The sequence below is a fragment of the Triticum aestivum genome, chromosome 7D, assembly GCF_018294505.1.
Source record: "Triticum aestivum cultivar Chinese Spring chromosome 7D, IWGSC CS RefSeq v2.1, whole genome shotgun sequence".
NCBI lineage: Eukaryota > Viridiplantae > Streptophyta > Magnoliopsida > Poales > Poaceae > Triticum > Triticum aestivum.
This window is the reverse complement of record NC_057814.1, coordinates 34,959,465-35,031,553: the sequence shown is the minus strand read 5'-3', so window position 1 is coordinate 35,031,553 and position 72,089 is coordinate 34,959,465.

The following is a 72,089-nucleotide window of genomic DNA, read 5'->3' as shown; positions in this document are numbered from 1 at the left end:
ATGGAAACTAACAAAGCGCCTGGCCCAGATGGATTTCCAGCGGAGTTCTATAAGAAATGCTGGTTTATTATTAAAGGAGATTTGTTGCCTTTGTTCCATGATCTGTTTGCTGGGCAGCTTCATCTTTTTCAGCTAAATTTTGGAACGATCACCCTTCTTCCTAAGAAAGCAGAGGCAGTGAGAATTGAGCAATTCAGGCCAATCTGTCTTCTTAATGTTAGCTTCAAAATTTTCACCAAGGTCGGGACCAATAGGCTCTCACAGATCGCGCATGACGTTGTGCAGCCTACCCAAACGGCTTTCATGCCGGACAGGAACATTCTTGAGGGTGTTGTGGTCTTACATGAAACACTCCATGAAATCCAGACGAAAAAGCTGGATGGGGTTGTTTTCAAAATGGATTTCGAAAAAGCGTATGACAAAGTCAAATGGCCTTTCCTTCAACAGGCTTTACGTATGAAGGGTTTTGATGAGGCCTGGAGACGCCAGGTAGAATCCTTTACGCAAAAAGGTAGTGTTGGAATTAAAGTCAATGAGGATATAGGTCATTATTTTCAGACACACAAAGGCCTGAGACAAGGAGATCCAATGTCCCCTATATTGTTCAACATTGTAGTTGATATGTTGGCTATTCTCATAGGTAGGGCAAAGAACGCCGGTCAGGTAGGTGGCTTGGTGCCTAACCTAGTTGATGGGGGTGTGTCCATTTTGCAATACGCTGATGATACAATCATCTTTATGGAGCATGACTTGGCAAAAGCGAGAAACATGAAGCTGGTGTTGTGCTTATTTGAACAATTGTCCGGTTTAAAGATTAACTTTCATAAAAGCGAGTTGTTCTGCTTTGGTCGAGCCAAGGAGGAACAAGAGGCTTATAGGCAATTGTTTGGTTGTGAATTAGGGGTTTTACCTTTTACTTACCTAGGTATACACATTCATCATCGTAAGCTCACGAACAGAGAATGGAAATGTATCGAAGATCGGTTCGAAAAGAAACTTAGTTGTTGGAAGGGCAAACTTCTGTCTTATGGAGGCCGGTTGATTCTTATTAATTCGGTGCTCACAAGTTTGCTGATGTTCCTACTATCTTTCTTTGAGGTTCCAGTTGGGGTTAGGAAACGGCTGGACTTTTATCGGTCAAGATTTTTTTGGCAGAGTGACGATCTAAAAAGAAAGTATAGACTCGCCAAGTGGGATATTATTTGTCGTCCCAAGGATCAGGGGGGGTTGGGTATTGAGAACCTTGAGATAAAGAATAGATGCCTGCTTAGTAAGTGGCTATATAAGTTATCAGATGGGAATGATGCGACTTGGGCACAGATACTTCGTAACAAGTATTTGCAATCCAAAACTTTGTCACAGGTGACAATGCGACCAACTAATTCGCCATTTTGGAAGGGGCTTATGAGAGTTAAGACAGCCTTCTTTAATAGAACAAAGTTTATAGTCGGCGATGGTAATGATACTCGCTTCTGGGAGGACACCTGGCTTGGTGAGACTCCGTTGGCGTTACAGTACCCAACTCTGTATCGTATTGTGCATCGCCGTGATGCGCTTGTGGCAACGATTATGCAGGCCACACCCCTTAATATTCAGTTTAGGAGGGTGCTTGTTGGTAATAGATGGGAAGCCTGGCTTCATCTGGTGCGTAGACTGATGGACGTTCAGCTACAACATCAGCCCGATCAGTTGTGTTGGAAGCTTACTAGGTCTGGACATTTTACCGTTAAATCGATGTACATCGATGTTATTAACTCGAGTGTCATTCCCAATTCCAAACATGTTTGGAAAGTTAAAGTTCCTTTGAAAATCAAAGTGTTTATGTGGTTTGTCTATAAACGGGTCATTTTAACAAAGGACAACTTGGTTAAGCGTAATTGGACAGGATCTACTAGGTGTAGTTTCTGTGATCGGGATGAAACCATTAAACATCTATTCTTTGAGTGCCCGTTGGCAAAAATCTTGTGGCGCTCAGTGCAAATTGCTTTTAACATTACTCCTCCAAGTTCGGTCGGGTCGTTATTTGGAACGTAGCTGGATGGGATAGAGTCCGGTACAGCTAGACACATTCGTGTAGGAGTTTGTGCGTTGTTATGGGCAATTTGGAACTGCAGAAATGATTTGGCTTTTAACAGAATAACTACTATTCATTTTTTGCAGGTTGTATTCCGAGCTACGGCGTTGATCCGTATGTGGTCCCTACCCACTCCGACGGAGGCCAGGGAGCGTTTGGTTACTGGATCTGTCCGGTGGGAGATGGTAGCGCGGGATATATTCAACCGGTTTGGATGGCGGTCATGTAATAGGATTGGCAATTAGTTTCCATACCTAGTTTTCTGCCAGCCGGTTGTGGCTTTATGGCCTTTTTTGTATTTTCGTGTCGACGTCTATGTGAGCTCGACGTAGTTTTCTTTTACGACTTTTCCGACATTGTGGAACCTATTTTATTTATCTAAGTGGCCGTATGCATCCACCTGATGCAGAGGCCGGGGAATCACCCCTTTTCCAAAAAAAAAAAGAGTTCGTTCTTGCAAATGAAGGAAAACGGGAGATTTGTATTGTGTTGTGTACCCTGCATGCCATCGGTCACGCACAACTCCACCTCCATGCATCGCACACAGTGCAACGCCCTTTGCCCCCTTTCAACCAGGTGCGCTCACGCCGCCGCCTCCACAAACACTGCCCGGGGTGCCCACTTGACAGTGATGCAGAGGGGGGCAGGAGGAAGTGCGATGTTGGATGAAGGAGCTTGCTCGGTCGCCTATGGCGGGCGGCGCTGACAATAGAGGAGGGGATTTTTACAAGCTGTTGCCGTGGAGGCGAACATGCACTACCGGCACAACACCAGCCAATTCATCTTTTCCGTGCGATAGCTAGCTTGTAATCGCCAGAAGATCGACACCGGCGTCACAATTGGTTGGAACTCCATTGCACACACTGACGTACACATGCACCCACGGTGATACGGTGTACGGGATCGTCGCAAGTGGGGGATGTGACGTACATCGATTGTAAATCGGGCAATTCCGCCCTAGTCCTAAGTCCACCACCCTAATTAAACAAGACGTGGTTCCCCTAAAACAACATGTACGGCCCAGTTGCTCTAGTAGCTGATAAAGAACTTGTTCCTTATCCCTAACTTGTGTGTTCATCACCTTTTTAGGGTACCGGCAAAGCGTTTACATGTTAATTAACCTGGTCTCGGTCCATCTCTTGGTTAGTACTGGAGGAATTAATTGATAATCAATCTTCTTGGGGAGGCTTTTGCCGGCAGGCATCCTAATCAAACCTAGCTTAGCCTCAGCTAATTTGCATGATGCATGTACCAAACTGATGTTACTATAGCTAAGCTAGTCGTAGGGAATTAATTAATAATGAGATTAGTCACAAGCTGTCATGGCTGGCTGTATGAACGATGATAATCGCCAGCTGTGTCGAGCCGTTAATATATGGCCACTCCGGCCTTGATTGATGTTTCCTGCCGCTGGCCTCTGAACGGCCCTACTACACTGCACCCTCCCTTTTGCTTGTCTTGCTTTTTGAAACATCCCTACTAGCCTACTACTACTGGAGCTTGATCCGTTCTGTTGCCACTACGCCATGTCTTTTGCCTCCCTAGGGCTTATCGTATTACGTGAGTAATTATCATGCCGTTTTTTCTGCGAGGGCTCTGTAACACTCAAAAAACTCTCTTCTTCCTTATTTAATAGATGAGACAAATCTTTTGCCTCCGTTTCGAAAATAAAAACTACGTCATGTCCGGCCGTGGATGCGTGCATGAACCATCTATCTACTACGTATTGTTGCTACAAGAGTAACAAGACTATGCAGCTACTACCAATGATCGATCAGATAAAATAATTGGAATCGAGTAAACGACGATGGAAAGATTGATGGATGGATTCGACCGACGACGCGCAGTGAAATCTAATAATGTAAACAAAATCAATACGAACTCGCGTGTCGACTCACAGTGCGCGCTTTCGTTCATAAACTAATGGGCGTTGCGCGCGCATAGTACATGAATGCATGATGATGAGTTTTACCGCCGACGATCATTTGATACGACGGCAACTCCTCTTATTTTACCTATATAGAAACTGGTGATTGCTGAATCTCAGTTAGACTGATGGCCCTCGACGTACCTGAATGCTGGGCTGGGCGGCCGGTTGATTTTGCTCGCCGGAAAGAGACGTCGACGGCCGGGGTTTTCACGGTATTTTATCCCATCCGATCCTCGGATTACGCGGATGGGGTAGACGGCGATGCCATCGGCTGTAGGTTGCCGGCCGGCCTCTACGTGTACATATACTGTACGTACGTATAAGTGGCAGTAGAAGAAATGGATAAAGCAAACGATAAGCTGTAGCTTATATATATCTCAACGTTCTCTTAGCCTACTACTCCTGTTCATGACTGGGTCTTGTCGGTGTTGGTTACTTGAAACGGCGATAGCAACAACGAAAGATAAGACTTTGAACTGTTTACTTGTCCCCTCGTTTGTGGCACGGGCAGACTAAGAGCTACCGTAGAACATACATAGACAAGGCACCTATAATATAATATTCGGTACACTGTTCTGACCTTCTGAAACGTCCGGGGACATGCATACAATATACCCAGAGATCGATCCAGCAAGGCCTTAAGCGGGAGCAACATGTCGCTGTGCCAGACACTAGGCAGTGCTGTATACAGAACGCTTTGCAACAGTAGTGTTCTGGTGATCGATCCATCTCTAGGTGGAGGTTTAATTCGTGTGGGAAATATCAGGGGCGTCTTCCTGGTGAAGCTGCTGTTTGATGGCAGAGATCGGTCCAGCGCGGATTACCGACGGCAGGAGGCTAGCAGCACGCGCCTACGCAGTTGGCCGGACGTACCACATGCATATGTATATCTAGCTGGAACCCAACCCTCACAAACGCAACGCATCATCCAGAATTCTAGATGGACCAGGTATGCATGTAGCTAGCTGGGTCCTGCCGTAGATTCGATGGGCACGAGCTACTGCAGCGCTAGCGACGCTGCTAGCGACCAAACGTGCGCTTTATCGCCGGGTGTGTGTGTCAGCACGTACACGCCCTGCCCACGGACCGCCGGAGCCCGGAGGAGGGTGAATATTTGCTCCTTTTCCGCTCTGTTCCCTCCGATCTCCGATCTCCGTCTCCGTCGTCGTTGTCGTCACCGCCGCCGGAGGTAAACGTGTGACGTTTCAAATTGTTTGTCCTCCTTTTCCAGAGTATTTCATGGAGTTTGGAATGTGGGCCGGGGATGGATACACCTCCATCGCCATCCATCACATATCTGTGTGCCCTGGTAGCTACTACGTGTTGCAACACGGCGTACGCTACAAGCTGCCAACACTGCCGTCGGCGAGCCCCGACGGCGACGCACGTACGTCTGTCAAGCGCTGTCGCCGTCCCCTTAATTCCTTCCTCTCCTTTCTCTATTGTGTATTGTAACCCTATGTATTGTAACCCTATTGTGTAAACCATACCTTATTGGTATTGGACTTGTATGTCATCATTATTTCGTCTGCTTCGGTACAACCCCCCTTAAACATATCAACGGACGAGATCTGTCCATACCCCTTCATAATAAAGGGTAGGATGGTCTTTCTAGAAAATACTCGCGGAGAGCTGACACGTTTCTGAGTCCGCCTTGGGCTTGGGCCGGCACATTAGTGAGTATGTACTGTAGCACAGTTCGAAAATCCAAAAACAATCATGTGATTGTTAGGCATCGAACCCAGGACCACCAGCGTGGGCGAACTTGCTAACAACACCAGAACCAACCCCATATGGTGATTCATAAGCAGCGCAGTATTTTATAACCAAGAATGGACGTCCTGTAGGAGCTTTCCTTTAGAAATACTGTAACAGAACAAAATTGGTACTGTACAACCTGACCGGATACTGTAGCGACAAACAATTTTCAAAATGCAAACACTTTTTCCAATTTGCGGGCATTATTCAAAAATGCAAACATTTTTAAAATTTACGACTATTTTTTCAAATATACTAACATTTTCTGAAAACATTTTTATTTTCTAGGGCCTAAGCATTTTTTATTTTCAATTTTTTTGTTTTTCTTCTCTTTTTGTTAATTCATTTTTCTACTTTTGAACTTCCGTATTCTTTGGGAACTTGTTCAAAAATTTCAAAAAATGTTTGACATAACATAAAATGTTCTTGTTTTCAAATATTGTTTACAATTCTACAAAATGTTCTGGAATTTCATAAAACGTTCCAGTTTTTGAAAATTTTTGTTCACAAATTTCATAAATGTATGTGTTTCAAAAAATATGTTGTTTTTTTTAAAAAAAGGTGCTTGGTTTGTAATTTTTGTTCGAAATTTTCATCATTTTTTCAAAAAGAAATTAGCAATTTTGAAAAAGTGTTCAATTTTGTAAAATTTTCATACACTTTGTAATTCAAAAATGGTTGACAAATTTCAAGAAATTGTTAGGAAAAAATAAAATGTTCGTGTTTATTGATAATGACGGAAATTACAAATACGCTCATCTAAACTGGTAAGGCTATGGATAAATGGTCCCAACTTCTTGTAACAGCTAGGCACAGACATATGAGCCATCTATGCCAGGTTTGAATGACTTCTCACATAGTTTACAAGTTGCGACATGTCCGACCATTTATCGGCCTATTTTCACCGATAAAAACTCCAGAAAATGTAAAAATTTTCAAAAATCTAAACATCATGGTGCCTTGAATTGGTCATAGAAGCTGGTGCAAAACATTTGGTGTCATTTGACGGATGTTGAAAAACAACGAGCTACCGAACAGACCCTTCTAGCCTGTTCGAACACCCTCCGTTGAACACAGTCTATTTTTGAACATCTTTGAAATGAACTCCACTTTTGCAAGAAGGTAGGCATGCCCATGGTAGGCACATGCCTGGTTCAGAAGATTTTCGACACGGTATGGAAGTGGTGACACATCCGGCCATTTATCGGCTTTTTTAACCAAAAAATTTCAGAAAATGAAAAACTGGGCGAAAACCCAAACAAGATGGACTCTTCTGGCCAACCTCAACACCCTCCATTCAACATGGTGTTTTTGTGGACATCCTTGAAATTAACCCAACTTTTGCCACTAGGTGGACATGCCAATGGTGAGCATGCTGGTAGGTTTCAATGACTTCCGACACTGTAAGCAAGTTGCTACACGTCTAGCCATTTATCGACCTTTTTTGTCCGAGGAAACTTTAAAAAATGTAAAACTTGTCAAAAACCCAAGCAACTTGGCTTGGTGCCTTGAATTGGTTATACAAGGCCATAGAAAAAAATATTGGGGCCATGGATGCCTACCATGGGCATGCCACCTGCTGGCAAAAGTTGAGGTCATTTCAAGAATGTCCAAGAAACACCTTGTTCTAGAGTTACGTGTTTGTAGGCATCCATGCCGGGTTTGAAGGAAAAAGGTATTTAAAATCATAATTTATATAGGTACTTAAAACTGTCATTTCAAGTTTTTCACATAACTAATAAATACAAAATGATAGAGTTGAAAACAGCAAATGCTTTTTAAAAGGATTTAGTAAATATTTAAAATAAAAAACAATTTCAAATCATAATTGAATATAGTTACTTCAAATTTTTATTTTGGTATTTCAATTTTTTGAACCGGTTTCAGAAGAATAATAAAGTTTAAAAAGGAGAAAAAAGAAATAAATTTACTAAAAAAGTAAAAACAAAAATGAAATTAAAATAAAGTCTTAGGCCTTGCCCAACGAAGCGACTCCATCGCTCCTGTAGGGCGCCTATTGGAATTTGTTCGGAATTTAAAAATGATCCTATTTTTAAAAAATATTACACATGAATTGAAAAATGTTCGGGAAAAATTTAGAACAATTTTTTGATACTTTTTTGTTCGCATTTATGAAAAATCTTTTGGAATTTAAATTTTTATTCGTATTCTCCGAAAATGTTTATTTTCAGAATTTTGTTCATGCTTTTGAAAAAACTATTCGCGTTTTGACATTCTGAACAATTTTAAAAGACAAAAACATCTTTTGAAGTTACCTTGCATTTTTCCAAAATGCTAATATTTTTTAATTTATGAACAAAACTTGGTAACACTTTTTTTTTGAAAATTTGAACAGAATTTTGAAAGCGCGGCCATTTTTCGAAAAAGAAATAAGAAACATAACAGGAAAAAGAAAAGTAAATAAACAAAAAGAAACTATGGAAAAAAGGACCGGTTCACAAATTGTTGCTAAAATCTTTTTAAAATTCCCAGACCATCCATTACTTGACGATCCTAGCTTTACATTTGTCACTAAAGGGTTGCTGCCGCAATGTTTTAGGTGGTCGCGGGTTCGATTCCCGTGCTATCTTTTTCGATATTTGTCATCACATGCCACGGCAAATGGGCCGGCCCAAGCGAGCTTGCCGGCGTATGCGTACATATATAAAGGTTAAAAAAATAGATACAAATTGTAAAAATTCCATATTATCCTTTATACGTTTTGTGAGGGGTTATACTGAAGCGGAACTCCATTATTATATATATGTGATAGGCCATCCTTTTGAGGGTTGAGCCAGTTCCCCCAAAACCTACGTTTTACATGATATTAAGTCTAACCTAGGTCCTCCACCTCCACCACACCCGCCGCCGCCGCCGCACCAAAACCCTAAACCCTAGGGCTGCCGCCGCCGGCGCCATGACCGCTTCCGCTTCGGGCGCCGCCAGCTCCGGGTCTATCCCCGCGTCGCTTGCCGCCCTCCTCAACCTCCCACCTCGCCACTGGCTCCGTCAGTGCCTCAGTTCTTCGGCACCACCGCCGTCGGCTCCCTGTTTTCAGCGCCGATCCCACCGTCACCGCCCGCGACGGCTCAGCACCAGTCGCGCCGCCGCCGCCCGCGATGGCCTCCTCTGGATCCTCCTCGACAGTCGCCGTCATCTCGGCGACCTCGGGGAAGACGCTGCCCGCGGAGCCACCCGCGGCCTCGCTCACGGCACCACCCACGGGCGTGATCCCGATCGTCCCCGCGCCGCCACCCGCGGCATCGTTCGCGGTCGTGGATCCTGTCGCGGCTCCGCCGCCAATCGTCCCTGCTGCTGGCGCAATCACGCCCAGCGGGCCGTTCCACTTAGACAACTTGATCGCCATCCGACTCACGTCGGACAACTACTTGTTCTGGCGCGCCAAGGTCCTACCGCTGCTACGTAGCCGGTCTCTCCTCGGGTTTGTTGATGGTTCGCTATCGTTCCTCCGCAGGTCATCCCTACCGTCCACGGCCAGGCCATCAACCCGGAACACCGTATGTGGGTGCAGGAGGACCAGACGATCCTCTCTGCCATCCAGGGTTCCCTCGGCGACGGGGTCGCTGGCCTTTGTCTCTTCGCCGCCACCTCCATGGACGCCTGGACGACCCTGGAGCACGCCTTTGCCCAGGTCTCTACCTCCCGCTCGATGGCTCTTCGTAGCGAACTCGCCGACATCAAGAAGCTGGACTCCTCCGCTACGATCTACTTCAACAAGATGAAGGTGCTGGCGGACACGCTCACCTCTATTGGTCGGCCGCTTAGCGACGAGGAGTTCGCCGGCTTCGCCATCAAAGGCCTCGACGCCGACTACGACAATCTCGCCGAGGCCGTCCACAACGCCAAGCCAGCGATGCCTCCTCACGAGCTCTACTCACGCCTCCTCTTCACCGAGCAACGCGTCGAGGCTCGTCGCTCCTCCGCCATCACCGCCCAGCCGGCGGCCTTCTAGGCCTCTCGTGGCCAACGCCCACCTGCCCCGTCACCTGGCAAGGCAGCCCCGCCCCCTGCATCGACCCTGGGTGGGGGCCCTAACACTAGGGTGGTGTGCCAGCTATGTGGTCGTGAACGCCATGTCGCCTCCAAGTGTCACCGCCGCTTTCAGAGGAGCTTCCTTGGCATCGGCAACGACGGCAAGGGCAACGGGCGCCAGTTTGCCATGGCAGACTTTGGTCCTCCCGCCGCCGCCCCGGCTGCCCACATCGCTGCCGCCCCGTCTGCCCAATATCGCCGCCAAGGGCAAGGACCCGCGCGTCGAGCTGGGATACACACCATCCTACCATGTTGATCCGGCCTGGTACATGGACACCAGCGCCACGGATCACATGACGAACGAGCTCAACAAACTCTCCACCTACCAGCCCTACTACGGGCACGATCAGGTTCACACCGTCAATGGTGTAGGTCTGCCTATCTCTCATATTGGCCAAGCATCTCTTTTAACTAGTCATCCCTCTAGGCAGCTCCATCTTCCTAATGTTTTACGGGTACCCTCGGTAACTCGTAATCTTTTATCTGTCCCTAAGCTCACCCTTGATAATCATGTCCTGTGTGAATTTCACCCTTTTAATCTTTTTGTTAAGGATCGAGCAACCCGGGACGTTCTGCTTAGTGGCCGGTTGAGCCAAGGCTTGTACCGTTTGGAGGATCCATCCGCCCCGTGCGTCTTCAGCGGTGTTCGTGTGTCGCCTTCCCAGTGGCACTCTCGCTTTGGTCACCCCGCCACACCCATCGTTCGCCACATAATCCACCGTCATGAGCTGCCATTAGTGTCTAGCAATAAAGAGATGTCCGTGTGTGATGCCTGTCAGCAAGGCAAGAGTCATCAGCTACCTTTTGTTTCATCTACTAGAGAAGTAAAGAACCCTCTTGAAATTGTGTTTTCTGATGTGTGGGGTCCGGCACAAACATCTGTTAGTGGTCACAACTATTATGTCAGTTTTGTTGATGCCTATAGTCGCTTCACTTGGCTTTATCTTCTTAAGCGCAAATCTGATGTGTTTGATATATTCATACAGTTTCAATTGCATGTTGAACGTCTACTCAAGCATAAAATTATCCATGTTCAATCAGATTGGGGGGGGGGCGAATATCGCAACCTCAACACCTTCTTTAATAAGCTTGGGATCTCTCATCGTTTATCATGTCCTCATACACATCAGCAGAATGGTGCTGTTGAGCGGAAACATCGCCATATAGTTAAGACCGGCCTCACACTTCTTGCTCATGCTTCTGTACCCTTTCGTTTTTGGAGTGATGCTTTTGCTACCGCGTGTTTTCTCATTAACAAATTACCTACGCGTGTTCTTAATATGAAAACTCCGATTGAGCTTCTCTTAGGTGAAACTCCTGACTATACCTTTTTTAAGGTGTTCGGGTGTGCCTGCTGGCCTCATCTTCGTCCTTATAATGATCGCAAACTTGAGTTTCGCTCCAAAAAGTGTGTGTTCTTAGGGTATAGTTCTCTCCATAAAGGCTACAAGTGTCTCCATGTCCCAACCAATCGAGTCTACATATCTCGGGATGATGTTTTTGATGAGACCGTCTTCCCCTTTTCTGCCATGTCTCAGTCATCCACCACAACACCTTCTATGCATTCATCTCCTCTTATGCCTGGCCAATTTGAAGATGTTGCATATTCGCCTGTGTTGTTACCTAATCATGGTGCAGGAATTGGACGTGGAGCTCGCTTGGAACTCCTCCCTGACGGACCCGCTACGTCGCCTGTGGTGCACGTCGATCGGCCGGTGCATGCACCGCCTCCCGCCCTCGACCCCGCACCGGGCGCCCCGTCTCCACCCGCGCCTGGGCCGGAGCCCATGCTGGCTACTGCGACCGGGCCAGAGCAGTCTCCGTCACCACCTCCTCGCCCGGACTCCCCTCCATCGTCACCCTCGCCATCCGCACGGGCGTCCTTGGTGCCAACTTCGCCCGAGTCTGCAGCGGCTCACACGCCGCCGGGGCCTACGTCGCCTGGCTTGCTGTCACCTGGTCCGCCGTCGCCTGGCCCGACGTCACCCGGTCCTTCTTCGCCGGAGTCCCCTGGACCAGCCTCACTAGCTCCGGACATCCCGCCGGACCCGGTGTTTGCTCCCCCGTGGCGTCCACACACTCGCAGCCGCAGTGGCATTGTTCGTCCCAAGGAGCGCACCGATGGCACGGTCACCTATCTTGCTGCTTGTCTGGCTCATGCTGTGGATGATCCAACCGCCAAACCACGCAGTTATCAAGCCGCTATGAGTATTCCACACTGGAGGGCTGCTACGGAACAAGAATATCATGCTCTTATGAAGAATAAGACCTGGACACTTGTTCCCCCTCCGTCTCGCATCAACATCATTGATTCGAAGTGGGTGTTCAAGGTGAAGAAACATGCAGATGGTTCCATTGAGCGCTACAAAGCGCGCCTCGTGGCTAAGGGCTTTAAACAGCGTCAGGGCCTGGACTATGAGGATACATTCAGCCCAGTTGTCAAGCCTACCACTATTCGACTTCTTCTGTCTCTGGCAGTTTCTCGTGGATGGTCTCTCCGCCAGCTTGATGTGCAGAACACTTTTCTTTATGGATTGCTTGAAGAAGAGGTTTACATGCGGCAGCCACCTGGATTTGTTGATCACACTCAGCCTCATCATCTCTGTCATCTGACGAAGGCCATATATGGACTGAAGCAGGCTCCCCGTGCCTGGCATGCTCGCCTGGCTTCAGCTCTACGCACTCATGGGTTCATTCCTTCGACGGCTGATACTTCACTGTTCTTGTTTCATCGACCGAGTGTGACCATGTACCTCCTTGTGTATGTGGATGATATTGTCCTGGTGAGCTCATCTCCGACGGCTGCTGATGCTCTTGTGACTGCACTTGGTCGTGATTTTGCAGTTAAGGATTTGGGACAGCTTCATTTCTTCCTGGGTATTGAGGTCGCTCATCAGTCTCGTGGCAGTTTGGCTCTCACCCAGAAGAAGTACTCTCTTGATCTCTTGCGCCGTGCTGGTATGCTCAAGTGCAAGCCATCGCCTACGCCCATGTCCTCCACTGACACCCTTTCTGCTGCTGATGGTGCTCTTCTCTCTCCTGAGGATGCTACTGAGTACAGGAGTATTGTTGGTGGCCTGCAGTATCTGACGATCACGCGTCCTGATCTCTCCTTTGCGGTTAACAGGGTGTGCCAGTATCTTCATGCTCCCACTGATGTACACTGGTCTGCTGTGAAGCGCATACTGCGTTATGTGCGTCTCACTGTCTCCTTTGGTCTTCACCTGCGCCCCAGTTCCTCCGGAGTTCTTTCTGCATTCTCTGATGCTGATTGGGCTGGGTGTCCAGATGACAGGCGATCCACGGGGGGACATGCTGTGTTCTTGGGTCCTAATCTGATCGCCTGGAGTGCACGCAAGCAAGCCACTGTTTCCCGCAGCAGCACAGAAGCTGAGTACAAGTCGGTTGCCAATGCAACTGCTGAACTTATATGGATAGAGTCCCTACTTCGAGAGCTAGGATTGCTTAGCCACATCCTTCGGTCCTTTGGTGTGACAACATCGGTGCTACGTTTCTGTCGTCAAACCCGGTGTTCCATGCACGGACTAAACACATTGAGATTGACTATCATTTTGTGAGGGAACGTGTTGCACAGAAGCTACTACAAGTCAGGTTTATCTCTTCAAAAGATCAACTTGCGGACATCTTCACCAAGCCTCTACCTTCTCCCATGTTTGAGGTCTGTAGGCGCAATCTCAACCTCCTAGATACTTCAGGAGTGAGTTGAGATTGAGGGAGGGTTAGACTTCGTATTGTAGCCCTACTGTGTAAAACATACCTTATTGGTATTGGACTTGTATGTCATTATTATATATATGTGATAGGCCACCCCTTTGAGGGTTGAGCCAGTTCCTCTAAAACCTACGTTTTACAACTAGCTAGCTGGCCTCGTATGGATAATACAATATAATATAGTGTGGTGTCTGTTTTGTTGCTTCCTTTTTAATTAACTTTTGCATGCATGAGAATGAGATGGAGCCATGAGTGCGTGGCCGCTCCAAAGCCGTGGGGATTTGCTTTTTTAATTAACGTATTAACTTAGAAGAGCAAAAAGGTCCAACTCCACTTCGTACCATATCATGCAACACGTCCATATGATTTGACTTTGTGGTGGCAGATTTTTCTTCTACTTTGATTCAGATTCAATTAGCTCACTATAGGAGTTTGTGAACACGGCTAGAGCTAATTAGTTGACCATCATTCGAGTAGCTTGAGCTGAGATGATCTGTAGTTTCTCTTCTTTGAAACCGTGACAAAAGATTTGGCCTTTCACTAACGAAGAAGATACCGCTACCAGCTATGACTTATCTGCTCGTCGTACTGCTTGCCAGTTTGCATTGGCTGTTATATATTCTTAGTCCAAACGAAAAAAGTTTGAATCATTCGGTGTACTTTGGCTAACCAAATACCACATGGCCACATGGGCAACACACAACAACAAAAACAGCAGCAGCAAGATCTGAAAGAAACAAACGAGCGGGCATGATTGAATTTACTGATTCACAAGTTTTTTTAGAAGAAAAGGGCTTCAGCCCAGGACTGATTCACAAGTCTAGTCTAATGAGCTGGTGACAAAGTTTTGGCATCAGTATGGCATCATGCATATGCATAGGATGCATGGGCTGGCCGGACCGGGCGTGGCCTAAGAGTCCGAGGCATCATCATCATACGCACGCTAACGGCCGAACTCGTGCATGGCAAAGCCACACGCACAATAAAAAGGCCAACAAGGATTCTCCCTCCACCATGACCACCTTAGCCTGCAGCAGCTTTGCAAAGGCATTGATCTCCAAGACCAGCACCACCACCACTGCGTTAATCATCACGCTAACTGCCTAACTCGTGCATGGCAAAGCCACATGCATAACCAAAAGGCCAAGGCCAAGGATTCTCCATTCACTCAGCAAGCGGCTTTGCAGCGTAATCTCCCCTTGAGGGTCAGCGGCATAATCATGGCGGCGGCCATGGACGTAGCCATCGCCGGTACGTTGCCTTCGGGGATCGGGCATCTAATCTGCTGCATTAAGCAGCACCTAACACCCCATCACGCTCGTAAAAAGACTAGGGAGCAGTACTAGGATACCTAGCTAGCCACAGTGAGTGGGCGAGGCTTCCTCGCTTAGCTCGCTGATCATCTACTCACCCTGTCAAAAAATTAGCAAAGTTTCAGAGAGAGAAATTGTAGGTTTCAGTAGAAGAATTTGCCTAGTCCCTCGGCCTTAATAGGAAGGATACGAAGGTGCCAAGTTGAATTTTCTGAAGCGTCAATTCTCTAGCCGTGCTTGGCCATTTCGAAGCTACATTCCAGACCCAACGAACGGCCAGTATGTACAAGTATATTAGTCACGGCAACGGTCTCCATCTTGGCATCCATAGGTGGTCCGCCCAGGCAAACATGCGCCCGAAGCTCTCAGTCCAAGCGCTATCTCGAATGTCCTGCTTAATCAGGGAGCTTCCTGCATACTGCCAAACAGAAATACAGGTGAGAATAGACCTCACATGCATGGTGTAGAGGACCAACCTCCTTTACGTGTCCAAACTCAACAGTGAAACAGAGCTCAACTTTACAGGCACACACACTACCTTTATGACATGTATATTTGTATTTTTGGAAACTTCTTGGTTTCTCGAACCAAGATAATTAAGAGCACGTATAAACTCTCCAGGGACAAAGAAAAAAAAAACGTTTTGAACTCTACAAGAACCTGGCTTCCAAAGGAAGCGGAATAATACAACACATGAGGAAGATTGGCAAAGCAGGTCATCATATACTCACTTACTCAATCTGATCAATATTGGTTGATCCTCTCATGTTCGATCGAGCTGGCCACGTCACGTCATGGTCGCTTTACTCAGCACACCTGGGGGATTCAAGAATCAGATTCTCGAACACCGTAGCCCACTCTTAATCCCTCTCCATCATTCAATCACATGCAAAGAAAAGTTGCAAAGGCGGGAATATGTGCATCGTTGTTTTTCCTTGCCGTCAGTCAGACAGCTTGCACTTGCATGGAGCCTCCTCCTTTGCCTTGGCTTGTGTAGTTGGCATCAGTTTGAGAGGAGCAAGCAAAGTGATAGCAGGTTCCATCACAACTCACAAACCTGCCCAAGTTGCCGCTCGGGGGCTCGGGGCTCATCGGACCGAGTCTAACCCGCAGTCCAGATGCAGCTGAAGAGCAATGGGTAACATGCCAACTAGTGCAGATCAAGCCAGCACCATATGGGAATCCGATTGTGACTGGTCACCAAAGTCATGCATGGAGAAGATGCATGCGATCTTACTCGAGCTAAGCAGTAGCATGTATGCTGGCATAACAGAACAGGTAAGGATAACCAATTGTCCAAGTATGACCAAGCCGGCAACCGGTAGTGACAATAGAGTGCCCGCACCAGGAGGAGTAACAAACCTGGTTTATTTCAGCAACATGGAGGACTCTTTCACGATAAGGAAAGCATGCAGTTTTCAACACCAAATCAAATCAACCCTAGCGAGGAAGTGCCTTCCCTAAAGATCTGATGTTAACACAACCAAAAAGAGATCATTTACTAGGAAAGCTAAGATCAGGCTTTACCATGCATATAGCTCCATCCACTTAATGAAAAGTTTGCTCCACCTTGTTAATGCTCAAAACTTAGTGCTTCCATGTCAACACGGCATAACAAACTTTTATTATAATCAAGTTTCAGTAAGGTTTACCCTAACAAGCATGATAGAGATGTAACATCTCGTCACAGGGGAAATCCATATAAATTACAGTTTCATACTAGTTGCCTGCCAAGTTTCACAACACACATATCACAGATTACTTGTGAACTGAGTTTCGGCACAAGAATTTTGCATTTCAAAATAATTGTCTGGGATCAAATCAACACCTTTTCAGACAATAACTCCTTCTCTTGCAAAATTTGAGGTGTTAACCTATGAATTCAAAAACTAGTTAAATAGACCCAATCCATCTAGTTCATTAGTTTATATATGTCTTCTGTTCTAAATCGAAAGCAATGTTGCTACTGCCTCCTTTCTGATTTAAAAAGCTTACACATATCTGTGGATCGACAATTTGACCAATATAATACAAATGATATGTCACAAAAGCTGTACAATTACTGAATTACACAGTACAGATCGACAATTTGACCAATATAATAATGCGACAAGATATATTGTTGGTCTAGGAATACATGTAGGCCTTTTAGACCGAAAACAAGGAAGCACCTTTTAGACACCCACTAAGCATATATCACTAGCATTCAAAACTGTATTAGGTCATACAGATACATGTATCTATTAGTCACAAGTGTTTGACTGTATTGTACTACATTTCGTTGCCATGAATAATGGACCTAGAATTCACTAGTGAAATCTACGTCCCCTCGGGTCTCTTATTTATTATATTTGCCTTTGCGATCCATTTTCTATTTGCTTTTATTTTCAGATCTATTAAACCAAAAATACAAAAATATCTTGCCGCACTTTGTTTTATTTGAGATCTATTTATCCAATCTATTACAACTTCACCCCGTCCTTTTGCCAATTTCTGGCGCAGTTACCCGAAAGGGATTGACATCCCTTTTAACACGTCGGGTTGGGAGTATTTGTTATTTGTGTGCAGGTGTTGTTTACGTAGTGTTGCTTGGTTCGCCTGCTGGTTCTATAACCTTGGTCTCATCACTGAGGGAAATACCTACCGTTGATGTGCTGCATCATCCCTTCCTCTTTGGGGAAATACCGATGTAGTTCTAGCAGACATCAGGGGGGCGCGCCCAGGGTGTAAGGCGCGCCCCCCACCCTTGTGGACAGGTGGTGGGTCCCCTCTGGTTGATTCTTTCGCCAATATTTTTTATTTATTCCACAAATAATCTCCGTGAAGTTTCAGGTCATTCCGAGAACTTTTATTTCTGCACAAAAGTAACACCAAGACAATTCTGCTAAAAACAACGTCAATCCGGGTTAGTTCCATTCAAATCATGCAAATTAGAGTCCAAAACAAGAGCAAAAGAGTTTGGAAAAGTAGATACAATGGAGACGTATCAGTGATGTTGGGGAACGTAGTATTTCAAAAAAAATCCTACGATCACGCAAGATCTATCTAGGAGAAGCATAGCAACGAGCGAGGAGAGTGTGTCCACGTACCCTCGTAGACCGAAAGCGGAAGCGTTTAGTAACGCGGTTGATGTAGTCGAACGTCTTCGCGATCCAATCGATCCAAGCACCGAACGTACGGCACCTCCGCGTTCATCACACGTTCAGCTTGATGACGTCCCTCGAGCTCTTGATCCAGTTGAGGCCGAGGGAGAGTTCCGTCAGCACGACGGCGTGGTAAAGGTGATGAAGAAGTTACCGGCGCAGGGCTTCGCCTAAGCACTACGACGATATGACCGAGGTGTGTAACTATGGAGGGGGGCACCGCACACGGCTAAGAGAAACTTGTTTGTGTCTTTGGGGTGCCCCCCTCCCACGTATATAAAGGGGGGAGAGGTGGCCGGCCCAAGGGGGGCGCGCCATGGGGGGAGTCCTACTTGGACTCCCGGTCCAAGTCGGATTCACGCCCCCCTTCCTATTCCCACTAGGAGAAGGAGGGAAGGAGGAGGAGAGAAGGAAGGAGGGGCGCGCCACCTCCTGGCCGGCCCTCTCTCTTCTCCACTAAGGCCCATGGTGGCCCATTAACCTCCGGGGGAGGGGGTTCCGGTAACACCCGGTACTCCGAAACTTATCCGAAACGACCCAAACCATTCCGGTCTCCGAATGTAACCTTCCAATATAGGAATATTTATGTCTCGACCATTTCGATACTCCTCGTCATGTCCGTGATCTCATCCGGGACTCCGAACAAACATTGGTCATCAAATCACATAACTCATAATACAAATCGTCATCGAACGTTAAGCGTGCGGACCTTACGGGTTCGAGAACTATGTAGACATGACCGAGACACATCTCCGGTCAATAACCAATAGCGGAACCTGGATGCTCATATTGGCTCCTACATATTCTACGAAGATCTTTATCGGTCAAACCGCATAACAACATACGTTGTTCCCTTTGTCATCGGTATGTTACTTGCCCAGGATTCGATCATCGGTATCATCATACCTAGTTCAATCTCATTACCGGCAAGTCTCTTTACTCGTTCCGTAATGCATCATCGCGCAACTAACTCATTAATCGCATTGCTTGCAAGGCTTATAGTGATGAGCATTACCGAGAGGGCCCAGAGATACCTCTCTGATACACGGAGTGACAAATCCTAATCTCGATCTATGCCAACTCAACAAACACCATCGGAGACACCTGTAGACAATACTGCAGGATGCTGCTAACACGACACTACGATCAGAGACCCTTCGAGAAACTGTGTGCGATGTAATAATCGCAAACGGTGCTGTATGAAAACCATCAGAAATGTATAAAACGTTTGCGATGATGGATGCATCAAACACGGTTCAGATTTTAGTTGCATGTGCCATTAAGGGCATATGGTTCAGTTCAATTAACTGTTTGCGATGAGGAGGAACAACAGAAACGGGCAGCCAGATGAAGGCGTGTGCGATACACAGCATACGGTTCACTCGGATGAACTGTTTGTGATTAGGCAACACAAAAGAAACGGAAGCCAGATGAAGGTGTGTGCGATATACATCATACGGTTGACTCGGATGAACTGTTTGTGATTAGGCAACACAAAAGAAACGGTCAGCCAGATCAAGGTGTGTGCGATATACGCATGCGGTTCACTTGGCCCTTGTCGTCAGTGTGTGACCTCTGTGGCAACCGTTCGCTCCCCAGGCGCCTCTTCGTGTATCGTGGAAACCGTCCACCGCCTCTTCGCCTTTCCCTCTTGATCTGGAACTGCTGTCGCATGCTCTTCCTCCCTCCATTTGCCTTCACCCTTCCTTCTGCCATTGTTCGATCATCTTCTCCATGGAGGGAACAGGACGGAAACGACCCCGTTATTCTTGCCCCGATTTGAAAGATGACGTGGTGGAGGAACTCATTGCTCGGTGCGACGCCATCACCTCGGCTAGCATGGCAGGTTCGTTCAAGACCATTCTCAACTAAACTAATAACATCATTACAAGGAACCCAAGGGTCCAGGAGCGGTTTGATCTCCCCTATCTTCTTCGCCGTGACCCTATTGACTGGCATGGGGACGAGGGAAGCCTCGCCTTGTCCAAGTTGATGCCGCTTGATAATGATACGTATGATGCTAAGATGCCATCGCTTGAGGGCAAGTCTTGGGCAGGCACAAATGGAGATTGGGTTGTTTATATTGGGTACAACTGCGAGTGGGAACTTGTGAATGTGTACACTCGTCACCGAGTTCCACTTCCAAAAATCTCAGACGACTGCCCAGAGGTTGAGTACACCGGTATTCTACGTGAGTTCAAATACGATCATGGTGACTGTCGTCTACGAAAGATAGCAATTTGTCGAGTTCCCAACCTCTATTGAGATTACTCGAACTATGAAGTTGTTGCTATCTTCGACAGGCTTGTTGCCTTCCTTACTTCCACGCCTCGATGGATATTGCTCAAAAATCAATTTATGTACACGGATGAGTACTGTGATGCAATTCAATACGAGGGTCTTGTGTTTGCTGCCACCACTCGTGGCACTGTTTTTGCATGGAATCATCATGCTTTTGGTACGTTTGTCTTCCACCGTAATTATAATTGTTTCATCCACATGCATGCGGGTTAGCTAGTTTCCCTTTACTAATTAATTAACCTTCTTGTGTTTCCAAGGTCCTGTGAACATTCCACCACCTATAATTGAATTTTTTTATAACCAAGCGGGAGATGACGATGCTGATGATCACGAGCAGAGGACGAGCTGGACCCATATACTCAGTGGCGCCTGGCAACTTATTCCGATGGATCACCTCTTTTTGTCTGTATACAGGGCACTGCTGATGTTACTAAGGAAGCAGGTGTTGTCTCGCATGGTCGCACTCTCCGGACCTATTCCAACATCCGTTGCAGGGTATTCGGGATGAATACTAGTGTACTAGCACCAACACATTCTCCCTGGTTCAGTATTAAAAGTCTTGGAGGAAACTCACTCTTCCTTGGACAAAAATATCCGATGATGGTGGAAGGCGATCCAGCTGCTGTTGACACAACGTTACTACCATTTATGAGAAGCAACTGTATCTATACCTCGTACATTGCTATGCTTCCCTACCGTCCCAATATGGGTCCTGACATAGGCCGCTTCAGCCTGATAATCAGTCCTGCGTTGGTCTCGAGATTGACAGTAGCTGGCCCTTCCCAGAGAATCACTTCTGGTTCAAAGCAAGCGTTTCCAACGCCGACGAGTGGTTGAGCTGAAGTTCATTTCATCGCTTTGTTATTTGTTGTGTGAGAAAAACTTTACTAGAATGTTTTGTTGGAAATGATCTATAATCCAACGTGTATCCTCATTGTCATTATGGGCTGATGACTTGTTGTATGTAATCAATGGTACATTTGCATATGCGTCCATCAACTCACGCCTGCTAGTGGTGTCCATATGAACAGTGCTAGTGATTTTAGTTGCAAAAATTAGATAGTGCTAGTGATTTTTAGCTGCATATTTTGACAAATCGCAGTGTTACAAGGTTGACAAATGGCAATGTTACTAGATAAACAAATGTCAATCTTTCCGGTTTGACAAATGGCAACATACCCAAAATGACAAATATGCAAATCTTACCCAATTGTTTGTACGTGGTTGCGCACGGGTCACGCAAAACAACCGTTTGCGTTGAAGGGATGCAGAAATCCTGCTCGGCACATTTTCCCTTGGCTTCCTGGGGAAGCTGTCAGTTTGCATCCGGGTGTTCTAACAAAAACGTTTGCGATGAGTGTTTTATATTTAAAAACCATTGACGTTTTTTTCAAAAGAAAATCGTTTGATAGGTCTGTACATTAAGAGAGAAAAACGCAAGTTCGTTCAAACCATATCTTTCATTCATTCACACTGTGAATTTATATTCATATGATCGAGAATTCGAGATACAATATTAAACCCCCAAAAAACTATTTCCGGCGGCGGCAGAGGCGGCGTGCCGCGCCGTCGTTGTCGTTGTCGTCCTCCGGGATGCCGTTGTTGATGTCTTCAAGGCAGCACAAAATGTTCTTCACTTGTAAATCAAACATCATGTCGTCGCGCTATCGACGGGCAGGGCGCGGGAGGACATCAACTAGCGCCGCTGAGAGGTAGCGGTCGACGGCAGCATCCCATGCCGCTGAGGGGGGGCGCGCGCACGGGCACGAGCACGGGCACGGCGGGTGCAGCCAACGCACGGGGTTGGCGCCACGGTGGGTGGAGGGGCGCGCACGGGCACGGGCACGGGCGTTGGTGCTGGCATGTACACGAGCTCGCGGGGGTCTGCGGAGACCTCGCTGACGCCCGCGGCTTCCAGCTCTGCGATAGTGCTCGGCGACCAGCCCGTCAATGCTACGGGGATGGTCGCTGGAGTGGGCGCGGGGATGGGAGCTGGGACGGGAGCGGGGGCAGCAAGCGTCGCGGCCTGCTCGTTCTGGGCCAAGTCCATGAGACCCCATTCTTCCATATTTTTTATCTCCTCCGGCTCGGAGTCGACTTCACCAAACTTGAAGACTAGTGGCAGATGATCGTTCTATGCCATGGCGTTGGTGGAGGTCTGTGGGAGGGAGGGGAATGGGAGGCGAACAGTAAGGCCGCCCGTATTAAACAGCTGCTCGGGCGCCATTAATGGAGAGGAAGGCGGACGGTCATGGAAGTCAAAGGGCTCGCTTCCCAGTGAGCCTGCGCAGCGTACAGCTCGCACGCTTCCGGATGAGCCTGCGCATTGGAGGACAGCTTGCACGCCTCCTGGTCAGCCTGCGCACCGGACTGCGCTCGCACGCCTCCCGTTCAGTCAAGGTGAAGCAGCTGTCCGCACGGCACCTCCTACGGCCATTAAAACCAAGACATGTGGCGTCACGTGAATGGTTAAAAGAACGCACACGATTTGAATTCTACAAACGTTTGAGATATTAACGTGGCAGCTATTTTTATATGCACTGGAGCATTGCATGTAGTTCAAATTTGAATTATGCACATAAAATGCCTAGAAAACTCAGTTAATGCGTAAAAATTGTCCAAACGAACCCCAAAAATCCCAAAAATTGACACAACACTCCTGTTGTTCTATGTTGACACAAGAATTTTTTTGAAAGCAATAAGAGGCAATGGATATCATTTTGTCCCCAAAGGTGGGACGTACGTTCCCTACCGAAACCATCAGGCTTGTTGTGAGAAGCTCTGGTTTGTGAGAAGCATATACCCAAACCTGCCTCAAATGGGACATTTTTTTTATCACGGCATATTTATGCCGCTCCATGATAGCATGCCAAGTTTCATGAATTTCAGACGAGTTTTGGATTTACTAGAATTTAAAAACCAGGCATCTCAATGTTTTGCTGGCAATCAACGGTGCCCTGGTGTTTGAAATTCATTCCCATTTCTTGCATGGGACCTAAGCATGCACCCAAGGACAAAGATTTGATTTTTCAACCAATTTATATGCACTAGAGCATGAGCATGTAGTTCAAATTTGAATTATGCACATAAATGCATTGAAAACTCAGTTAATGCATAAAAATGTCAAAATGAACCCCGAAAAATCTCAAAAATTGACACAACACTCCTGTTGTTCTATGTTGACACGAGAAAAAATTTGAAAGCAATAAGAGGCAATGGATATCGTTTCGTCCCCAAAGGTGGGACATTCCCTATCGAAACCATCATGCTTGTTGTGAGAAGCTCTCGTTTGTGAGAAGATTATACCTGAACCTGCCCCAAATGGGACAAATTTTTTACCACGACATGTTGATGCCACTCCATGATAGCATGCCAGTTTTTATGAATTCCAGACGAGTGTTGGATTTACTAGAATTTAAAAACCAGGCATCTCAACGTTTTGCCGGCAATCGACAGTGCCCTGGTGAATGAATTTCATTCCAATCTCTTGCATGGGACCTAAAAATTCACCCCTAGGACACACGTGTGATTTTTCAACCAACTTTGGTGCATTGGAGCATGTGCTTGTAGTTCAAATTTGAAATATGCACATAAAATGCCTACAAAACCCAGTTAATGTATAAAAAAGGCCAAACGAACCCCGAAAAATTCCAAGATTAAACACAACACTCCTGTGGTTCTATGTTGACGCTAGAAATTTTTTGAAAGCAATAAGAGGTAACTGATATCGTCCCGTCCCCAAAGGTGGTACGTTCCCTATCGAAATCATCTTGCTTGTTGTGAGAAGCTCTGGTTTATGAGAAGCTTATACCCAAACTTGTCCCAAATGGGACACAATTTTCACCATGGCATGTTGATGCCGCTCCATGATAGCATGCCAAGTTTCATGAATTTCAGACGAGTTTTGGATTTACCAGAATTTAAAAACCAGGTATCTCAACGTTTTGCCGGCAATCAACAGTGCCCTGGTGTTTGAAATTCATTCCCGTCTCTTGCATGGGACCTAAGCATGCACCCGAGGACACACATGTGATTTTTCAACCAATTTATATGCACTGGAGCATGTGCATGTAGTTCAAATTTGAATTATGCACATAAAATGCCTAGAAAACTCAGTTAATGCATAAAAATGTCCAAACGAACCCTGAAAAATCCCAAAAATTGACACAACACTCGTGTTACTCTATGTTGACACGAGAAATTTTTTGAAAGCAGTAAGAGGCAATGGATACCGTTTTGTCCCCAAACGCGGGACGTACGTTCCCTACCGAAACCATCAGGCTTGTTGTGAGAAGCTCTGGTTTGTGAGAAGCATAACCAAACCTGCCCCAAATGGGACATTTTTTTACCATAGCATGTTTATGCCGCTCCATGATAGCATGCCAAGTTTCATGAATTTCAGACGAGTTTTGGATTTACTAGAATTTAAAAACCAGGCGTCTCAACGTTTTGCGGGCAATCAACGGTGCCGTGGTGTTTGAAATTCATTTCCATTTCTTGCATGGGACCTAAGCATGCACCCAAGGACACATATTTGATTTTTCAGCCAATTTATATGCACTGGAGCATGTGCATATAGTTCAAATTTTAATTATGCACATAAATGCATTGAATACTCAGTTAATGCATAAAAATGTCCAAACAAACCCCGAAAAATCCCAAAAATTGACACAACACTCCTGTTGTTCTATGTTGACATGAGAAAAAATTTGAAATCAATAAGAGGCAATGGATATTGTTTCATCCCCAAAGGTGGGACGTTCCCTATCGAAACCATCATGCTTGTTGTGAGAAGCTCTGGTTTGTGAGAAGCTTATACCCGAACCTACAGCAAATGGGACAATTTTTTTACCACAGCATGTTGATGCCGCTCCATGATAGCATGCCAAGTTTCATGAATTTCACACGAGTTTTGGATTTACTAGAATTTATAAACAAGGCATCTCAACGTTTTGCTGGCAATCAACAGTGCCCTTGTCTTTGAATTTCATTCCAATCTCTTGCACGGGACCTAGAAATTCACCCAAGGATACGCGTGTGATTTTTCAACCAACTTTAGTGCATTGGAGCATGTGCTTGTAGTTCAAATTTGAATTATGCACATAAAATGCCTACAAAACCCAGTTAATGTATAAAAAAGGCCAAACGAACCTCGAAAATTTCCAAGATTAAACACAACACTCCTGTTGTTCTATGTTGACACTAGAAATTTTTTGAAAGCAATAAGAGGCAACAGATATCATCTCGTCCCCAAAGGTGGTACGTTCCCTGTCGAAACCATCATGCTTGTTATGAGAAGCTTATACCCAAACCTGTCCCAAATGGGACAAAATTTTCACCACGGCATGTTGATTCCCCTCCATGATAGCATGCCAAGTTTCATGAATTTCAGACGAGTTTTGAATTTACTAGAATTTAAAAACCAGGTATCTCAACGTTTTGTCGGCAATCAACAGTGCCCTAGTGTTTGAAATTCATTCCCATCTCTTGCATGGGACCTAGAAATTCACCCAAGGACACACATGTGATTTTTCAACCAACTTTGGTGCATTGGAGCATGTGCTTGTAGTTCAATTTGAATTATGCACATAAAATGCCTAGAAAACCCAGTTAATGTATAAAAAAGGCCAAACGAACCCCGAAAAATACATTCCCATTTCTTGCATGGGACCTAAGCATGCACTGAAGGACACGGATTTGATTTTGCAACCAATTTGTATGCACCGGAGCATGTGCATGTAGTTCAATTTTGAATTGTGCACGTGAAATGGCTAGAAAACCAGTTTATTGTATAAAATGTCCAAACGAACCCTGAATAATTCCAATTCTTTTACGACACACATATAGTTGCATGTTCACTACAGATAAAAGGTCTAGCAATTCAAACAGCATCCATTGACGCTGTGACCCCATTTTGTAATTCAAATCAAGTAGATCCCACACAGTTTATTATCACCAACCGTGTGAGATGTAGTACAAAATATCTTGGAGCACCGTCGGTGTATAGTACGCCTATGGCTTACGCGAGAAGGTGCGTCGGCTACAGTCCACAACCGGCGTGTCAAGCACACTAGCTCACTCCCAAAAAACTCCCTCCTCTGGATCCCTCGCAATCTCGAAAATATCTATCGCATGGAAGTTATTAATGTTTGATAGCACACGATTAGTATGTGCGGACCGTGTGCAATGTCTATTACTCCCGCTCTGCTTCAGTCCCTTGATTCAAATTTTCAGTAGCCCCGGCATTTTACTCGCGCCTCTGCATCCCTCGCAATCTCAAAAATATCTACTCGCCCTTGATCCAAATTTTCAGTAGCCCCGCCTTGTTACTCCCGCCTAGTAAAATTTTCAGTTGCCGCAGTATTTCCTCAAACACAACCTCCCCCCCCTCCACACACACCCCAAAACCTCCGCTCACAGAGACACACACAACCCTCAAAACCATTGGTAGGTCGCTGCCATCGTCGGCGCCTCCATCCTCAACCTCTGCCCATGTGCCAGGGAGCTCGAGGAGCCAATGGCCGAAAAGAGGTTTATCGCGGCCTTTTCGCCCGACGCCGGCGAGGTGGCCGCCGAGGTGTCCCTGTCGTCGTCCGCGGGCCTGATCCACCGTCGCCGGTCCCTCGATCCGCCCGCCGCCGCGCCCCTACGCCGGTTTGAGGACTTCCCTGTCCTCCCTTGGACCCGGCAGCCGACAAAGTTCTACCTCGGGGTCTGGCAGCGGCGGTGGGGGACGTGGTTCGCCGAGATTACAGATCGAGAGACCCACACCCGCCGGTGGCTCGGTAGCTTCCACACGGCCGAGCTCGCGGCCATGGAGTACGACCGCTGGCAGGTCCGCTACCACGGCGCGGTGGCTAGGCTCAATTTCCCCTTCGACACACGTCCGGTCCACCTCGTTCCGCAGGAGACAGGGGTGGTGAGCTCGGCTATGGCGCGGGAGGACCGCGAGGCGTGGGAGCGCCTCGAGGCCGAGGCCGCCGATGAGGCCTACATGCAAGAGCTCCGCCGGCAGCACCCGGAATTCGTGGAGGCGGAGCGGGCGATCTTTGCCGGCGCGGAGGGCGGCGAGGTTATCGCGCTCTCCTCCGATGACGAGGTCGAAGGCGGCGAGGACGGCGGCGCGGAGGGCGGTGAGGTTATCGCGCTCTCCTCTGATGATGAGGTCGAAGGTGGCGGCAACGGCGGCACGGAGGGCGTCGAGGTGGGCCCCGAGGACGAGGAGATCGACGTCGACGAGTGGAGGAGTGCCTTCCCCAATGACCCCGACGACGGTACTGGCCCGGACCCGGCTCGCGGCACACCGTACAAGACGAAGAAGGATTGGCTCGACCTCGACTGAAAGTAGTTTAGCTTAGTTTAAAATTATGTTTGATGTTCGGTTATGCAAAACTATCTATGTTTATGTTTGAATGCATGCTACTTTCGGTTGAACCTGCTTTGAACTTGATCAAATTGAACTTTACAACCTTAAGTTTAGGGGATCGACTAGAAAAGGCCAAAAATTGCTGGAGTATATATATATATATCCACTAAGGGTTTTAGTCCTTTAACTTTTTAAGGATCGCCTAGAGATGTCCTTATGACTTGTTTATTTCAGTTCTTCACAATGTGATGCTCTATACGTGCAACTATTTGCCGTGCAGTTCAATTTCATCAATAACAGTTTCAACAATACCACTATGAATTATGATATTTGGTTGTTGTTAAGTATACTGCAGTTAACATGCCTTTTCGTTTTTCAATTGTTGTTTAGCAACATGCATTGTACTGAATGACTAAATATGCAATCCTAGGCTACATAGCAATAAGGAAGAGTGTTACCTTAATGTTCTGATGATGTCTAGATATACATGTAATAAAATCTTATATAATGGGATGGATGGAGTGTTGTACTACATCATTTGTCAATTGTTGTTTAGCTTCTAATATTAACTTGGTGCTTTTAGGTACATATATCATTGCCAAAGATCCACACTTCGACCCTTTCTGCGTATGGGGCAATGAGATATTCATGAACCAGCATCAACTGAGGAAGCTGATAAAGATTGTTATTAAAATGGGTCAAAAGATGTCAATCGAACTATTTGTTTACACTTTATGCAAGACAACAGTGAACTGCAGGATGGTATGTAAGAACCCTGTAGCATTCTTTTTACTGCCTGTAACGAGTTGTGTTAGATGAAAATATCTGAATCTTTTTTCTTTTGCAGTGGATCCTGAAGAAGTTTACTCAAGATTACCGCTCAAACTACATGATTGGCGGCTGGCCATCACAAGGGGTTGGACTAGAGTCCTACATGCCTTCTGCATCTAGGAGAGCACAATAGGGCCATTCCGCTTCACCTTGTTCAGCAACTGGAATGTCTCTTTCTTTACCATCTGTAATAGTACAAGTATAGAACCCTGGTACATCATTCTTCATTTGGTGCTGATGTAATTCTTAAACATATGTACCTGTGAATCGAATAATGCATTGGTTGTTTGAACCTGATGGATATGAAGCCTACTTTCAAGTTTAAATTAGGTACAATTTTAAATCACAGCAATTAAATTAGGGCGAAATTACGTTTTGGAGGTCATTACGGCACACACGGTTGGTAAAACAAAAACGTTTGCGATATACACCATAATTCGAGACGGTTCACAGAGAGGAAACGTGTGCAAGCATGCACACAGTTGCTGTTCGCAAAGCGTGTGTGATGTCACACACTATCACATACGGTGCAGGAAAATTAAATGTGTGTGATTGTCTACCTTCGTACACGGTTTATAATCATGAACTATTTGTGATGTGCCAGGTATCGTAAATCTCCCGTGCCTGGAATCTGCCTAGAATCTGCCTGGAAAGCTCCCGTGCCTAGAATCTGCCTGGTTTTAGGTAAAACCACAAAACTCCGACTGCGATGGCAATGCGAGCACAAACGAGTAGCAAGGATGAAGCGTTTGGGATATTCGAGATATTGGAAATGGTTATATAGGGACAACTGTATGCATCAAGGCTCCCTATCCCCGGCGGTTTCTGGGTCGTGTGGGAAGGACCCCCTATCGCCCACACTCAGTTGGCGACGGTTCCAAATGCAGTCGCGGAAAGGGGTTAAAAACCGTTTGTTTAGGACCAACGCACACCAGTGAGAGCATCTTTATAATCACCCAGTTACGTTGTGACGTTTGATAGCACACAAGGTGTTCCTCCGGTATTCGGAAGTTGCATAATGTCATAGTCAGAGGAACATGTATAAGTCATGATAAAAGCAATAGCAATAAAACTAAATGATCATTTATGCTAAGCTAACAGATGGGTCTTGTCCATCACATCATTCTCTAATGATGTGATCCCGTTCATCAAATGACAACACATGTCTATGGTTAGGAAACTTAACCATGTTTGATTAAGGAGCTAGTCAAGTCGAGGCATTGTCTATGTATTCACACAAGTACTAAGTTTCCGGTTAATACAATTCTAGCATGAATAATAAACATTTATCATGATATAAGGAAATATAACTAACAACTTTATTATTGCTTCTAGGGCATATTTCCTTCAGTCTCCCACTTGTAGTAGAGTCAATAATCTAGATTACATAGTAATGATTCTAACACCCATGGAGTCTTGGTGCTGATCATGTTTTGCTCATGGAAGAGGCTTAGTCAACGGGTCTGCAACATTCAGATCCGTGTGTATTTTTCAAACTTCTATGTCTCCGTCCTTGACTAGATCGCGGATGGAATTGAAGCGTGGTGTGCTTGGTTCTCTTGTGAAATCTAGATTCCTTCACCAAGGCTATTGCTCCAGTATTGTCACAAAATATTTTCATTGGACCCGATGTACTAGGTATTACACCTAGATCGGATATGAACTCCTCCATCTAGACTCCTTCATTTGCTGCTTCCGAAGCAGCTATGTACTCCGCTTTACACGTAGATCCCGCCACCACGCTCTATTTGGAACAGCACCAACTGATAGCTCCACCATTCAATATAAATACGTATCCGGTTTGTGACTTAGAGTCATCCGGATCAGTGTCAAAGCTTGCATCGACGTAACCATTTACGACGAGCTCTTTGTCACCTCCATAAACGAGAAACATATCCTTAGTCCTCTTTAGGTATTTCAGGATGTTCTTGACCTCTCCCAGTGATCCACTCCTGGATTACTTTGGTACCTTGCTAAACTAATAGCAAGGCACACATCAGGTCTGGTACACAGCATTGCATACATGATAGAACCTATGGTTGAAGCATAGGGAATGACTTTCATTTTCTCTCTATCTTCTGCAGTGGTCAGGCATTGAGTCTGACTCAACTTCACACCTTGTAACACAGGCAAGAACCCTTTCTTTGCTTGATCCATTTTCAACTTCTTCAAAACTTTATCATGGTATGTGCTTTGTGAAAGTCCAATTAAGCGTCTTGATCTATCTCTATAGATCTTGATGCCCAATATATAAGCAGCTTCACCGAGGTCTTTCATTGAAAAATTCTTATTCAGGTATCCTTTTATGCTATCCAGAAATTCCATATCATTTCCGATCAACAATATGTCATCCACATATAATATTAGAAATGCTATAGAGCTCCCACTCACTTTCTTGTAAATACAAGCTTCTCCAAAAGTCTGTATAAAACCATATGCTTTTATCACACTATCAAAGTGTATATTCCAACTCCGAGAGGCTTGCACCAGTCCATAAATAGATCGCTGGAGCTTCACTGGTGCGCGTCGGTGCTATACAGACGGTTTTTAACCCCTTTCCGCGACGGCATTTGGAACCGTCGCCAAGTGAGTGTGGGCGATAGGGGGTCCTTCCAACACGACCCAGAAATCGTCGGGGATAGGCCCTCCTGGGACACAGGCTGAGGTCGTGTGCGATCGGGCGAGGCATTGAAACCCAATCATTTCCGTAGGTATGTACATCCCACACGGTAATCCGAGAAAATCATTTCCTTAGGTATGTACATCCCACACGGTGAATCCTAGAAAAACATTTCCGTTTGTATGTATATCACACACAGTCAATCCAAAGAATACGTTTCCATTCTTATGTACATCCCACACAGTCAATCCAGGGAAAACGTTTTCGTTCGTACGTACATCCCACACATATGTGTAGGATCGTGTGTGAAAGGTGTAACTATCACACACGGTCTGCATTGGTTAACTGTTTACTTTTATCAACTATATCACACACGATTTGATGAAGAAAACTGTGTGGCATTGTGCTATCCATCACAAGCGCTTCTACTGTTAGAACCGTTTACAAAGGTCCATGACACATTTAGCAGGTTTATTAGTTTACAATTAATAATTCCAGTATTACGCAAATTCACATTTCATATCGAACAGCTGTTTGCCAATTTCATATCAGGCACATAAATATATTATAACATCACAGTACGGTATACATGAAAACAGCACAGTACAACATATAGCTAGTTCAACTTCATAAGAAAAATATATTCATTTCCCTAATTGAGATCATCCAGGCTCGTCTTATCCACCTCTGCTTTCAGTTCAGTAAGAACCTGTTTTGCACGGGCCAACTGGGAAAGTGCCTCCTCCTTCGCCAACACCATCTTAGCAAAGTCTGATTTAAAAAATCTAAGCTCATTCTCCACCTTCAACTTTTTATCCCGCATCTTCAAATATTCTTCAGCGTTGACAACAGTTTCTCTAAGCCTATGTCTATTCTCTTCCTCATACATGCTCCAGAGCTTCGCTAGACACATCTTCAAAGACCGTGGCCACTCTTGATCAACCCACTCCAAGTAAGAACACTTCCGTTCATCCTATAATATTTAAAACTAGATCAGTAACAATTGTAGGGGAAATGGGTTTATAGCAACATAGAAAATCACCAATGCTTATTTTGAAGAACTGAAGAAACATGTTAATTATGACATATCTTCTCAAAAATATCAATGTGCAAAAGAATTAATTGCTACTAAGACAACAACCAAATTCTCGAATATCAAAAGCTATAATTAACTACAACGACGCTACAAGTTCTTACTCATGTACAATAAATAACAAATTGAACATTTTATGAGGAAGGTAAATATAACTGCAACAGCATAGCGACAGTGTTTGGATGACAGCAAATTGATACTAACAGGTGTGTACATGCACAAGTTTAGTAACACAGAACTAATAGTACTAAGGCCGTCCACTATGTATGCCAAAACTGGGGTAAAGAGAACTGTTGCTACATCTCGCACGGGTGCCCTGCACTAGCGAGCCGATGCAGCAGAAAAAAATCAAGGACCCGAACTCCGGAGCACGTAGTTGCTCCGATGCCAGTTCCTTCGTGCCATAAAGATTTAGTATTTTACTGCTTGGCTGCTCTGGTGTGTGGACCAAAGTTGGCTGCACAAACTGTTGTAGCGGTGCCAAATAATTTTCTAATGGCACCGCTGATGAGAGGGCAACAATTTAAGATAATAGGTACAAACTGTGACACTGTCTTAGGATGTGTTTGGTTGAAGGTGTGGTATGAATGGGTTGGGACCGTGACGGTGTCTGAATCACATCTAACAAATGATTTGTAACAATGAAAGAGGGTCTAACCTTCCCTGCACATGCCAGAAACTTCCTCCGACTGTCCACAGATTCAAACGCAACTAGCTTCACGCATGGAGATTGATGGTGACAACGAGCAGATAGATCTTCAGCCACCCCGCTCCATTCGTTGCCACTGATGGTCCTAGGGAGCTACAAGAGGAAGAAATGACTCAAATCGACCGCCGGGTAAAAACCCTTCATTCCAAGTCATGGCCCGAGAGAGAGAAGAGAGGCATACCCGGGTTGTGAAGGAATCGTCGCCGGAGGTGGAACCGCTGGAGAGGTCTTTGAAGAAGACCATGGCGACCCCGGCGGTAGGATGCGAGACGGCGAGAGCAAGGAAGCGGCTATAGCTTAGCAAGGAAGGAAGGAAGGAGGAAATAGGCGAAATGTGACTTGTGGTCGGGGAGAAAAGGGGGTGGGGAAGGGGCGGGGGTAGATATTTTGGCGGTAGGCCAAAATTTTGTAAATGTGGAGGGAACCTTTGCGCACGGTGCTGCCGGACCATTTACTTTGAACGATTGTGTGCATCGCAAACGATTCTTCTGCTTTGCGTGCATGGGATGAGTTTGATAATTCAAATTTTGGTGGAAATTTCTCCGGGTACGTCATTGCATAATTTAACATCGCTTGCTAATTTGGGCACACAAAAGAGCGTACAGCAGACAGACTACACTTACTGAATCGATCAATTTTAGTAATTAAACAGAGCCAGCTGACCTAAACATTGCTCTAACAAAAGACCAGTATTAAAAACAAAGCCTAAGTACGCATAATTTTAACAAATCCGCCGCCGCGCCGGCCTATGCATCGCCGGTGTGAGATGAGACATCGATGACTTGTCCTGGCGACATGCCACCATTGGTGGACTCCGCGTCCCCCCTGCTGAAGTTGACCGCATCCTCGTCCTCGTCTTCGTCCTCGGCGGCGCCCTCAAGGCTGTAGTATTCGTAGTAGTGGCTGCGCCAGAGCTCGCGTTGGTACTCCACCGCAGATTCCTCGACGGACAGACTCTTCTCTACCTCGACCTCGGCCATGCGCAACTCCTCCTCCCGGCGCTCCTCGATCTCTGCCGCCTCGACCTCATAAGGAAGCAGGTGCTCCATGGCCACCGCCGCCTTTTCAGACGTGGGTTGCATGCTGGAGTCTGAGGTAGCTTGGAATATCTTGGCATGTGCATCCTCAATCTTGGCGTGGATGGCCTCAACCCGGGCCAGGGCGACACCGGCGGCACGGATGGCAGCTCGAGCGCTCTCGGCGTTTGCAGCTGCCATCGGAGCAGCAACTGCAGCCGTCTCGACTGCTGCAGCTGCCCTATCGGCTGCCGCAGACGCCCTCTCGGCGGAAGCGGCCACGCTTAATGCGGATGCGGCGGCAATCTCGGCATAGGCGGCCGCGCTCGGGGGCGACGCGGCCATGGTACGGGCCTTCATGAAGCGTTTCCACGGCGTCATCTTTGCAAGAAGGGGGTGCGGGAATGGGGATCGGGATTCGTTGATTCGGGGGTTGCCGGCACTGGAGCACACGAGCCGGCGAAGCTTAAGAAGGGAGACTTAAATAGACCCAGATATTTTCATCGCAAATGGTTCCTAGAAAACAACTGTGTGTGATGTTGTAGATATTTTTTATTAGCTGTGAAAGCGAATTTGGAGTAAAGTGCCAACGGATGGTGTTTTAAATGAACGATAAATTTTGTAGTACTAATACAACTGTCATGTCAAATTTTGGAAAATTTCGGGGGTCATTTGACCTTTTAAGACATTTAAGTGATTTTCTATCCATTTAATGACTGTAATTGAAATTTGAACTACATGTACATGCAACAGTTAACAATAACGGTTTGAAAACTCGTATTTTGTGTACTTGTGTGCGATTTAATTTCATGTGCAGTAAATTGGAAGGAATTTTCAAACATATTGGTCTAATGGCTATGACACAATTAAGCATGGAGTGACATGGCATTTTAATTCCAAAAAATAAAAAAATTCAGAAACACATGAAACCTTCACTACTAGGGAAAACCTTATACACAAAACTTTAGCAGTAGCACTTGTTAAAAAAGCACGCTAGTGCTAACTAGCAGTAGCACGTTGGCGAAAACCGCACTACATATACATATATAGCACTAGCGCGTCTAGCCATAAAAGCGCTACTACTAAAATTCCCACTGCTAAGCCGATAGGCTACACATAGTAGTAGCGAGCTTACAGAAACAGCGTTACCGCTACTTGTTTTCTAGCAGCGCGTTTAGGAAGAAAGGCGCTACTGCTAACGAAAACAAAATTAAATGGAAAGCAAATAAAAAAGAGAAAGGAATAGCAGTAGCGCTTGTTAAGAAATGCGCTATAGCTATCGTAGCAGTAGCGCACTTCCTGGAACGCGCTACTACTACTTTTGACGTAACCGCGCGGTTCGTTCTTCCCCCACGGCCACTTCCCCCAAATCCCTACTCCTCCACTGTCGCCGCCCTACATCACCGTCGGCCGCCGCTCGTGACCCGTCGCTCTCCGCACACCCTCGACGCCGCCCCGACCCCGACCTCGACGCCGCCCCGACCCCGACCTCGACGCCGCCCCCGACCCCGACCTCGACGCCGCCCCCGACCCCGACCTCGACGCCCCCCTACATCGTCGCCCTCCGCCGTGCGCCCGCCGCCCCGACCCCGACCCCGTGCCCGACCTCGACGCCGTGTGCCCCTCTCCCTAACTCCGCCGGCGCCCGAGGTGAGCACGCCCTCCTCCTCCCCTACCTCTGCCTAGCTAGGGTTCTTAGGGTTAAATTTCAGAGTTCATCTAATTAGTTAGGGTTCATCAAATTAGATGCTAATTATGGCAGTAGTTGTTAAATATAATTAGTTTTAGAGTTCATCGAATTAGTTAGGGTTAAATTTTAGAGTTCATCAAATTAGTTAGGGTTAAATTTTAGAGTTCATCAAATTAGTTAGGGTTCATTAAATTTTAGAGTTCATCAAATTAGTTAGGGTTAAATTTTAGAGTTCATCAAATTAGTTCGGGTTCATTAAATTTTAGAGTTCATCAAATTAGTTAGGGTTAAATTTTAGAGTTCATCTAACTAGTTTTTTTACTGTTTTTTAGTAAGTGTTTAATAGAATTAGTAAGAAAATTAATATAACTAGTTGAACTAGTTTATTTTTAGTAAAAACTAGTTTATTTTTATTTATAGTAAGTGCTTAATTGAACTACTTGAGTTAATACAACTATTTTATTTTTAGTACGAAAATTAATAGAACTAGTTTACTTTTTTTGATAAAGCAATTATTCCCGCATCGACGTCAACGATGCCTATCCCGCATCCTCGTCGTCGAGTCGGCGGAGGACACCTGCGTCACCAGATGGGCCATGTCCGGGACTGGGCTCCGCCGGGGTGGTACTGGGAGGCGCTACCTACCGGGGGCGCAGGTTGGTGAGGAGTCAGCCCGTCGTTGACCCGAACCTTCTTTGGTGGCGGCCGCGTGGGCCAGTGACGGTCCAGAGGCTCGAGGACCCCGCGGAGGTGGTGCATCACCGTGTCAGTGAGGAGGACGCGCACGTCCGTCGCTACTTGTTTGCGTTGGAGCACATGTTCTCCAATACCTCGCGGGTTCTCCAGGATCTCACTGGAGCTATGATCCTGTGATGGTTCCTTCTCTGTGGGTGTCCACCGCCCGCGCCGATACCCATCGTGGGCTAGGGTTTTAGTTGTATTAGTGATGTTATATGTGTGATACTATTCAAGATTTATTAGTGATAATATTCAACGATGTACGGACGCATGAGATGATTTACTTTTGCTTATTGAATGCATGCTAATTTGAATACTTATTTATTTTACGATTTGGTTTTGCTTATTGAATGCTCATGTCAATATGAGTCCTATAAGATATTTTGAAATGTATATCTTGTGTTGCTCAAATAGGATATGTGCTTGCCCAAGTGGTCGGTCATGTTTGCAGGTTACACCTCCGAGTGGCCTATGTTATGCCGGAGTGTTGATTCATTTCTGTTCCAGCAAATTTCAGGCGCTCTATATGTCCTATTGTAGCAAAGGTCATGCCGGATTTTTCTGTGAATTTTGGCATGACTTGTGCCAGAATATGTAGGAAATATCGAGTGCCCCGGATTTGTGTGTTGAGTATCCTGGTAGTTGCCTTCGATCAATTTTCAATTAATGTTTCAACTATGAACATAGGAAATGTCTGACGACGAAAAGGATTTCGGTATTTGCGAATACTGCAAAGACGAGCGCGGTCTGTGCGACAGAATCTTCCTAGATGATGATAGGCGCTTCAGCATCAAGCTGGACGAGAACTTTGAAGTGGATACAGTAAGTCACAATGACAAGTCTTTTTTCGTAATTAAGCATGACATCTGCTTCATTTGCTTCAAATTATAATTTACTTTTTTAACTATTCTACTAGCGTATCCCCTGCCATGCAAGAGTTTTTGTCTTGGATAAGATAGGTTTCAGTCCTATGCAAACAACTACGGAGGTAAAGAGAGTTAACTTGAAGACCGAGCATGGTTATAGTTTCCACGCAAAATTATACAACGTAGACACCTACACCTATTTTGAATGCAAAACTTGGCAAGCACTATGCAAGGCTTATGCATTTGAGCCTGATATGTTTATCACCTTTGATATTCGTCCCGAAGATAATATTGAAGGTAATAGAGACATCTGGGTCGATGTGCAGACGCCTCTAGTTATACCATTATGTGAGTTTCTCAACCATATTTATGTCTTTGATATTGTTTATTCAAAAATAGTTGACAACTAATTTCTATTGACAGCTTATTTCCATTCAAGCAAACATGTCCGGCGCTTGGTAGACATGACCGTCCACTATCCCGGAGCTGAACTAAACTGCGAGGAGATAGCTCATTATGTTTCATGGCTTGAGGATCTTCATACTGTCAAGACAAATTATTTTTCTGGACTTAAAAATCTTAGTACTCAAAATGTGCGACCAATAGTGTTTGTACTAAACTATGGTAACATCTATTTAGGGAAGATGGTAAGATTTTTACTATTTGTCCTCAGTGCATCTTGTGCGTATATTATTTTTTAGCTAAACTTCATTGCTAAGTATGTTATTATACGATGTTCGTCAAGAGGGACTCCCGATGAATGTTGTGCCTCATTGGATCGAGACTAAAGGTCCCATGAGAATTGTTAGCTTACGGCCAAGATATCCTACAATGCACTTTAGTGCATACAGGATTTCTAATAGCGAGGAATGCTTAATAGTGAAAGACTGGAGCAAAATTGTGAACGATCGCAGAGAAGTACTAGGGGGCACCAATCAGAAGCGCAGCCCACGATTAGGAGACAAGTTCATGTGCATGCTCCAACTTGATGAAGCAGGAGTGCTACACATGTTTTATGTTATTTTACCTGAGAGAGAGCAGCAGGAGTGATTAGCTAGCTAGAAATGAGTTATGATGATTAAATAGCTAGTGTTGGTGGTAATGACTATGATGATTATTATTAGCTAGTGTTGGTGGTGATTAGATAGCTACCACAGCTAGTGTTTGGTGGTGATTAGCTAGCTAGAATGAGTTTGAAGATGATGATGTGTACTGTTGGTGGTAATGACTATGATGATGATTAAATAGCTACTGTTTGTGGTAATGACTATGATGATGATTAAATAGCTTGTGTTTGTGGATTAGATTCAAGTGGAGGCAACATGTGGTGCACATCGAAAGTACTACTAGTCCAAACTAGATCAAGTTTGGATTAGTAGTATACTTTTGACATGCACCACATGTTCCCTCCACTTAAACCTAATCCACCTTCATTTGACACACTGTTATGGACATATTGATATAACAGCCTCATAATTGGTATTGTACCAAAATTTATATAACCGCGTATAAATACACTAAAAATTAAAAAAATGAGAAAAAGAATACTAGTAGGGATGGAGAGTAAACACGCTACTACTAGCTATATTAGCAGTAGCGCTAGGGTGAACAAACGCTGCTGCTATATGTCTTAGCAGCAGCGCGTGTAGCACGCGCTACTGCTAAGGAATAGCTGTAGCGCCTTATCAGTAGCACGTCCTCCCGCGCTACTGATAAACAAAAGACCCGCGCTACTGCCAGGGTTTTCCCTAGTAGTGCTTGGTTGATGTAATGTCATGTCACCAAGATGATGTGGTAAAAAAATTTGGCATGTTTGATGAAAGTTTGGACAGATGCCCCTCACAAACCGGAGCAACTCACTAGAAGGCTCGTGGTTCTAAGAGGGAACAATGCATGTTTGATGACGAATGGGAGATAGCTTCCTCTTACGGCCTTCAATTTTTTTCTACGTCTAACATGCATTACTACAACTGTAATATGAAATTTTGGAAAATTCTAGGGGTTTTTTGACCTTTTAAAGACATTTAAGTGATTTTCTAGCCATTTAATGACCGTAATCCAAAATTGAACTATATCTACATGCAACGCCTAACCAAAACGGTTTGAAAAATCATATTTGTGTGCTTGTGTGCGAGTTAATTCCATGTGCAGTAAATTAGAAGGAATTTTCAAACATATTTGCCTCACGACATGCACACATGCATACGTATGCATGGAGTGACATGGCATTTTAAATCCAAAAACAAAAAAACAGAAACACATGAAACCTTGGTTGATGTTTTGTCATGCCACCAAGATGACGTGGTAAAGAAATTGGCATGTTTGACGAAAGTTTGGACACACACCCCTCACAAACCGGAGCAACTCATTAGAAGGTTCGTGGTTCCGAGAGGGAACAATGCAAGTCTCATGACAAACGGGAGATAGCTTCCTCTTAGGGCCTTCAATTTTTTTTCTACGTCTAACATGCACTACTACAACTGTAATGTGAAATTTTGGAAAATTCTAGGGGTCATTTGACCTTTGAAAGACATTTAAATAATTTTTCTAGCCATTTAATGACCGTAATTTGAATTTAAACTACATCTACATGCAACGCCTAACCAAAATGGTTTGAAAAATCATATTTGTGTACTTGTGTGCGAGTTAATTCCATGTGCAGTAAATTATAAAGAATTTTCAAACATATTTGTCTCACGACATGGACACATGCATACGTATGCATGAAGTGACATGGCATTTTAATTCAAAAAAATAAAAAAATATCAGAAACACATAAAACCTTGGTTGATGTAATTTCATGCCACCAAGATGATGTGGTAAAGAAAATGGCCTGTTTGACAAAAGTTTGGATACACACCCCTCACAAACCAGAGCAACTCACTAGAAGGCTCGTGGTTCCGAGAGGAGACAATGCATGTTTGATGACGAACGGAAGATAACTTCCTCTTACGGTCTTCAATTTTTTTTCTACGTCTCAAATGCACTACTACAACTGTAATGTGAAATTTTGGAAAATTCTAGGGGTCATTTGACCTTTCAAAGACATTTAAGTGATTTTCTAGCCATTTAATGACCGTAATTCAAATTTGAAGTACATCTACATGCAATGGCTAACCAAAATGGTTTGAAAAATCATATTTCTATACTTGTGTGCGAGTTAATTCCATGTGCAGAAATTAGAAAAAAATTCAAACATATTTGTCTCACGACATGGACACATGCAGACGTATGCATGGAGTGACATGGCATTTCAATTTCAAAAAATAATAAAATCAGAACACATGAAACCTTGGTTGATTTAATGTCATGCCACCAAGATGATGTGGTAAAGAAATTCACATGTTTCACGAAAGTTTGGACACACTCCCCTCACAAACTGGAGCAACTCACTAGAAGGTTCGTGGTTCCGAGAGGGAACAATGCATATTTGATGACGAACGGGAGATAGGTTCCTCTTACGGCCTTCAAAGTTTTTCCTACATTTAACGTGCACTAATACAACTGTCATGTGAAAATTTGGAAAATTTCAGGGGTCATTTGACCTTTTAAAGACATTTAAGTGATTTTCTAACCATTTAATGACCGTAATTCAAAATTGAACTACATCTACATGCAACGCCTAACCAAAATGGTTTGAAAAATCATATTTTTGTGTACTTGTGTGCGAGTTAATTCCATGTGCAGTAAATTAGAAGGAATTTTTAATCATATTGGTTTCCATGCATGGGCACATGCATGGAGTGCCATGGCATTTTGATTCCAAAAAATTAAAAATTGATCAGACACACATGAAACCTTGCTTGATTTAATGTCATGCCACCAAGATGATGTGGTAAAAAATTGGCATGTTTGACGAAAGTTTGGACACACACCCCTCACAAACCGGAGCAACTCACTAGAAGGTTCGTGGTTCTGAGAGGGAACAATGCATTTTGATGACGAATGGGAGATAGCTTCCTCTTACGGCCTTCAAATATTTTTCTACGTTTAACGTGCACTAATACAACTTGAAGGAAATATGCCCTAGAGGAAATAATAAAGTTATTATTTATTTCCTTATATCATGATAAATGTTTATTATTCATGCTAGAATTGTATTAACCGGAAACATAATACCTGTGTGAATACATAGACAAACAGAGTGTCACTAGTATGCCTCTACTTGACTAGCTCGTTGATCAAAGATGGTTATGTTTCCTAGCCATTGACATGAGTTGTCATTTTATTAACGGGATCACATCATTAGGAGAATGATGTGATTGACTTGACCCATTCCGTTAGCTTAGCACTCGATCGTTTAGTATATTGCTATTGCTTTCTTCATGACTTATACATGTTCCTATGACTATGAGATTATGCAACTCCCATTTACCGGAGGAACACTTTGTGTTCTACCAAACGTCACAACGTAACTGGGTGATTATAAAGGTGCTCTACAGGTGTCTCCGAAGGTACTTGTTGGGTTGGCGTATTTCGAGATTAGGATTTGTCACTCCGATTGTCGGAGAGGTATCTCTGGGCCCTCTCGGTAATGCACATCACTTAAGCCTTGCAAGCATTGCAACTAATGAGCTTGTTGCGAGATGATGTATTACAGAACAAGTAAAGAGACTTGCCGGTAATGAGATTGAACTAGGTATTGAGATACCGACTATCGAATCTCGGTTAAGTAACATACCGATGACAAAGGGAACAACGTATGTTGTTATGCGGTCTGACCGATAAAGATCTTCGTAGAATATGTGGGAGCCAATATGAGCATCCAGGTTCCGCTATTGGTTATTGACCGGAGACGTGTCTCGGTCATGTCTACATAGTTCTCGAACCCGTAGGGTCCGCACGCTTAACGTTTCGATGACAGTTATATTATGAGTTTATATGTTTTGATGTACCGAAGGTTGTTCGGAGTCCCAGATGTGATCCCGGACATGATGAGGAGTCTCGAAATGGTCGATACATAAAGATTGATATATTGGAAGCCTATGTTTGGATATCGGAAGTGTTCCGGGTGAAATCGGGATTTTACCGGAGTACCGGGAGGTTACCGGAACCCCCCGGCAACATAATGGGCCTTAGTGGGCCTAGGTGGAAGAGAGGAGAGGCGGCTAGGGCTGGGCCACGCGCCCCTCCCCCTAGTCCGAATATGACAAGGAGAAGGGGGCGGCGCCCCCCTTCCTTCTTCTCCCTCTCCTCTTTCCCCCCTCCCAAGTCCTAATCCAACTAGGAAAAGGGGGGGGAGTCCTACTCCCGGTGGGAGTAGGACTCCTCCTGGCGCGCCCCAAGGCTGGCCGCACCTCCCCCCTTTGATCCTCTATATATGGGGGCAGGGGGCACCCCATAGACACAACAATTGATCATTGATCTCTTAGCCGTGTGCGGTGCCCCCCTCCACCATATTACACCTCAATAATATTGTAGCGGTGCTTAGGCGAAGCCCTGCATCGGTAGAACATCATCATCGTCATCACGCCGTCGTGCTGACGAAACTCTCCCTCAACACTCGGCTGGATCGGAGTTCGAGGGACGTCATCGAGCTGAACGTGTGCTGAACTCGGAGGTGCCGTACGTTCGGTACTTGATCGGTCGGATCGTGAAGACGTACGACTACATCAATCGCGTTGTATTAACGCTTCCGCTTTCGGTCTACGAGGGTACGTGGACAACACTCTCCCATCTCGTTGCTATGCATCACCATGATCTTGCGTGTGCGTAGGAATTTTTTTGAAATTACTACGTTCCCCAACAGTGGCATCCGAGCCAGGTTTTATGCGTAGATGTCATATGCACGAGTAGAACACAAGTGAGTTGTGGGCGATATAAGTCATACTGCTTACCAGCATGTCATACTTTGGTTCGGCGGTATTGTTGGATGAAGCGGCCCGGACCGACATTACGCGTACGCGTACGCGAGACTGGTTCTTCCGACGTGCTTTGCACAGAGGTGGCTGGCGGGTGTCAGTTTCTCCAACTTAGTTGAACCGAGTGTGGCTACGCCCGATCCTTGCGAAGGTTAAAACAGCACCAACTTGACAAACTATCGTTGTGGTTTTGATGCGTAGGTAAGAACGGTTCTTGCTAAGTCCAGTAGCAGCCACGTAAAACTTGCAACAACAAAGTAGAGGACGTCTAACTTGTTTTTGCAGGGCATGTTGTGATGTGATATGGTCAAGACATGATGCTAAATTTTATTGTATGAGATGATCATGTTTTGTAACCGAGTTATCGGCAACTGGCAGGAGCCATATGGTTGTCGCTTTATTGTATGCAATGCAATCGCCATGTAATTGCTTTATTTGATCACTAAGCGGTAGCGATAGTCGTAGAAGCAATAGTTGGCGAGACGACAACGATGCTACGATGGAGATCAAGGTGTCGCGCCGGTGACGATGGAGATCATGATGGTGCTTCGGAGATGGAGATCACAAGCACAAGATGATGATGGTCATATCATATCACTTATATTGATTGCATGTGATGTTTATCTTTTATGCATCTTATCTTGCTTTGATTGACGGTAGCATTATAAGATGATCACTCACTAAATTTCAAGATAAAAGTGTTCTCCCTGAGTATGCACCGTTGCCAAAGTTCGTCGTGCCCAGACACCACGTGATGATCGGGTGTGATAAGCTCTACGTCCATCTACAACGGGTGCAAGCCAGTTTTGCACACGTAGAATACTCAGGTTAAACTTGACGAGCCTAGCATATGCAGATATGGCCTCGGAACACTGAGACCGAAAGGTTGAGCATGAATCATATAATAGATATGATCTACATAGTGATGTTCACCATTGAAAACTACTCCATTTCACGTGATGATCGGTTATGGTTTAGTTGATTTGGATCACGTGATCACTTAGATGATTAGAGGGATGTCTATCTAAGTGGGAGTTCTTAAGTAATATGATTAATTGAACTTAAATTTATCATGAACTTAGTACCTGATAGTATCTTGCTTGTCTATGTTAATTGTAGATAGATGGCCCGTGCTGTTGTTCCGTTGAATTTTAATGCGTTCCTTGAGAAAGCAAAGTTGAAAGATGATGGTAGCAATTACACGGACTGGGTCCGTAACTTGAGGATTATCCTCATTGCTGCACAGAAGAATTACGTCCTGGAAGCACCGCTGGGTGCCAGGCCTGCTGCAGGAGCAACACCAGATGTTATGAACGTCTGGCAGAGCAAAGCTGATGACTACTCGATAGTTCAGTGTGCCATGCTTTACGGCTTAGAACCGGGTCTTCAACGACGTTTTGAACGTCATGGAGCATATGAGATGTTCCAGGAGTTGAAGTTAATATTTCAAGCAAATGCCCGGATTGAGAGATATGAAGTCTCCAATAAGTTCTACAGCTGCAAGATGGAAGAGAATAGTTCTGTCAGTGAGCATATACTCAAAATGTCTGGGTATAACAATCACTTGATTCAACTGGGAGTTAATCTTCCGGATGATAGCGTCATTGACAGAATTCTTCAATCACTGCCACCAAGCTACAAGAGCTTCGTGATGAACTATAACATGCAAGGGATGGATAAGACGATTCCCGAGCTCTTCGCAATGCTAAAGGCTGCGGAGGTAGAAATCAAAAAGGAGCATCAAGTGTTGATGGTCAATAAGACCACTAGTTTCAAGAAAAAGGGCAAAGGGAAGAAGAAGGGGAACTTCAAGAAGAACAGCAAGCAAGTTGCTGTTCAGGAGAAGAAACCCAAGTCTGGACCTAAGCCTGAGACTGAGTGCTTCTACTGCAAGCAGACTGGTCACTGGAAGCGGAACTGCCCCAAGTATTTGGCGGATAAGAAGGATGGCAAGGTGAACAAAGGTATATGTGATATACATGTTATTGATGTGTACCTTACTAGAGCTCGCAGTAGCACCTGGGTATTTGATACTAGTTATGTTGCTAATATTTGCAACTCGAAACAGGGACTACGGATTAAGCGAACACTGGCCAAGGACGAGGTGACGATGCGCGTGGGAAACGGTTCCAAAGTCGATGTGATCGCGGTCGGCACGCTACCTCTACATCTACCTTCGGGATTAGTATTAGACCTAAATAATTGTTATTTGGTGCCAGCGTTGAGCATGAACATTATATCTGGATCTTGTTTGATGCGAGACGGTTATTCATTTAAATCAGAGAATAATGGTTGTTCTATTTATATGAGTAATATCTTTTATGGTCATGCACCCTTGAAGAGTGGCCTATTTTTAATGAATCTCGATAGTAGTGATACACATATTCATAATGTCGAAGCCAAAATATGCAGAGTTGATAATGATAGTGCAACTTATATGTGGCACTGCCGTTTAGGTCATATCGGTATAAAGCGCATGAAGAAACTCCATACTGATGGACTTTTGGAATCACTTGATTATGAATCACTTGGTACTTGCGAACCGTGCCTCATGGGCAAGATGACTAAAACGCCGTTCTCCGGAACTATGGAGAGAGAGCAACAGATTTGTTGGAAATCATACATACAGATGTATGTGGTCCGATGAATATTGAGGCTCGTGGCGGATATCGTTATTTTCTCACCTTCACAGATGATTTGAGCAGATATGGGTATATCTACTTAATGAAACATAAGTCTGAAACATTTGAAAAGTTCAAAGAATTTCAGAGTGAAGTTGAAAATCATTGTAACAAGAAAATAAAGTTTCTACGATCAGATCGTGGAGGAGAATATTTGAGTTACGAGTTTGGTCTACATTTGAAACAATGCGGAATAGTTTCGCAACTCACGCCACCCGGAACACCACAACGTAATGGTGTGTCTGAACGTCGTAATCGTACTTTACTAGATATGGTGCGATCTATGATGTCTCTTACTGATTTACTGCTATCATTTTGGGGTTATGCTTTAGAGACGGCTGCATTCACGTTAAATAGGGCACCATCGAAATCCGTTGAGAGGACGCCTTATGAACTGTTGTTTGGCAAGAAACCAAAGTTGTCGTTTCTTAAAGTTTGGGGCTGCGATGCTTATGTGAAGAAGCTTCAACCTGATAAGCTCGAACCTAAATCGGAGAAATGTGTCTTCATAGGATACCCAAAGGAGACTGTTGGGTACACTTCTATCACAGATCCGAAGGCAAGACATTCGTTGCTAAGAATGGATCTTTTCTAGAGAAGGAGTTTCTCTCGAAAGAAGTGAGTGGGAGGAAAGTAGAACTTGATGAGGTAACAGTACCTGCTCCCTTATTGGAAAATAGTTCATCACAGAAACAGGTTCCTGTGACGCCTACACCAATTAGTGTGGAACTTAATGATGATGATCATGGAACTTCAGATCAAGTTGTTACTGAACCTTGTAGGTCAACCAGAGTAAGATCCGCACCAGAGTGGTACGGTAATCCTGTTCTGGAGGTTATGTTACTAGACCATGACGAACCTACGAACTGTGAAGAAGCGATGGTGAGCCCAGATTCAGCAAAATGGCTTGAGGCCATGAAATCCGAGATGGGATCCATGTATGAGAACAAAGTATGGACTTTGGTTGACTTGCCCGATGATTGGCAAGCTATTGAAAATAAATGGATCTTCAAGAAGAAGACTGACGCTGACGGTAATGTTACTGTCTATAAAGCTCGACCTGTTGCGAAAGGTTTTCGACAAGTTCAAGGGATTGACTACGATGAGACCTTCTCACCCGTAGCGATGCTTAAGTCTGTTCGAATCATGTTAGCAATTCTCGCATTTTATGATTATGAAATTTGGCAAATGGATGTCAAAACTGCATTCCTGAATGGATTTCTGGAAGAAGAGTTGTATATGATGCAACCGGAAGGTTTTATCGATCCAAAGGGAGCTAACAAAGTGTGCAAGCTCCAGCGATCCATTTATGGACTGGTGCAAGCCTCTCGGAGTTGGAATAAATGCTTTGATAGTGTGATCAAAGCATTTGGTTTTGTACCGACTTTTGGAGAAACCTGTATTTACAAGAAAGTGAGTGGGAGCTCTGTAGCATTTCTGATATTATATGTGGATGACATATTGCTGATTGGAAATGATATAGAATTTCTGGATAGCATAAATTGATACTTGAATAAGAGGTTTTTCAATGAAAGACCTCGGTGAAGCTGCGTATATATTAGGCATCAAGATCTATAGAGATAGATCAAGACGCTTAATTGGACTTTCACAAAGCACATACCTTGACAAAGTTTTGAAGAAGTTCAAAATGGATCAAGCAAAGAAAGGGTTCTTGACTGTGTTACAAGGTCTGAAGTTGAGTAAGACTCAATGCCCGACCACTGCAGAAGATTGAGAGAAGATGAAAGATGTTCCCTATGCTTCAGCCATAGGCTCTATCATGTATGCAATGCTGTGTACAAGACCTGATGTATGCCTTGCTATAAGTCTGGCAGGATGGTACCAAAGTAATCCAGGAGTGGATCACTGGACAGCGGTAAAGAACATCCTGAAATACCTGAAAAGGACTAAGGATATGTTTCTCGTTTATGGAGGTGACAAAGAGCTCATCGTAAATGGTTAAGTCGATGCAAGCTTTGACACTGATCTGGATGAATTCTAACTCGCAAACCGGATACGTGTTTACATTGAATGGTGGAGCTGTCAGTTGGTGCAGTTCTAAACAAAGCGTCGTGGCGGGATCTACGTGTGAAGTGGAGTACATAGCTGCTTCGGAAGCAGCAAATGAAGGAGTCTGGATGAAGGAGTTCATATCCGATCTAGGTGTCATACCTAGTGCATCGGGTCCAATGAAAATCTTTTGTGACAATACTGGTGCAATTGCCTTAGCAAAGGAATCCAGATTTCACAAGAGAACCAAACACATCAAGAGACGCTTCAATTCCATCCGGGATTTAGTCCAGGTGGGAGACATAGAAATTTGCAAGATACATACGGATCTGAATGTTGCAGACCCATTGACTAAGCCTCTTCCACGAGCAAAACATGATCAGCACCAAGGCTCCATGGGTGTAAGAATCATTACTGTGTAATCTAGATTATTGACTCTAGTGCAAGTGGGAGACTGAAGGAAATATGCCCTAGAGGCAATAATAAAGTTATTATTTATTTCCTTATATCATGATAAATGTTTATTATTCATGCTAGAATTGTATTAACCGGAAACATAATACTTGTGTGAATACATAGACAAACAGAGTGTCACTAGTATGCCTCTACTTGACTAGCTCGTTGATCAAAGATGGTTATGTTTCCTAGCCATTGACATGAGTTGTCATTTGATTAACGGGATCACATCATTAGGAGAATGATGTGATTGACTTGACCCATTCCGTTAGCTTAGCACTCGATCGTTTAGTATGTTGCTATTGCTTTCTTCATGACTTATACATGTTCCTATGACTATGAGATTATGCAACTCCCGTTTACCGGAGGAACACTTTGTGTGCTACCAAACATCACAACGTAACTGGGTGATTATAAAGGTGCTCTACAGGTGTCTCCGAAGGTACTTGTTGGGTTGGCGTATTTCGAGATTAGGATTTGTCACTCCGATTGTCGGAGAGGTATCTCTGGGCCCTCTCGGTAATGCACATCACTTAAGCCTTGCAAGCATTGCAACTAATGAGTTTGTTGCGAGATGATGTATTATGGAACGAGTAAAGAGACTTGCCGGTAACGAGATTGAACTAGGTATTGAGATACCGACGATCGAATCTCGGGCAAGTAACATACCGATGACAAAGGGAACAACGTATGTTGTTATGCGGTCTGACCGATAAAGATCTTCGTAGAATATGTGGGAGCCAATATGAGCATCCAGGTTCCGCTATTGGTTATTGACCGGAGACGTGTCTCGGTCATGTCTACATAGTTCTCGAACCTATAGGGTCCGCACGCTTAACGTTTCGATGACAGTTATATTATGAGTTTATATGTTTTGTTGTACCGAAGGTTGTTCGGAGTCCCAGATGTGATCACGGACATGACGAGGAGTCTCAAAATGGTTGAGACATAAAGATTGATATATTGGAAGCCTATGTTTGGATATCGGAAGTGTTCCGGGTGAAATCGGGATTTTACCGGAGTACCGGGAGGTTACCGGAACCCCCCGGCAACATAATGGGCCTTAGTGGGCCTAGGTGGAAGAGAGGAGAGGCGGCTAGGGCTGGGCCACGCGCCCCTCCCCCTAGTCCGAATATGACAAGGAGAAGGGGGCGGCGCCCCCCTTCCTTCTTCTCCCTCTCCTCTTTCCCCCCTCCCAAGTCCTAATCCAACTAGGAAAAGGGGGGGGAGTCCTACTCCCGGTGGGAGTAGGACTCCTCCTGGCGCGCCCCAAGGCTGGCCGCACCTCCCCCTAATCCTTTATATACGGGGGCAGGGGGCACCCCATAGACACAACAATTGATCATTGATCTCTTAGCCGTGTGTGGTGCCCCCCTCCACCATATTACACCTTGATAATATCGTAGCGGTGCTTAGGCGAAGCCCTGCGTCGGTAGAACATCATCATCGTCATCATGCCGTCGTGCTGACGAAACTCTCCCTCAACACTCGGCTGGATCGGAGTTCGAGGGACGTCATCGAGCTGAACGTGTGCTGAACTCGGAGGTGTCGTACGTTCGGTACTTGATCGGTCGGATCGTGAAGACGTACGACTACATCAATCGCGTTGTATTAACGCTTCCGCTTTCGGTCTACGAGGGTACGTGGACAACACTCTCCCATCTCGTTGCTATGCATCACCATGATCTTGCGTGTGCGTAGGAAATTTTTTGAAATTACTACGTTCCCCAACACAACTATCATGTGAAAATTTGGAAAATTTCAGTGGTGATTTGACCTTTTAAAGACATTTAAGTGATTTTCTAACCATTTAATGACCGTAATTGAAATTTGAACTACATCTACATGCAATGCCTAACCATATCGGTTTGAAAAATCATATTTTTGTGTACTTTTGTGCGAGTTAATTCCATGTGCAGTAAATTAGAAGGAATTTTCGAACATATTGGTTTAAAGGCATGGGCACATGCATGGCATGCCATGGCATTTTAATTCCAAAAAATAAAAAAAATCATAAACACATGAAACCTTGGTTGATGTAATGTCATGCCACCGAGATGATGTGGTAAAGAATCTGGCATGTTTGACAAAAGTTTGGACACACACCCTCACAAACCGGAGCAACTCACTAGAAGGTTCGTGGTTCCGAGAGGGAACAATGCATGTTTAATGACAAACGGGAGATAGCTTCCTCTTACGGCCTTCAATATTTTTTCTACATTTAACGTGCACTAATACAACTGTCATGTGAAAATTTGGAAAATTTCAGGGTCATTCGACCTTTTAAAGACATTAAAGTGATTTTCTAACCATTTAATGACCGTAATTCAAATTTGAACTACATCTACATGCAACGCCTAACCAAAACGGTTCGAAAAATCATTTTTTGTGTACTTGTGTGTGAGTTAATTCCATGTGCAGTAAATTAGAAGGAATTTTTAAACATATTGGTTTCCAGGCATGGGCACATGCATGGAGTGCCATGGCATTTTGATTCCAAAAAATTAAAAAATAATCAGAAAAACATGAAACCTTGCTTGATTTAATGTCATGCCAAATTGGCATGTTTGACGAAAGTTTGGACACACACCCCTCACAAACCGGAGCAACTCACTAGAAGGTTCGTGGTTCCGATAGGGAACAATACATGTTTGATGACGAACGGGAGATAGCTTCCTCTTACGGCCTTCAAGTTTTTTCTACGTTTAACATGCACTAATACAACTGTCATGTGAAAATTTGGAAAATTTCAGGGGTCATTTGACCTTTTAAAGACATTTAAGTGATTTTCTAGCCATTTAATTACCGTAATTGAAATTTGAACTACATCTACATGCAATGCCTAACCATAGCGGTTTGAAAAATCATATTTTTGTGTACTTGTGTGCGAGTTAATTCCATGTGCAGTAAATTAGAAGGATTTTTCAAACATATTGTTTCAAGGCATGGGCACATGCATGGAGTGCCATGGCATTTTAATTCCAAAAAATTAAAAAATGATCAGAAAAACATGAAACCTTGCTTGATTTAATGTCATGCCACCAAGGTGATGTGGTAAAAAATTGGCCTGTTTGACAAAAGTTTGGACACACACCCCTCACAACCCGGAGCAACTCACTAGAAGCTTCGTGGTTCCGAGTGGGAACAATGCATGTTTGATGACGAACGGGAAATAGCTTCCTCTTATGGCCTTTAAATTTTTTTCTACGTTTAACGTCCACTAACACAACTGTCATGTGAAAATTTGAAAAATTTCAGAGGCGTTTGACCTTTTAAAGACATTCAAGTGATTTTCTAATCATTTAATGACCGTAATTCAAATTTGAACTACATCTACATGCAATGCCTAACCAAAACGGTTCGAAAACCATATTTTGTGTACTTGTGTGCGAGTTAATTCCATGTGCAGTAAAATAAAAGGAATTTTTAAAGATATTGGTTTCAAGGCATGGGCACATGCATGGCGTGCCATAGCATTTTAATTCCAAAAAATAAAAAAATCATAAACACATGAAACCTTGGTTGATGTAATGTCATGCCACCGAGATGATGTGGTAAAGAAATTGGCATGTTTGACAAAAGTTTGGACACACACCCTCACAAACCGGAGCAACTCACTAGAAGATTCGTGGTTCCGAGAGGGAACAATGCATTTTTTATGACAAACGGGAGATAGCTTCCTCTTACGGCCTTCAAATTTTTTTCTACGTTTAACGTGCACTAATACAACTGTCATGTGAAAATTTGGAAAATTTCAGGGGTCATTTGACCTTTTAAAGAAATTTAAGTGATTTTCTAACCCTTTAATGACCGTACGTAATTCAAAGTTGAACTACATCTACATGCAACGCCTAACCATAACGGTTTAAAAAAATCATATTTTTATGTACTTGTGTGTGAGTTAATTCCATGTGCAGTAAATTAGAAGGAATTTTCAAACATATTGGTTTCAAGGCATAGGCACGTGCATGGAGTGCCATGGCATTTTAATTCCAAAAAATTAAAAAATGATCAGAAAAACATGAAACCATGCTTGACTTAATGTCATGCCACCAAGATAATGTGGTAAAAAAATTGGCCTGTTTGACGAAAGTTTGGACATGCACCCCTCACAAAACGGAGCAACTCACTAGAAGGTTCGTGGTTCCGAGAGGGAACAATGCATGTTTGATGACGAACGGGAGATATCTTCCTCTTACTTCCTTCACATTTTTTTCTATGTTTAACGTGCACTAATACAACTGTCATATGAAAATTTGGAAAATTTCAGGGATCATTTGACCTTTTAAAGACATTTATGTGATTTTCTAACCATTTAATGACTGTAATTCAAATTTGAACTACATCTCTATGCAACGCCTAACCATAACGGTTTGAAAAAACATATTTTTGTGTACTTGTGTGCGAGTTAATTCCATGTGCAGTAAATTAGAAGGAATTTTCAAACATATTCGTTTCTAGGCATGGGCACATGCATGGAGTGCCATGGCATTTTAATTCCAAAAAATTAAAAAATGATCAGAAAAACATGAAACCTTGCTTGATTTAATGTCATGACATTAAGATGATGTGGTAAAAAAATTGGCCTGTTTGACGAAAGTTTGGGCGCACACCCCTCACAAACCGAAGCAACTCACTAGAAGGTTTGTGGTTCCGAGAGGGAACAATGCATGTTTGATGTCGAACGGGAGATAGCTTCCTATTACGGCCTACTAATTTGTTTTCTATGTTTAACGTGTACTAATACAACTGTCATGTGAAAATTTGGAAAATTTCAGGGGTCATTTGACCTTTTAAAGACATTTAAGTGATTTTCTAACCATTTAATGACCGTAATTCAAATTTGAAGTACATCTACATGCAACGCCTAACCATAACGGTTTGAAAAATCATATTTTTGTGTACTTGTGTGCGAGTTAAAAAATCATCAGACGATGTAAATATCTCTTGTTCAAAAAAGAAAAATGTAAAGATCTGGCAAGACAACCGGCCCCACACGATTGGCACTCTATCTTGCGGCTTAAGGTTTGGTAGGTGAGTGCGGGGGATCATTAATCAGACACGGTTCTGTATTGAAAACCGTCGGCTATTATATTCACACACGGATTTTGCTGCAGGAATCGTGTGTAATTCAAACTACAGTACTCGTAAATTCCGGCGACCGGCGTATGTATTGTCCCCGTCGATCTAGATTCCGGCCGCCAATAAATACTACCTTTCTCACGTCGTCCCGCCTGCATTCTCATCTACATCCTTCCCTCGCTCGCCCTCTCTCTCTCTCTCTCAAATCTCAGCCATGGCGCCACCGGTCTGCCCACGCGCCGACGAGGAGTCGCGCCCCCCGAGGACGCTCACTCGATTAGCAGCGACGAGGACCCCTACGCGCCGCCTGACGAGGTTGCACCGGACCCCCCAACTTTGGATTGGTTTTGGAGCCAGTACAATCTTTGTCTGTGGAAGTCACAGCCGCCAGCTGAGAAAGCCAGGCAAGTGGCGTTCAAGAAGGAGGTGACGGAGGAGGAAGCCGGGTACCAGGTGGCATGTGAAGCCCGTGATGCCTCCTGGAAAAAGGAGGCGGCGGAGCTTTGGGGGCAGGCGCGTCGTCGTGCCGAGGAGGTGTACGAAGACGGGTACTTCGCGAGGAAGGTCATAGGCGCTAGGCGGCTCGTTGCTGCGTGGAGGTGGGCCGATAAGCTCCAGCGTGTCACCGACGAGGAGCTCCGGTGGACGCCCAACGAAATGGCAAGATCGTTCGCTCGCGTCCGCCAGCAAGAGGCGGAATGGAAAGCGTATGTTTGATGATATATTATGAATTCTATTTTCTATATGTTTTTGTATACTAATTTGAATCTAGCTGTTATCACCCACATATATAGAATGGAAAGCGTATATACACACATTGAAACAGAACCTATAAAAATGGAAAACAGAGTGTACACATTGAAACAGAGCAATAAACAGAGAAATGCTATGATTGTTGTGAATACATAGCTATCCACGTCGAAACGACTCAACAAAATAAAACGCGTCCATGAGACCATGACCAGCAGCCTTGCCTACGGTAGCTCTTGGCTCTGCCTGAACTCATGCAGTCGTTCGTCCAAGCGGTCGACACGCTCGCGGTACATCTGGAGCACGATCTCGAGCTCCAAGTTGGCTATTTCATCGAAGATCACCAGCTCGAGGATGCGACGGCCATGTTCCTCTACTGCGCCCAGGTGGACACCCGGGCCAAGGAGGCAGTCGAGCCTATGGACCAGCGCATTGGCATCCAGCGGGCCGCGGACAAGGAGAACAGCGGCACCCATGCGAACGGCGCGGCGGGCGTTTGGTGCAAGTACGGCGCGGCCGGCCTCTGGTGCAAATATGGCGCTGAGGGCTTCTGCCCACTCCTGGCGAGGAATGGGGGTACTGACGGGACGTGTACCCAGCCGTGACGCCGTGTCGACAGCAGGCAAGCACCGATGGATCCGCTCTTGCTGTGCGGCGCGCCGCGCCTCTCGCTCTTCGGCACTCCAACGGTCTCGCCGTGCGACGAGCCGCAGCCTATCGGCGCGGACGCGCCTAGCTTGCTCTGGGGCGCGCCATCGATCATGTTGTGCGGCGAGCTGCAGCCTGTCGGCGCTGACATGCCTATCTTGATCCGCGGCGCTCAAGCGCCATGCGCCAAAGGTCTGCTCAACCCTGGCGATGACGCGCATCACGGCGTCGTCCATCACGTTGCCGGGGAGCGCCTGCTCGTTTTCCTCGTCGACAAGGTTGATGGCAGAGGCGGCGCTTTGGTGGGTTGGCATGCTTGGAAAAGGTGGATGTGCTACAGGCTGCGCTTGTCGCCTCCGTGCGTCGCGTGCCGCCTAGGCGCAATATCGCTGGGTGGCAGGAAACAGGTGAGGAAATGAGTGGAAACGGTGGCGTGTTCATAAAACGCCATCAATTAATGGAAACTTAGCATAGAAGGAACATCGAGCTAGCACAAGAAGTAGATGATGATCAGATGAACACGGACCACACTAGGGAACCCGTCGGTGATGAATTCATCAATCGCAAATGGTTGAATACTAGCAAGCGTTTGCCCACAACGCACACGGCCTATTCCATCACAACCAGGTCGGATGGATCAACTGTATGTCACGTATCGCACATTGTCAAAAAGTAATGCGGTAGACCTTCTTTAACATGTGTTAAAAAATAAAAAAATAAAAAACAAGGACCTCGAGGTTAAATTAACTCATGGGATGGGTCGTATCTGTCATTTAATTTGACAGATATGACCCATCCTATCAGTTAATTTAACATCAACACAACTTCCCATCCAGTCACCCATCTAACGGCTGCTCCAGCCTGAGCACACTTAACTTGAGAGTTCTCTTACATGAGCTACTGGTGGAACAGCTAGTCCTTGCTGATTGGATGCCTCTTCGCATCCTTATGGGGTATCCGGATGACCGCCCGTCCCCCGATGGCCAATAGATGTTGTGTAGACAGAGCATATCACATACGTCTTATTAGAAGCAATCATCTGTGTTATTATCGGTCTTCGCACACATTTCTGATTACAGACCTGTTTGCCGCGTATCACACACATCTTGTTATATTAAACCATTTCTGTTCTCTTGTCTCAACGCAAATAGTTCATCCGAGTGAACCGCATGTCGTATATCGCACACACCTTCATATGGCTGCCCATTTCTTTTGTGTTGCCTAATCACAAATAGTTCATCCAAGTGAATCGTATGTTTTATATCACACACACCTTCATCTGGCTGCCCATTTCTTTTGTTCCTCCTCATCACAAACAGTTAATTGAGCTGAACCGTGTGCCCTGCATCGCACACGCAACTAAAATTTGAACTGTGTTTGATGCATCCTCCATCGCAAACGTTTTGCACCTTTTTACGGTTATTTTACACCGCCGTTTGCGATTATGGCATCACACACAGTTTCGTCGAAGGGCCTCTGATCGTAGTGTCGCGTTAGCAGCATCCTGCAATAGTGCTTGCATACTTTGTTAGCACCTTTTGCATTGACAAAAACTTCTGGTTGCATCATATACAACTCTTCTTTAAGATATCCATTAAGGAATGCAGTTTTGACATCCATTTGCCAAATTTCATAATCATAAAATGCGGCAATTGCTAACATGATTCGGACAGACTTAAGCATCGCTATGGGTGAGAAGGTCTCATCGTCGTCAACTCCTTGAACTTGTCAAAAACCTTTCGCAACAAGTCGAGCTTTGTAGACAGTAACATTACTGTCAGCGTCAGTCTTCTTCTTGAAGATCCATTTATTCTCTATGGCTTGCCGATCATCGGGCAAGTCCACCAAAATCCACACTTTGTTCTCATACATGGATCCTGTTGAGGATATAGACCTTAGAGTCACCCGCCAGGAGGGGTCGGGTTACTCTAATGGTCATTACCAGAAGCCCGGCGCCGAACTTGAAGACAGTAGGCCAAAGATGGGCTTAAGACCCGGATATGGCTTAAAGCCCGTAGTTACAATCATTATTATGGTAAAACTTGTAGTGTAAGGCAAGAATAGTTGAGAGTCCGAGCCGGACACTCTTATGAGCCGGCCGGGACTCTGAGAGCTGCTGGGCGTCAGCCTCCCTATATAAAGGGACGACCCGGCAACGGTTTAGGGACAAGAACAATCTCATCGAGAGCCGGGCATAGCAGTTTAGCTCCCTGGTGATCGTAACCCTAATCAATACCACCTCAAACTGGACGTAGGCTTTTACCTTTACCGTAAGGGGCCGAACCAGTATAAACTCTCGTGTTCCTTGTCCCGCATTAACCCCTTCAAGCTTCCTAGCTGCGATGGCTCCACGACTAAGTCCTAGCTCGAGGACATCTGCCGTGACAATTCCATGACAGTTGGCGCCCACTGTGGGGCCAGCACACGGTGGATTTGAGTTCTTGAAGGCAGCTTCGAAGGGCTCAAGGGATACGCTGTGGGCCGGATGACCAAGAGTCGTCGCGGCAAGCTCTACATCGACGATGCAAACTGGGGCCCCGACGCCGGCTCAATTGAGTACGGGTACCGGGTCCCCTTCGGCGGAATTCATGTTTTCATCGGCAAGATTGGTGAGCCAGGCCCTGAGCCGGATCACTGCGCCAATCTCATCGAGACGACCCAGCGTGCGCGACCCGCCCGGGCCCGGCCTGCCTTAAGGCATGCTTTGGTGGGGTGTATCCATGGAGGACTCTCTGATCGATCTGGATCTGGTGATGAGACGGCCGCCGGCTCTGACGGCGAGTCGGCCACCGATGAGTCAAACTCGTTGTATCAACTTCAAGATGGCAGGCTCATGGGTTATTCCGATGGTGACAGTATTCCGGACCCGTTTGAGCCGCCAAGTCAGGTTGGGGTCTTTATGGCCGGTGCACAGCCTGTTCAGAACCCTGCTGCTGGAGCGGGAAACCCGGTGCCTTCGCCGGCTCAGGTGCTGATGGATCTCACAGACAAGATGACGGCCCTGTTAACCGCCACGGTTGACCCGGCGGATCAAGCTCAGCATGATGCGGAGGTGGCACAGTTAAAATTGGATCTAGTGAAGGCTAAGGAGGATCTGGCAGCGGAAGGGATCAGGATGGCTACGGAGCGGGCGGCTCTCGATGCCCAAACCCAGTTGATTCAAGCGCAGTCCTTCCGGCTCACGATGGATCAAAACGCGGCCAATGAGGTCCTGAGAAGGAGGCATCAAAAGGCCCAATCTCGACTCCCTCCGGTTTACGATCCACGCAACCTCTTCAACACGCCAGGTGCAGGGTCTAGTAACCCGCCAGGGGTCATAGTGCCCGGGTCGGGGACCCCTATTCAGCCACAAGTAATGGGGCCTCCCCAGATGCCCCCTGCCCCGCCTCAGTACGTGCCAATACCACCGGGTCATTATAATAACCCGCTGGAGAACATGGTCGCTGCGGCAGCACGGCTGGCGGCTCTCCCGGTCGACGGCGACTCTCCGACGGCTATTGAAACCCGTCGGGTCAGGGAACTCCTTCAGACAGCACTAGCGCAGCAAGAGGCGTACTCCTACAGCCGGGACAGGATCCACTCGACCCCTCGTCCAGGCCGGAGCCCGAGTTACAGCAGACACATGGTCTCAGCGACCGGCTCAAGTAACGTCCGACGCCATGACCCGCCCCCTGGCCATGGCCCGGCTTATAATGGAGCCTTTCACGCAGCAGACCAAGACAGAGCGCGGCAAGAGGCGGAGCAGGTGCCTCAGTTGACGGCTTACCAGACTCCCCCGGCTTATCCGACGACGTCCGTCGATGTGGGTATCCCTACCAGGACTGGGGGTGTCCCTTGCTTAGTGCCAGCTATCCGTAATGAACGTCTACCTAAGGACTTCAAAGGCCCTAGGAAGGTGCCTAATTACACGGCTGACTTACAACCCGCAGCCTGGATCGAGAGTTACGAGATGGCCATGGAACTACTGGAGGTCAGTGAGGCGGCAATGGCCAAGTACTTCACCATGATGTTGGATGGGACTGCCCGCACTTGGTTGAAAGGGCTACCACCGAATTCCATCGGGTCTTGGGCTGAGCTGAAAGCCCGGTTCATCCAAAACTTCAAAGATACCTGTAGGCAGTCTATGTCAATTGTGGATTTGACTAACTGTAAGTAGCAGGAGGGTGAATCCACGACTCATTGGGTTCGCCGGGTCAAGGAGATCATACATTCATCAGATAAGATGGATGCCGGCTCTGCAGTCTTAATGTTGGAACAGAATTGTCGCTTCGTGCCCCTGAAGATGAAACTCGGGCGGCTTAAGCGCGACTGCAGTGATATGGGTACACTAATGGCGGCTCTTGTCAAGTACGCCGATTCTGATGGTACCAAGGATCCCCCTTCAGATGATGAAAGGACAGGGAAGGGAAAGAAGAATGGCAATGGCAAGGGTCCTCAGCATAACCCGGGGAACCAAGGAGGAGGCAAGCGCAAGGCCGATGGCAGCCTAGAGTTTGTAGCCAACGCCAGCTCACAAGGTAATAACCAGCGACGCAAGGGGAGGCCCCCTCCCCGAGGCGGCGGGTCAGGCCCGACACTGGAGCAACTGTTGAATGAGCCTTGTCCAAGGCATGGCTCTAGAGAGAAGCCAGCGACTCATCTATGGAAGGATTGTGCAATCATGAAGGCCTTTAAGAATTACAATGGCCCGGGCGGCGGCTCAGGCGCCGGCGGCTTTCATGGCCCGGGCGGCGGCTCAAATTCTAATCCTCAGAACGGTCAAGGGGGCTTTAATCAACAGTCTGGCCAGGGTCATCAACAGCAGCAGGGGGGTTATCAGACCAATCCAAAGCAGCTTAGCGGTGGACAGTATCATGTGTTTACCACTAGTCTGTGCAAGCGAGATCAGAAGCTTCATAAGAGGGCTGTGAATGCTGTTGAGCCGGCGGTTCCGCGCTACTTGCGGTGGTCTGAGCAGCCTATAGTGTGGAGTAGGGAGGATCACCCTCCCCGGGTGGATAACCCGGGCCACTTGGCCTTAGTGGTGGCTCCTCAAGTGGGAGGATATAAGTTCACAAAGGTGCTCATGGATGGAGGCAGCAGCATCAACATCCTCTATTATGAGACTTTTCGCCGTATGGGGTTGGTTGATAAGAACCTCAGCCAGTCAAACACTATCTTCCATGGTGTGGTACCTGTTAAGTCGGCGTATCCAGTCGGCAAGATCGAATTGGAAGTGGCCTTTGGAGATGAGAACAACTACAGGGTGGAGAAATTGACCTTTGAGGTGGTCAAGATAAGAAGTCCATACCATGCTATATTTGGACGGCCGGCTTACGCCAAGTTCATGGCACGGCCGTGTTATGTGTACTTACAGCTCAAGATGCCGGGTCACAATGGGACCATTACGGTTCACGGCAGCCGGAAAGTGGCTCTGGAGTGTGAGGAAGGTGATGCGGCTTATGCAGAATCTGTTTGTGCAACAGAGGAGTTGAAGTTTTACAAAGACAATGTTGACCCAACAGATATGACCTCTCTGAAGAAGCCGACTACGGAGAATGAGCCGGCGATGAAATTTAAGTCAGCTGATGAAACTAAGCTTGTTGATTTTGTTCCAGGAGATTCATCTCAGCAGTTTAGCATCAGTGCCAATCTGGATCCAAAATAGGAAAGCGCGCTCATCGAGTTCATCCGTGAGAATAGGGACATCTTCGCATGGAAACCTTCTGACATGCCAGGTGTACCTAGAGAACTCGCTGAGCACACTCTCAATGTTGATCCGAAATTTAAGCCGGTCAGGCAGTTTCTTCGGCGGTTTAATGAAGAGAGGCGGAAAGCTATTGGTGAAGAGGTGGCCCGGCTCTTGGCAGCCGGGTTTATTGTTGAAGTCTTTCACCCGGAATGGTTAGCTAACCCGGTGCTCGTGCTCAAGAAGAACGGCACTTGGCGGATGTGTGTGGACTACACGGACTTAAATAAGGCGTGTCCGGCTGATCCTTTTGCCCTCCCCCGTATTGATCAAATTATTGATGCTACGGCCGGTTGTGCGCGTTTAAGTTTCCTGGACGCTTATTCCGGGTATCATCAGATTAAAATGGCAGTTAAGGACCAGGAGAAGACGGCGTTCATCACTCCCTTTGGAGCCTTCTGCTATGTATCCATGCCCTTTGGACTCAAGTGTGCACAGGCGACTTATCAGCGTTGCATGCAGAACTGTCTTCATAAACAGATTGGGCGCAATGTTCATGCTTATGTGGACGATATTGTGGTTAAGTCCATAAAGGAGGAAACCCTGATAGAGGATTTAAGGGAGACCTTTGATAACCTCCGGGTTTACAAGATGATGCTTAACCCGGCCAAGTGTGTTTTTGGTGTTCCTGCAGGCAAACTCTTGGGTTTCTTGGTTTCTGACAGAGGCATTGAAGCTAACCCGTTGAAGATCAAGGCCATCACCTCCCTGGCTAAGCCGGCGTGTATAAATGATGTTCAGCGCTTGGCGGGTCGCATCGCTGCTTTAAGCTGGTTCATAAGCCGTTTGGGTGAGAAGGCCATGCCTTTATATCAGTTGATGAAGAAAACTGATAACTTTGTCTGGAATGATGCAGCCAATACTGCCTTTGAGGATTTGAAGAAGCAGCAGGCAGAGCCTCCAGTCCTTGCTGCTCCGGTTGATAAGGAGCCCTTATTATTATATGTGGCGGCAAACACACGAGCCGTCAGTGTGGCTATGGTGGTGGAGCGCAAGGAGGAGGGTAAGGAGCATCCGGTTCAGCGGCCGGTTTATTATGTCAGCGAAGTGCTCATTGAGTCCAAGCAGCGATACCCGCATTGGCAGAAGCTTGTTTATGGTGTGTTCATGGCGAGCCGGAAACTTAAGCATTATTTTCAGGGTCATCCCATCACTGTGGTCAGTTCTGCCCCTCTTGGTGATATCATTCAAAACAGAGAGGCCACAGGGAGAGTAGCTAAGTGGGCCATCGAGCTTGGACCTCATGGTCTCAAGTACGTACCACGCACTGCTGTTAAATTTCAGGCCTTGGTGGATTTCATCAATGACTGGACAGAGTCACAAGTGCCCGAGCAGAAGCCGGATAACACATATTGGACTATTCACTTTGATGGGTCCAGGCAGTTGGAGGGCTCGGGGGCTGGAGTTGTATTGGCTTCCCCTAAAGGTGACAAGTTCCATTATGTGCTACAGTTGATGTTTCCTTGCACTAACAATGCGGCTGAGTACGAGGCCTTGCTCCACGGTCTTCGGATGGCTAAGGAGATGAGCTTGAGCCGGGTAAGGTGTTTCGATGACTCAGACTTGGTGGCTCAGCAGGTATCAGGAACGTGGGATTCCAAGGACCCTCTCATGGCGGCTTATCGCCGCGAGGTTGATGCCATTGATGGGCACTTTCAGGGTTATCAAGTGGAACACATCGATCACAGGAAGAACGAGGCGGCGGATGCTTTAAGCTGGCTGGGCTCTCAGCGAAAGCCGGTGCCGCCTAACACTTTCCTGGACGTCCTGTATAGCCCTTCTGTTAAGTTGCCTACTGAGGAAGATTTGGCTGTCCCTGACCCGGAGGCACGACTGGTGGCGGCTCTCCACATCATACCGGACTGGACAATGTCGTATCTGGCTTACATGACCCGGGGTGAATTGCCTGAGGATGAAACTTTGGCCAGGCAAATAACCCGGCGGGCTAAGTCAATGATTGTTATCAATGGGGAGTTGCATCACCGCAGTGTTACGGGGGCGTTTCAGCGTTGTGTTTCCCCTGAGGAAGGTCAAGAAATCTTGCGTGAAATCCATGAAGGGGATTGTGGCCATCACGCCGGTTCAAAGTCTCTTGTGGCCAAGGCTTTTCGCCACGGTTTTTATTGGCTGACGGCTCATGCTGATGCGGAGGACTTGGTCAGTAAATGTGATGGTTGCCAGAGGTTCTCACGACGGGCTCATGTGCCGGCTCAGGAGCTGAGGATGATCCCAATCACTTGGCCCTTTGCGGTCTGGGGGCTTGATATGGTTGGGCCTTTTAAAAGGTCCAAAGATAAGAAGACCCACCTCTTGGTGGCAGTTGACAAATTCACAAAGTGGGTGGAAGCTGAGCCAGTTAGCAAGTGCGATGCAGCCACAGCGGTTCAATTTATGAAAAAGGTGATCTTTCGCTTTGGGTTTCCGCATAGCATTATAACTGACAATGGCACCAATCTCTCCAAAGGCGCCATGGAAGAGTTTTTTCAACGAGAGCATATCCGACTTGATTTTTCCTCAGTGGCTCATCCTCAATCCAATGGTCAAGCTGAGAGAGCTAATCAGGAGATTCTGAAGGGCATCAAGCCCCGGCTTTTGGTCCCTTTGCAACGGACGCCGGGTTGTTGGGTGGAGGAGCTGCCCTCCGTGTTATGGAGCATCAACACTACTCCTAACAGGTCTACAGGCTTCACGCCTTTCTTCATGGTTTATGGGGCAGAGGCCATCCTCCCCAGTGACATCCGTCATGACTCACCTCGAGTGGCGGCTCACGTTGAGGCGGATAATGAACAGGCGCGTCAGGATGCTCTTGATTTGTTGGACGAACAGCGTGATGTGGCAGCAGCCCGCTCAGCGATTTACCAACAAGACTTGCACCGTTATCATAGCCGCCGGGTTAAATCCCGGGTCTTCCAGGAAGGTGATCTCGTGCTCCGGCTCATCCAGGATCAAACAGATGCACACAAGCTATCCCCGCCTTGGGAAGGGCCCTTTGTGGTCAGCAAGAACTTGCACAATGGGTCATATTACCTTATTGACATTCGGGAGTACAAAGATTCACGTAAGTCGGAGGAAGAGACCCGTCGGCCGTGGAACATAGCTCAGCTTCGGCCTTACTACACTTGAGCCACCGGCTCTCGTGGTGTACATATTTTTCTCAGCCATGTACATATTATGATAAGCAATAAAGCAGGACCTCTGTCCCTTTTTCTCCTCCAAATATGCACGTGTTGTTTTCATTACAAAGATTACATGATGACTAAAAGGAGGATCCGGCTTATGATCGTATTCGAATCTAGCCGTAAGCAATAAAATCACTTGGGGGCTTCCTGTTCAAACATGGGTCGTATTCGAACCAAAGAGAACATAGCTGTCGATACCCATTTGATTGGCAAAGTGCCGAGCTCATTGGGAGGTTACCTTTGTTCATATTTGAATCATAGTTTAACCCCTCTGAGAACCAACGTGGATCGTATTCGAATCAGCGTCGTTAAACAATTCTTAAAATCACTTGGGGGCTTCCTGTTCAAACATGGGTCGTATTCGAACCGAAGAGAACATAGCTGTCGATACCCTCTTGATTGGCATCGCCACACCCACCGGGGGCTATATGATCGTATACGAATCTTAGCATAACCCCTTTGGGCTGGGTCTCTGGTCGTATTCGAACCGGAAGCCCCTACATTCCTTTGCTTTATAGCAAGTTTTCTCTGATTATTTCAAAAGTGTGTACGGCCGGGTCTCCCTTTGCCGGCTTAACTTTCGTTTATAGTGGTAAGTCGAACACAATGGGTGTCGTTCAGACAAATAAATCGGAGTTAAGATACCAACCATATTAACCGGGTTATCTAAACCGGAAGTATGCTTACAGGCCGCTAAGTGTGTTATTACGGCTGTGTTAAGGATATAATTGAGGACCAGTCTTTTTTGATTCATATTCCGGGTTATATATCTAAAACATATGATTCTCAGGGCGGTAAGCCGCCTCGAGACTTGTGATTTGCCCTTCTATGCAGGATAATTGAAGGCACCTCTTTTGAGGTTAAGAAAGACAAAGGATTGATTATGACCCGGAGAAATATCAAAGAGACAACTTCAAAAGACTTTAGCATTCAATACGTGCGCGATGGCACGGCAGAGATGAACTGTTGCACCTACTCTATTACAAAACTTATCAAAGTCTCAAAGGGTGGAGCATTGTTTGGTAAACCGTCAGCCGAGTTACGACGCTTGCTGAGTCGAAGTCTCCGGCTCGTTCCTATCTTCTCCTCCGGCTGATCCCAAGACCTGGAAAGTTGATGACTTCCAGTCGATGCCGCTGAGAGCTTCGAATTGGGCTTCCTTGTCAATTAACCCCGTCGGGTCAATCTCCGGGGCGAAAGTGTGCTGACGAGCCGGCGGGATCAAGTTGAGGGCTTCATAGCGAGGGGTTGGAATCCTCTGATTCTCCGCATCGTAGCCCGGCTGGTACTTGGTCAGATCTGTGTCGTTCCCGATAAGGATGGCCACCGGGCGTACGGCCTTCACACAAGCTGCGAAGTCCTTCTGATCAAAAGCTGAGCCGTCTTCCTTCAGGCTTGGATAGCCAAGGGCGATGTCCGCCGGGTCTAACTCTGGCAGGAATGCCTTGGCCCGGCTCAGCACGGCGATCGCTCCGGCTCTGGCAGAGGCCCGTCGCAGCTCTTGGATCTGCTGAGGCAGAACGGCGAGCCGGCGCTGGACTTCTGCTAGGTGAGTCGGCACCTCGTTGGATAGGGCCACCACAGCTAAGGCACGCTGTGACCCGGTGTAGAGCTGCTCCACCAGGGTATACACGGCCTTCAGCTTGGTGACCACGCTCTGGTTGAGGTTGGCACTTCTGGGACCTGTTTAACAGAATCAGATAGGCCGGCGACAAGGATGAATTATGAGATATAAACATTCTGAACTTGATGAAAGCCGGTGAGGCGACTTACCGAAGATGGTGGCCACCATCTGGGACACCTGGCGCTTTAGGCCGGAGAGCTCGGCGGTCTTCTCGGAGAGAGTCTTCTCCGCCTGTTCAGCCCGGGTTACCAGTGCGGCCTTTTCTTCAGCCCAGGCCTTCCGCTCAGCATCGAACTCCGTCTTCAGCTTTTCTTGAGCGGCGATGCTAGACACAAATTTGGCATTTGCCTTCCGGGTCTCCATCTCTTGCATCTGCAGCCGGCTCTTGAGATCAGCCATGTCAGCTTCTAGCTTCTTGCCAGCAGCCTGCATACATTTCCGGGTTATGACATGAACAGTTACTATGTAAATTTTAAGTCCCAAGCGTTTTCCAAGCAAAGACACTTGGCACTTGGGGGCTAATGCATATTGAACGTATCTATCTACAAGCTCAGATTTCATGGCCTCAAGCCATTTCGCGGAATCTGGGCTCATCATCGCTTCCTCATAGTTCATAGGTTCGTCATGGTCAAGTAACATGACCTCCAGAATAGGATTACCGTAACACTTTGGTGCGGATCTTACTCTGGTTGACCTACGAGGTTCGGTAGTAACTTTATCATAAGCTTCATGATCATCATCATTAGCTTCCTCACTAATTGGTGTAGGAATCACTAGAACTAATTTCTGTGATGGACTACTTTCCAATAAGGGAGCAGGTACAATTACCTCATCAAGTTCTACTTTCCTCCCACTCATTTCTTTCGAGAGAAACTCCTTCTCTAGAAAGGATCCATTCTTAGCAATGAATATCTTGCCTTCGGATCTGTGATAGAAGGTGTACCCAACAGTCTCCTTTGGGTATCCTATGAAGACACATTTATCCGATTTGGGTTCGAGCTTATCACGTTGAAACTTTTTCACATAAGCATCGCAGCCCCAAACTTTAAGAAACGACAACTTCGGTTTCTTGGCAAACCACAGTTCGTATGGTGTCGTCTCAACGGATTTAGATGGTGCCCTATTTAACGTGAATGCAGCCGTCCCTAAAGCATAACCCCAAAACGATAGCGGTAAATCGGTAAGAGAAATCATAGATCGCACCATATCCAATAAAGTACGGTCACGACGTTTGGACACACCATTACGCTGTGGTGTTCTAGGTGGCGTGAGTTGCGAAACTATTCCGCACTGTTTCGAATGAAGACCAAACTCATAACTCAAATATTCACCTCCACGATCAGATCGTAGAAACTTTATTTTGTTGTTACGATAATTTTCCACTTCACTCTGAAATTCTTTGAACTTTTCAAATGTTTCAGACTTATGTTTCATCAAGTAGATATACCCATATCTGCTCAAATCATCTGTGAAGGTCAGAAAATAATGACACCCGCCACGACCCTCAACACTCATCGGACCACATACATCAGTATGTATTATTTCCAACAAGTCTGTTGCTCGCTCCATTGTTCCGGAGAACGGAGTCTTAGTCATCTTGTCCATGAGGCATGGTTCACAAGCATCAAGTGATTCCAAAAGCCCATCAGCATGGAGTTTCTTCATGTCCTTTACACCAATATGACCTAAACGGCAGTGCCGCAAATAAGTTGCGCTATCATTATTATCTTTTGGCTTCAATACTATGAATATGTGTATCACTACTATCGAGATTCAACAAAAATAGACCACTCATCAAGGGTGCATGACCATAAAAGATATTACTCATATAAATAGAACAACCATTATTCTCTGATTTAAATGAATAACCGTCTCGCATCAAACAAGATCCAGATATAATGTTCATGCTTAACACTGGCACCAAATAACAATTATTCAGGTCTAAAACTAATCCCAAAGGTAGATGTAGATGTAGGGTGTCGACGGTGATCACATCGACTTTGGAACCATTTCCCACGCACATCCTCACCTCGTCCTTAGCAAATCTTCGCTTAATCCATAGCCGCTGTTTCGAATTGCAAATATGAGCAACAGAACCAGTATCAAATACCCAGGCGCTACTTCGAGCATTAGGAAGGTACACATCAATAACATGTATATCAAATATACCTTTCACTTTGCCATCCTTCTTATCCGCCAAATACTTGGGGCAGTTCCGCTTCTAGTGACCAGTCCCTTTGCAGTAGAAGCACTCAGTCTCAGGCTTAGGTCCAGACTTGGGCTTCTTCACTTGAGCAGCAACTTGCTTGCCATTCTTCTTGAAGTTCCCCTTCTTCCCTTTACCCTTTTTCTTAAAACTAGTGGCCTTGTTGACCATCAACACTTGATGCTCCTTCTTGATTTCTACCTCCGTAGCCTTCTGCATCGCGAAGAGCTCAAGAATTGTCTTATCCATCCCTTACATATTATAGTTCATCACGAAGCTTTTGTAGCTTGGTGGCAGTGATTGAAGAACTCTGTCAATGCCACTATCAACACGAAGATTAACTCCCAGTTGAGTCAAGTGATTGTGGTACCCAGACATTCTGAGTATATGTTCACTGACAGAACTATTCACCTCCATTTTGCAGCTGTAGAACTTATTGGAGACTTCATATCTCTTAATCCGGGCATTTGCTTGAAATATTAACTTCAACTCCTGGAACATCTCATATGCTCCATGACGTTCAAAACGTCGTTGAAGTCGCGGTTCTAAGCCGTTAAGCATGGCACACTGAACTATCGAGTAGTCATCAGCTTTGCTCTACCAGACGTTCATAACGTCTGGAGTTACTCCAGGAGCGGGTTTGGCACCTAGCGGTGCTTTCAGGACGTAATTCTTCTGTGCAACAATGAGGATAATCCTCAAGTTACGGACCCAGTCTGTCGTGGTGGGCGCACGGTAGATGCCATGGGATGGCTAAAGATAGGAGGAGGCTCGAGGGCACTGGTGGGCTCCAGAGGCGAGGTCGGCATGAGCGAGCGCGAGACGCAAGATATACCCAGGTTCGGGGCTCTCTGGAGAGATAACACCCCTAGTCCTGCCGAGTGTGGTTTATACGTAGCAATACAGAGTTGCTCCTAGAGCTGTATGGAGGAAGAAGGAGGTCGGGCCAAGGCTTAGGCTGCTTCCTCTCCTCGGGTGTTGCTTGCTAGGTGTGTGTGGCGTTGCCTGTGTGAATGAGTGAGCTAAGGAGTTCGCCCGTATACATGAGGGCTCCTGGGGGGTTTTATAGGTCAACCCCCAGGGATACAATGGTAATGTTACAAAGCTGTAGGGCAGGGTCGTCAGTGTCCAAGGAACCCGGCGCTGGGACCCGCCGGGTACCAGGCCTTGCCGGGTTCTCCGGGCGCGAGCCCCATGCGCCTGGGGGTACTGTGCGCCGTCTTGTCGATCGTCAGGGCGTGGCCGGGTCGAGTCGATCCATAGTGGTGCTCCGTCAGGTCACCGCATGCTGGTGTCATGGGTGACGTCTGGTGCACTGTTGCCACGCCAGCCCTGGTCAGTGGGTAGGAGGGCACTGTTGCCTCGTCCGGCTGACCAGAGGCATGGGCGGGGCATTGTGGCTTCGGTCATCAGTTGGTGGAGACTCATCCCATCGTATGGCGAGGATAGGACGGGCGCTGACCCTTGGCCGGGTTTGGAGAGCACGCCAGGGGCGGTCCTGGCTTGCTGGAGAAGTCTTGAGCTTGGTTGTTGGGGCCGAGTCGAGGAGTCCGGCCGGGTTGCTGATCCTGCCGGGTCGCGGGGCCTGGCCGGGTCGAGCGACCCGGCCAAGGGCGAGCCGGATCGAGGGGCGATGCTGGCCCCGTTGTTTTTTTAAAGGATCCGGGTTCCGTTGCCTGCCTGGGGTTCATCCCCCCGACAGTAGTCCCCGAAGCTGTGAAGGTCCACCGACTTCAGATGGGAGGGCCTTCGCAGTTTCCCCCTTGTAGAGGCAGATTTTGGTGAGCGCCGGGTCTAGCAACACCCACTGTGTACCGGCTCCCAGAAGCCGGATCACGGCATCCCGCCCGCGGCGGGAACTGAGGAGTTCGACGAATCTTGGGGCAATCTTTCGGGCTTCGCGCAGTCGCCACGTGGCGCCTGGGAGCCGGAGGGGCCTGACAGGCCACGCGCGTGACGGGACTGGGCGACGACCCGAGGGGCCCGCCGCTGCGCGCCCTTGGCCCACGCGCGCGGATTTATTGCGGCGTCCGAGGGTCGGTTGCTATTCCCCAAGCAGTTACTGCACGCGTACGTGCGCACTTATTGCGGGGAAGTGGGAGGGGCGAACGCAAACGATCTCACTTCCCCACGTTTCAAACGGTGGCTTATAAATTGGGGGTGAAAGGGGCGGCAGAGAGCATTCACGCTCGCGCCCCCTGCCTCTTCATCCTCTCTCTGCTTCCGACGACCGCCGCTAGCCGTGACGCCCGTAGTCTTGAGCAGAGCTTTCTCGCCATCTTCTTCCTCTGCTCCTCCCTCTTTCCCCGCGCTCGGGTCGATGGCGTTGCCGTTAGGATCGTGGATGGGTTCCACCGTCACCCCCGACGACATCGCCTACCTCCACGACACCAGGCGATTGCCGAGGGCGGAGGAGGTCGAGGTGCGCCTCCCGCAGGGCGAGCGGGAGCCGCGGCCCGAGGGCTCGGAGCGGGTGGTCTTCCTACCGCACTTCAAGCGCGGGTTTGGGCTTCCCGCGAGCGGCTTCTTCCGCGACTTTTTGGAGTTCTTCGGGCTCCAGCCCCACCATCTTGGTGCCGGCGCCATCGTGCAGCTGTCCGGCTTGGTTACCCTATGCGAGGGGTACCTGGGGGTCGAGCCTTCGATCGACCTCTGGGTGCACTTCTTCTCCTTGAAGTAGCAGGGGCCGAAGGCCGGGGAGATGTCCGAGTGTGGGGCGGCTGTCATCTCCAAGCGGTCGGGCGCCGACTGCCCGAAGGTGCCGCTGGAGGATTCTGCCAAGAAATGGCAGAATTCCTTCTTCTACGTCTGCAACCTCGATGAGGACCGCATCAACCTCCCGCCGTTCATCAACTCGCCGCCGTGGGGGAAGCAGAACTGGGGGTATTACCCCAAGCACCTGTCGCAGGAGGTGCTCAACCTCTGTGAGCGGGTGTGGGTGATGAAGGAGTGGGAGAGGCTCACCGGCACCGACCTCATCGCCGCCTTTACCTCCCGGCGGGTGCTGCCGCTGCAGCAGGGCAGTCATCTCATCGGTCAGATGACCGGCCTCCAAGATCCCAACCGCATGGCGAACACGCAGTTGGCGGTGGACCAAGTTGCGTGCCGGGTTAATGACATCTCCAAGGCCAACTTGGGGGTGAACTGGGAGTTCGGGAAGGCCCCGTACAGCCGTTCGGACCCGGCACCGCTGGTGAGTCCCTGGTCCCCGTACTTCGCTGCTGCTTATCTTCTCGTTCGTTCCGACGCGAGGTGCTTCTGAACACCATCTGGCATCCTTACGACCGGGCGCGGGCGCAGGTGGTGCGGGTCGCCTCGGAGGAGCCCGAGGCCCATGGCGGAGGGGAGGTGACGGCCGCAGACACGGGCGCAGGGCGCCGAGTAGGTGAGGCTTGTTTGTGTTGCTTGAGTCGCCGGTTGCGGGACGGCTTTGGGGATGCTGACGTGATTCGTTGATGCAGCGGCGCCGGTTGGAGGAGGCGGCGGCGTGGCCGGAGCCGGGTCGTCTCGGGGGGGTGGCGACAGCGCGGCGCCCACACGGGAAGGACAGCGTCCCGCCGCGGGCCCAACCGCGAAGCGCGCGGCGGACCCGGCTGGGGGTGCGAAGTCGCCTGCCAAGAGGAGGCGCGGCGCTCCACAGGAGAGGGTAGAAAGGCCCGCCGTTCCGGTAGTGCCGGGGTAAGTAACTTTCTTTGCCTGAGCCGAGTTGCTGAGTGACTCCGCTCGACTCGGCGTGATTGTTTCTTGTCTTGTGCTTCAGGTCGCCGCTCGCTGGCGCTGGCGGCGGCGGATGCCTTGTCCGCCGAGGGTGGCGCGTTCCAGAGGAGCCGATCCGGCACCATCGACTGAGACGAGGAGGAGGCGCCGGTGGACTCGGACCTTGGTCTGGACCCGGCCGACGCCGAGGGCCTGGCCTGGCGGGACCGGAACCGGGCTCAGGCGGAGCTGGAGTCGGCGTAGACCCAGGCCTGGGTCAACGCTGCGATGGCGTGGGCGCAAGCCGGCGAGGAGGCGGCGTGGCCGGAGATGCCGGCGGGGACGGTGGTGGCGACGATGGTCTTCGTGCCGGCGTCGGACAGGGAGCACGGCCAAGGCGGCCATGCGGATGTGATGGACCTCGACCAGGAGGTCGTGGTCGTCGGGGATGACACCCCACCGCGGACCGACGTGGTCGATCGGGAGGGGGCTGATGGGGGCTGTGGCGACGCCATCTTGGAGGACGCGGCGCGAGCGGCGCCGGAGGAGGCGTCCCGGGCGCCGGCGGGCGAGGCGCTGGCGGTGGCGGGGCCTCAAGCCGCTCTGCCCACTGAGCCGGCGTTGGCGCCGAAGAGGGCGTCGGAGAGGGCGCCGGAGAAGGCGCCAGCTTCGGGGGAGGCGGCCGGCAGAGAGCACGCCCTGGTGCTCAGGTCCGGCGGGCGCCGGGTCGCCGAGCCGCCGCCTTCGCGGAGCGGGACCGGCGAGGTCTTCTTCGGTCCGCCGACCCAGGAGGAGGCGGCGATGGCCGCCGTGACCCTTCGCCTGCGGGGGCGGACGGACCGGATCCAGGCCTTCGCCCAGGCCGAGGTTAAGGCGACGCGGGAGATGGAGCGCACCGTCTTCGCTCCGTTTGCGTTCTGCTTTTCTTTTCATTG